The 72,089-nt window shown below is 46.2% G+C and overlaps 2 protein-coding genes and 1 long non-coding RNA gene across 5 annotated transcripts; 2 read left to right on the top strand and 1 right to left on the bottom strand.

Annotated features, from left to right (window-relative positions):
• Positions 1-40,647: 40,647 nt before the first annotated feature.
• Positions 40,648-43,697, top strand: LOC127341159 (uncharacterized). Of its 3 annotated transcripts, none has more exons than XR_011754917.1 (5): positions 40,648-41,329; positions 41,406-41,836; positions 41,943-42,030; positions 42,252-42,376; positions 43,394-43,697. It is a non-coding gene; the product is annotated as an uncharacterized lncRNA (long non-coding RNA). The 3 variants fall into 3 exon arrangements; XR_007875316.2 differs by having other exon boundaries at positions 40,654-41,329; positions 41,609-41,836; XR_007875315.2 differs by having other exon boundaries at positions 40,659-41,329; positions 41,668-41,836.
• Positions 43,698-44,201: 504 nt separating this feature from the next.
• LOC127341157 (uncharacterized) lies at positions 44,202-44,762 on the bottom strand. Its single transcript, XM_051366928.2, has one exon. It carries the CDS (start codon positions 44,692-44,694, stop codon positions 44,329-44,331), a length of 366 nt encoding a protein of 121 aa, XP_051222888.1. The 5' UTR covers positions 44,695-44,762; the 3' UTR covers positions 44,202-44,328.
• A 10,065-nt stretch (positions 44,763-54,827) lies between these two features.
• Positions 54,828-55,910, top strand: LOC127338141 (probable glutathione S-transferase GSTU1). The gene is made up of 2 exons (XM_051364381.2): positions 54,828-55,229; positions 55,306-55,910. Exons 1-2 carry the CDS (start codon positions 54,918-54,920, stop codon positions 55,648-55,650), a joined length of 657 nt encoding a protein of 218 aa, XP_051220341.1. The 5' UTR covers positions 54,828-54,917; the 3' UTR covers positions 55,651-55,910.
• Positions 55,911-72,089: the final 16,179 nt, after the last annotated feature.

Raw genomic sequence — 72,089 nt, 5'->3', positions numbered from 1 at the left:
CGACGAGCAGCCGGAGCTTGGGCTGACGAGTTGGAAGCTGTTTTGTGGAGTTTACGAACTACCCCTAACAGATCAACAGGGTTTACCCCATTTTTCCTGGTATACGGATCCGAAGCCGTGCTTCCCTCCGACATCATCCACGACTCACCGCGAGTTTCCACCTACAATGAAGAAACAGCTGACGAGGCCAGACAGCTATCTGTGGACCTGATCGAGGAAGCTCGGAACTTAGCTGACCAGCGTTCCGCCATCTACCAGCAGAAGCTCCGACGCTATCACAGTCGTCGAGTTGGGAAACGCTCCTTTATGGCAGGAGACCTGGTCCTCCGCCTTCGACAGGTGAAAGACCATAAGCTGCAATCTCCATGGGAAGGACCCTTCGTCGTTAGCAAAGTGCTTCATAACGGGTCGTACTACCTTGTTGATTTCCGCGAGCTAAGGGATAGACACGCTAATCGGCACCGGAAACGCAAGCGTGAGGATCCGGATGACATCTACGATGAAACAGATCGCCCTTGGAATATCGCACAGCTACGTCCTTTCTACACTTAGCATATTTTTTCCGAGTTATAAACTCTGTAATAGTTATACATGATCAATGAAATAAAGCTTATGGTTCACTCTTTGAGTCTTTTACCCCCTTTACTTGTTCATTTTAGATCGTGTATGTTTTTCCGACTAAAACCGCAGAGCTGGATATTTCCGCCTAGGCGTGTATGAAAGTTGTGATTTTCAAAATCGTCCTTTAGGACGTAAGCTTAAGTTTTCTGATTAAGTTGTTATCTGTTGCGAACTCGTGGATTCCTAGTAGCGATTTCCGGCACCTATGCTTGGGGGCTTGTTTCCGCGGTTATGGACGGACTGCCATTGGGCTTCGTCGCCGGCGGCGGCGTTTCCGGCTAAGGTTTTCCGGCTCGTGGAAGGTCAAGCGGGCAAGCCGGAAAATAACGAAGTCAGCACTTGCTTTCCGACATAAAACGAAACATGCACATAATATTTAACGGATAGCAGGATAAGTGTTTCCGCCCCATGCATAATCGTTTCGTTCCTAGCCACTTAAGAATTTAAAGTCTTATTACAAACCCTCGCTGGGGCCAAAAATGATGCATTGTTTTTCCCGCAGGAATAAAAGTTTTCACTCCCCCTTAGCCGGAGAAGTCTTGCCCTCTGGATCCTGTTCCTTGGCACCTTTGGCCGGAGAAGACACGTCTTCTTCACTTTCTTTCTCTTCAGAAGCAGCGGTGCTGGTCTTGGGTTCCTCTTGGGGAGCATCCTTGGAGCTGGTCCAGGTAAACTGGGTTCCGGATTCCGCAGGTCGCGCCTTGGCCTCGAGTTCCTTTTGAAGTTCCGCTTCTAAGGGCTCGTCCGCAGGGAGGACGACCTTGTCGTAGAATTCCTCGTGCCGGATCCTGCGCGCGATACGGGTGTCGTAGCCGCTCACTGCATCAAGCAGCGCGCCGACATCCGCATCCGGAGGAACGCCCGTGGTCACTTCATCAAGTTCAAGACCCGGAGTATGTGCTAGGCACATGGTCAAGGCCATTGCAGCTGCGCCTCGGGCTGAAGATGCTTGCAGATCTGTCACCAGCTCCGGCAGAACATCCATCTTACCAATAAGCTTGCGCACGTCGCAAGTGCGGCTCCTCTTGATGTTCAAGTTATAGCATATCTTGCGGGAGGCAGAGATGAGATCTTTGCAGTCATCGCCCGCGAGTTGCAGAAGGTCGTCCCGCGGGAACAAATTCCGGCGCTGTTCCGGGTACCCAAGCGGCTCTGCACAAAAGATAATCAGGATATAAGCACGCAATTTGAGCGCAAAGTAAAAAAAATCGGAGCAAATATCTTGACAAGGTTCCGATATCATACCCAAGATGTTCTCATTGAGCAAGTCCCAGTGCTGCTCCGCCGTCTCCATATATTTCCGGAGTCCATTGAGCTCTTTTTGCTGCCTCCTGATGGTCTCGCTATCAGCATTCTTTTTCAGCTCCAGCTCGCCCTTTTCCCTGATATGCTCAGAGTTTCTCTCCGCCAGCTGCTTTTCTGCCAGCTCCCTTTTAAGTTCCGCCTCCTTTAGTTTCGTCTCCAGCTCTTGGTACGAGGAGCGCAGGTTCTCAAGTTCAGACGAAGCTGTTGCAAGGGAGGAGGATGCGCCTATAATAACATAAGTTAACAGCAAATCTAAAGTCGGAATTTGGTTAATGACGAAGAAGGCGGAAACCAACCTTGGGCGTCCGCCGATTGTTTAGCCGATTCTGCATTTTCATCCTTCGAAGTCCGGATATTTTCCGCCCGACTCGTAGTAACGCGGCGCTGCAGGAAATGTTCTTGTGCAGCTCGTAGTGCAGCGCCTTTGCTCTCTGTAAAATTTAAACAGTGCAGGAGTAAAAATTCCGCCTGTAGCAGTGGTTTCTTTTAAAGCATCATTGCCGAAACTTTTCCGCCATAATGCTTGGGGGCTACTGGTCCATTCTAAAAAACTTTCCCGGAAGTAATCTTTCTCTAAGCATCTAAGCGCTAACTACTTTTTGAGTTTCCGCCTACATGCTTGGGGGCTACTGGGGAGTACCTTTTGCTTGCAGATAAGTTGATCGCAGAACTGGCCAACGTTTTTCTTGAAGTCCTGGATTTCCGATGTCCTGGAATCAGGCTTCCCCCAGGCGTTGTTCAGCATGGCGTTGAGCAGGTCTTGTTCAAGCTCCCACTTCTCCGCTTCAGTCAGCTTGTTGAAAAACTTAGTGGCATACGCCTTGGGGGTGGAAGTGGTGTCAGCCGGATCTCCAAAGTTCTTCGGAAAAACGACCATGTCGCCAGCGCCCTCTCCAGCTTTCTCGGAAGAAGTTACTTCAACCTCTCCTTGGCCTTGTTTTTCCGCCTCTTCTTGGGCAGGGCCTTTGGCCTTAGGATCTTCTTCGCCCGCATGCCCGCTGCTAACCGGAATTATTTCCGGTGGAGTGTTTGCGGCAGGTGGGGGAGATGGATCAGCCTGAGGGGGCGACGGTTGGGGAGTTGGGTGGGAGACGCTTGGTGGAACTGGGGTAGAGGGACCAACAGCCGGAGATTTCTTCATGTATTTTGTGATGGGCTCCTGGCTGGTGGTCCGCGTGGCAGCGGTTTTCGGATTCCTGCAAACAAGTGAAAGGGTTTAGACAAGAGATAATTTCGCTAAGTTAAAATTGCATCATGCTCGGAAACTTATGGGGCGCCGGGGATGATGGGGCGTGTGCCCTGGCCAGCTGTCGAGAGCATTCTTAGACGCGTACGCTCCGCTTTCCTTGAGTCTAGCGGAGGTGGTTTTGTCGTCTTCGGCTTCTTGGCGGAGGCCTCGCCGCTAGCTCCGGCTTCAGAGCCGGAAGCTTTGGCGCGGGGATGCTTTGTAGGTCGAGGGGCCGCCTTGCGGGGTGCCTGGTCCTCTTCCTCCTCGTCGTCTTCCGGAGCCTCCTCCGCCGTGTCGCCGGTGACGGGGACGCGAATGATGGTGCGGAAGTTTTCCTCCGCCAAAGTGTTGAGCTGGAAGGAAAATGAACAAGAGTTAGAGTTAAACATCAAAAAACTTGGGAAGTTTGAAGCAACGGAAAGAACAAAGCTTACCGGAGGACACTGATCGTTCGTGTAAATATCCTTGAACAGTTCCGGGACCTGTTGGCCCCTCGGAATCTTCACCAGCGTCTTGAACCTTCTCTTCAGAGAGTCGGCCGGAAGATCGTGGCGGGTAACCCGGAGAAGATCATCCGCCCCGGTATAAGCGCACATCGGCGCGCGTTGTAGCGTAGAGGCTGGATTCTCCGGAAAACCAGCTAAGTGTGAGCTGGGCTCCGGTCGATCCGTCGTGGACTAGCCAGGAGATTCTCCGCGCGGCCTTTTCCAAGATCGGAGTCAGGGCGAGTGAAGGGACGAAGCTCCAGCTTGCAAGTTCTTCCGGAGGTTCGTTGACGAACTGAGGCAGGCCTTCGTGGACTTCCGGGACTGAAGCATTCTTCTCATAGAACCATCCGGCATTCCAGTACCGGACGGATTCATGCGAGTCGTGGGGAGGATACATGCGGTTAGGGCGGAGCATAAATGTCATGCTTCCGCAGTTCACCATTGCTTTGTCCTTGGTTTCTTTCTTCACCCGGAAAAAGAATTGCCACAACTTGACATCTGGCCGGATCCCAAGATGTCCTTCACAGAGAGTCACGAAGTTGGACAAGAGAAGGTATGAATTTGGGCAAATGTTGTGGGGCTGGAGCCCGTAGGTGTTGAGGATGGAGAGAAAAAATTCCGAACAAGGGAGTGAAAGTCCGCGTTCCACCCAAGCCTTGGTCATGACAATTTCTCCGGCTTCTGGCTTGGGGACGTCGGAGTCACGAGTGAAACTCCAGTGTGTGGAGATCATGCCCTCGTTCTGGAGCTCTCTAAGCTCCACGTCGGTGGTCGCGCAAGGCCACCATTGACCCCGTTCTCCTTCGCGGATCCGGGCCTTGGACGCCCTCTTGTTTTCCGCCTCCTGCACCTTTGCTGCCATCCGAGCTTGTCCCTCGAGTTCTTCTTGGAGCTCTTGGAGGGTAGGGATCCGGCTTTGGAGCGGTCTTTGGAAGATGCGGAAAAAGGTTGAGCTAGTCTGATGTCGGAAACATACGGTGGCAGGAATGATATGGGATCCGGGCATATGGGTTCTATTTGGTTGGGATCCGGGCTACTCGAAGAGCTACCAGTACAAAGTGACGATTCGAGTGGCATGCTTCCGGCTGCACCCATACAAAGTGTTTGAGTACCCGGATCACTAAGTCTATCTTCTACACTAGGTTGTCTTCTACAAGGCCGGCGTACTTACCGCTAATGGCGCGGTGGCTCGACGGAACTCCGGCGAAGATGAGGTCGCCGAACTTGAAGGAAATCGTCCCGCGTGACCACGAATCGGCGGCGGAGCGAATTTCTCGTTCAAACGTGGGAATCTTGGCGCGAGGGGAGCCTTGGTTCGGCGGCGCGCGAAGTTCACCGTGGCGAAGCTCGCCGGAATCGAGATCTGGCGGGCGGAGCGGCGCGAGGAGGAAGACGATGTGGTGAGAGGGGGTGAAAAGAATGGATTTTTACCGGGCCGCGGAGTATTTATAGGCCGCGCTCGGAGATTCGGGATCCGGATCCAACGGTGGAAACTGAACGGTCACGCCGTTGGATGGATGACACGTGTTTAGGTCAACTGCGGTAAAACGACGTGGAGGTAACTTAACCCTGCACTCCCGAAAATTCCGGCTGAAGATTTGCATCTACGAAAATTTAGCGCGGGAAATGAGGAAGTTGTGTGCGGGAAATGTGGAACTTCCGTTGTTAAGTATGATCTGAAGATGAAGGATTTCCGGAACCGTTTGAGTCTTTTAAGATTCCGGGTAATTCTGTGAAGATAAGTTGTCTCTCATTCGAGCAGGGAGTAACCCGGAAATGTTCTTTGGAACGTCGATGGATGAAGTCCCGCGGGATGGGAGCATTTTCCGGCTATAAGTTGGAAAAAGAAGAAAATGCAAAGTTGGAGCTCTTCAAGTTTCTCCGCGTTACCAACGTTTGCCGAAGATCATGATGGACCAGCAAGGCGGAAAGCTGCAGCGAAACTCGGAGAACTCGGGGGCCATCTTGTTGTGGGTATACTTCATGGGTGTACCATCGACGGTGCCTAGATCCGGCAAGCCGGGTGGCCCACAGACGGTGATGAGGCATGTGGCCCATCGGGCGGCCCGATTCTTGTTGATCATGAAGGAAGAAGTCCAGCCCAGATCGGCGGGCCGGATCCGTACCGACCTTAGGAGTAACCCGGATCCATGGAGGCCCATGAGGAACCCGGATCCAAAGATTTACGTGTATGGAAGGCGGATCCGTGACGTGCACGGCAAGATATTGTACCGTAGCTAGGCTATCTGTAATCCGGCTAGGACTCTCCATGTAAACCCTAGATCTGTGCGCCTTTATAAGCCGGATCCCGGGACCCCTAGAGGGACGACCACAACTCATTGTAACAACACGAAAGCGCCCAGATATTTCCAGACAAGCAGCAGTAGGCCCTGTCATCGTGCAGGTGTTCCGAAGCTGGGTAACTCGCGTACCACCGTCCCGTGTGCACTCCGCCCTATGGCCCCTACTTCTTCTCCCCCTCGTGAGGATCCCTCCTCCGAGGTACCGTCGATTAGGCAACGACAGGGAGAGACACCTCTAGTGAACTGTGGACCCCGGTCCATTCTTTTAATCGAATACAATCTACTGCAATACTTGTTCTACTGTTTTCTGCAAACAATCATCATCCACACTATACATCTAATCCTTTGTTACAGCAAGCCGGTGAGATTGACAACCTCACTGTTTTGTTGGGGCAAAGTACTTTGGTTGTGTTGTGCAGGTTCCACGTTAGCGCCAGAATCCCTGGTGTTGCGTCGCACTACATCTCACCGCCATCAACCTTCAACGTGCTGCTTGGCTCCCACTGGTTCGATAAACCTTGGTTTCTTACTGAGGGAAAACTTGCCGCTGTACGCATCACACCTTCCTCTTGGGGTTCCCAATGGACGCGTGCTGTACGCGTATCAAGCTCTTTTTCTGGCGCCGTTGCCGGGGAGATCAAGACACGCTGCAAGGGGAGTCTCCACATCGCAATCTCTTTACTTTGTTTTTGTCTTGCTTTATTTTATTTACTACTTTGTTTGCTGCACTAAATCAAAACACAAAAAAATTAGTTGCTAGTTTTACTTTATTTGCTATCTTGTTTGCTATAACAAAAACACAAAAAAATTAGTTACTTGCATTTACTTTACTTATTTCATCATGTTTCCTCCTAAGTTCACTCTGAAAGACATACCGGTAGGACAAGGGTCTATCATTGGAAGAGATAATATAGAAGAATTTTTCACTCATGTTAGTATGGTTGAAGATTTTGAAGATAGACACTTGGTAGAACTTGCTCCTACTTATGAAATTGCTGCTGCTTCTTTAGTACACATGATAGAAGCTAAATTTGTTAATCTCAATCCTATAATACAACATATGTTTCTTACACTAGGAGATATGGAAGAAGGAGAAAAGAAAGATTTTGTTTTAGAAACCCTTCTCAAAGAATTTGGAGGTATAGCAAGAGAAGCTAGAAAAGTTTTTACTAAATATAATATGCTTGGATCTTATACCAACTTTGCCAGTATCCTTGAAAAGATGGATATGGATAGAATAAAGTACACTAATAATATTAATAATGGTGGGAGATTAAAGTGCCGATACCTATTAAACTCCTAGGAATGCATGAAGCACTAGAAAAGAATTTTGATTGGATTGTTCCTGAAAATTTGTTTGATGAGAGTAGCAAGCCTAAGGGTAATGAAAAGGGAGCCTCTGAAACTTACATAGATAAGATACAATGCATTGTTGAGAAAACTCCAAACCCCACTGTCAATACACCATCTCTTGATAATACTTGATACACACTTTATGCGCCTAGCTGAAAGACGTTAAAGAAAAGCGCTTATGGGAGACAACCCATGTTTTTACTACAGTACTTTTATTTTATATTTGAGTCTTGGAAGTTGTTAATACTGTAGCAACCTCTCCTTATCTTAGTTTTGTGCATTGTTGTGCCAAGTAAAGTCGTTGATAGTAAGGTTCATACTAGATTTGGATTACTGCGCAGAAACAGATTTCTTTGCTGTCACGAATCTGGGCCTAATTCTCTGTAGGTAACTGAGAAAATTAAGCCAATTTACGTGAGTGATCCTCAGATATGTACGCAACTTTCATTAGATTTGAGCATTTTCATTTGAGCAAGTCTGGTGCCTCAATAAAATTCGTCTTTACGAACTATTCTGTTTTGACAGATTCTGCCTTTTATTTCGCATTGCCTGTTTTGCCATGCTTGATGGATTTTTCGATTCCATTGACTTTCAGTAGCTTTGTGCAATGTCCAGAAGTGTTAAGAATGATTGTGTCACATCTGAACATGTAAATTTTGATTGTGCACTAACCCTCTAATGAGTTGTTTTGAGTTTGGTGTGGAGGAAGTTTTCAAGGATCAAGAGAGGAGAATGATACAACATGATCAAGGAGAGTGAAAACTCTAAGCTTGGGGATGCCCCAGCGGTTCACCCCTGCATATATCAAGAAGACTCAAGCGTCTAAGCTTGGAGATGCCCAAGGCATCCCCTTCTTCATCGACAACATTATCAGGTTCCTCTAGTGAAACTATATTTTTATTCCATCACATCTTATGTACTTTGCTTGGAGCGTCTGTTTGTTTTTGTTTTTGTTTTGTTTGAATAAAATGGATTCTAGCATTCATTGTGTGGGAGAGAGACACGCTCCTCTGTTGCATATGGACAAATATGTCCTTAGGCTTTACTCATAGTATTCATGGCGAAAGTTTCTTCTTCGTTAAATTGTTATATGGTTGGAATTGGAAAATGATACATGTAGTAATTGCTAAAATGTCTTGGATAATGTGATACTTGGCAATTGTTGTGCTCATGTTTAAGCTCTTGAATCATATACTTTGCACCTATTAATGAAGAAATACATAGAGCATGCTAAAATTTGGTTTGCATAATTGGTCTCTCTAAGGTCTAGATAATTTCTAGTATTGAGTTTGAACAACAAGGAAGACGGTGTAGAGTCTTATAATGTTTACAATATGTCTTTTATGTGAGTTTTGCTGCACCGCTTCATCCTTGTGTTTGTTTCAAATAACCTTGCTAGCCTAAACCTTGTATCGAGAGGGAATACTTCTCATGCATCCAAAATCCTTGAGCCAACCACTATGCCATTTGTGTCCACCATACCTACCCACTATATGGTATTTCTCCGCCATTCCAAAGTAAATTGCTTGAGTGCTACCTTTAAAATTTCCATTCTTTACCTTTACAATATATAGCTCATGGGACAAATAGCTTAAAAACTATTGTGGTATTGAATATGTACTTATGCACTTTATCTCTTATTAAGTTGCTTGTTGTGCGATAACCATGTTCCTGGGGACGCCATCAACTACTCTTTGTTGAATATCATGTGAGTTGCTATGCATGTCCGTCTTGTCTGAAGTAAGGGAGATTTACCACTCATTAAATGGTTAGAGCATGCATAATGTTAGAGAAGAACATTGGGCCGCTAACTAAAGCCATGATCCATGGTGGAAGTTTCAGTTTTGGACAAATATCCTCAATCTCATATGAGAAAATTAATTGTTGCTACATGCTTATGCATAAAAGAGGAGTCCATTATCTGTTGTCTACGTTGTCCCGGTATGGATGTCTAAGTTGAGAATAATCAAAAGCGAGAAATCCAATGCGAGCTTTCTCCTTAGACCTTTGTACAGGCGGCATAAAGGTACCCCTTTGCGACACTTGGTTAAAACATGTGTATTGCGATGATAATCTCGGTAATCCAAGCTAATTAGGACAAGGTGCGGGCACTATTAGTATACTATGCATGAGGCTTGCAACTTGTAGGATATAATTTACATAACACATATGCTTTATTACTACCGTTGACAAAATTGTTTCTTGTTTTCAAAACCAAAGCTCTAGCACAAATATAGCAATTGATGCTTTCCTCTTTGAAGGACCTTTCTTTTACTTTTATGTTGAGTCAGTTCACCTATTTCTCTCCACCTCAAGAAGCAAACACTTGTGTGAACTGTGCATTGATTCCTACATACTTGCATATTGCACTTGTTATATTACTTTGCATTGACAACTATCCATGAGATATGTATGTTATAAGTTGAAAGCAACCGCTGAAACTTAATCTTCCTTTCTGTTGCTTCAATACCTTTACTTTGAATTATTGCTTTATGAATTAACTCTTATGCAAGACTTATTGATGCTTGTCTTGAAGTACTATTCATGAAAAGTCTTTGCTTTATGATTCAATTGTTTACTCATGTCATTTACATTGTTTGGATCGCTGCATTCATTACATATGCTTACAATAGTATGATCAAGGTTATGATGGCATGTCACTCCAGAAATTATCTTTGTTATCGTTTACCTGCTCGGGACGAGCAGGAACTAAGCTTGGGGATGCTGATACGTCTCCGACGTATCGATAATTTCTTATGTTCCATGCCACATTATTGATGATATCTACATGTTTTATGCATACTTTATGTCATATTTATGCATTTTCCGGCACTAACCTATTAACGAGATGCCGAAGAGCCAGTTGATGTTTTCTGCTGTTTTTGGTTTCAGAAATCCTAGTAAGGAAATATTCTCAGAATTGGACGAAATCAATGCCCAGGGTCCTATTTTTCCACGAAGCTTCCAGAAGACTGAGGGAGAAACGAAGTGGGGCCACGAGGTGGCCAGACACCAGGGCGGCGCGGCCTGGACCCTGGCCGCGCGGCCCTGTCGTCTGGGCCCCTCGTGTGGCCCCGTGACCTGCCCTTTCGCCTACTTAAGCCTTCGTCGATAATAGCCCCAGTACCGAGAGCCACGATACGGAAAACCTTCCAGAGACGCCGCCGCCAATCCCATCTCGGGGGATTCAGGAGATCGCCTCCGGCACCCTGCCGGAGAGGGGAATCATCTCCCGGAGGACTCTTGTTGACTGCCAAAACCCACCGGCGGGCAGCGACTGTCAACACGGTAGAGCCGGGAAGAGCCTAGAGCTGCGGCTGGCTGAGACCCCTCCGAGCGACGGCCCGCAATGCTCTTCTGGTCACACGTCCGATGCGAAGTGCAAGGGCGTGCCACCTGACCTATACCTGGTCAGGAAGGTGATGGGGATGCCTCGCTTAGTTTCCTGCATGGCATACACGTAAACATTAAATACGAGCCTCGATCGGCTCTCAGGTTATCCTGTGGATCGGCTCAAAGAGCCGATCCACCCATGATTCGTACGGGGTGCACGAACATATGGTGATCCTGCTTGATCAAGATAAAGCTAATTAGATCTACGACGATTTAGGGTTTTCACCGCATAATCGGATCATCCTACTCCAGGTTGGGCCTCGCGGCCATGCACGGTGATCATAAGCCGATCCTAAACAAGGCCTAAAAACCAACATGAAGTTGATCCTCGGAACATCCTGTTTAGGACTTGCGAACGCCACCCTACGTGCCGCTGGATCCTCCCCCCCTTTGTAAGGCCTAACTATTGCAGATATTAAACTAATCCTTGCAGAACAAGGAGCAATCGTAACGGATCAGATCTACTAAATAAAGATCAGCGGGGTGCCGCCCCACACCCGAGATAGGTGTGAGGGCGGCTAGACATGCAAGGGTTGCACTACGTAAGCATGTTATACGAAGAACTATGCTAACCCTAACACATCTATGATAACTACGTTGCTCGCCATCAAAGACGCTTCAAGATGCGAGCAACGCATGAACAACGTGGGGCTTGTGCTGCCTAGATCGCAAGATGCGATCTAGGCAGCATGTCGCTTACCTGATAGAAACCCTCGAGACGAAGGAGTTGGCGATGCGCCGAGATTGGTTTGTTTTGGGTTGAACGTGAGTTGTTGTTTATTCCATAAACCCTAGATACATATTTATAGTCCAGGGGACTTTCTAATTCGGACGTGCACCTAACCGTGCACGAGTAAAACTCTAACTTTTAATCTAAGATGCGATCTACTATATTACAGATACATGGGCAATTCAGCCCAACTTCGTGTATAAGGCCAATTCTTGTTCTTCCTTCCATGTATATCTTCAAGTCTATCTCAATCGTGGCCCACCTCTGACTCGGTCAAATTCTGGTGATAACACATGCCCCCCTGGTTTTGGAATTGGTAATTCCAAAATCACTCTGTTTTCCTTTGTCGGGTCATGTCGTGGCAGAACCGTTGCAGTATCCTTCATCATGATGCCCTGCCTTCTCAACTTCTCCGCGTGAACTGGCAGTTTTTTTTTTCTTTAGGTACCACTTCCTCGGAAACTGCTGTGGCATTGAATTTCCACTATATCCCCTTTTATTTAACCGCTGCGAACAGTTCTCCTCTGCATCTCCTTCGCATTAGCACTCCAAAAGCCCTCCTGCCACCATGTCTTCTTCCTCCTCTGCTCCATCGGATCCTTCCAGCCAGTCCTCCACATCCCGTGAGCCGACGCCGGAGTACAACCCGGCAGAGGTCCACGCGGCGAACATCCGCCGCGCCATTGCGGCCGGGGAGGAGTCAGACCATGACTTCTCCATCTGGTCCGAGGACGATCAGTCCTCGACGGACGGGGAGAGCGACCTCCGCTTCCTCGCCAACGGGGAATCGGAGGAGGGGAGCGATGACGATCGCTTCCCCTGGGATGACTTCACCTCCTCCGAGGGGGTGGAGGAGGAGGAAGAGGAGGAGGAGGACGACGACGACAGCTCCTCCGACGAGCCGCCGGCCAAGCGGTTCTGCCCTTGGCCGGGCAATCTTAGCGACTTCGACAGCGACGAGGACGACGCTGACGAAGAAGATGAAGACAACGAGGGCCCGGTCGGCGGCCATTGGAGCGACGACGAGCCCGCCGGGAGCAGCGCCGACAGCGGCGACGACGGCGACGACGAGGGCAGTGATGGCCCGTAGATAGGACCTCTAGAATAGGGCCAGCAGTAGTAGATGGGGCAATGTATCCCCTAGTATTTCCTTTTGAGAGCAATTAGCTCTTTATGTAAGAAATCTCGCCTATCAATGAAGAACTTTTCCCCAATTTGATTCTGCCGATTTCGTCTGAGTTTAATTGAGCCGATTCCCTCTTCTACAGACCTTGCCGATTCGTCCCCTTTGCCAATGCGTATTGAACCGATAGCACCGCATCGGTTCTTTGAAATTCACCTTTCCCTTCTTCAACTGATGATTTTCTAAATCTGGTGGAAAATGCAGGATCTTCAGGGAAACCTTTGAACTTTTCCAACCAAATACAATAATCCTCTTCAGTACTCATCATTGTGAAGAAGGTTGCAATGAAGGAGCAGCCGATGGTATCCCCATCGGCTCTTTAAACAGAGTAAAACAGAGCATCCACCAGGCCTGCTGCCCCCCGAGCCCTACTCGAGCCTGCTGCCCCCCGAGCCTTACTCGAGGCGAGAATGCCAGAGAGAATGCGCCAAAGCCAATCCTCCTTCTTCCTCAGACAGCCGATAATCTTCCGTTTCAGCTGAACTAGCCCCAGAGATTGGAAATCCTCGACAAAAAGGTTCAGAAACCCGGATCGGCTCGAAGCCGCTGAAGAAATTCCCATTGTTTTATTCCCTCGAAGCAACAGAAGGCACCACCGTTGGCCTGGATTTGGTGGAGAGTCGATAAACATCGCATAATTCCACTAGAGTCGATGGCTGCGCATCGGCTGTTTCTCAATTCTAAAGTCGATGCCCTTGCATCGGCTGTAAATTTTTTTTTTTACCGGCCGATTTTCTCCTATCGGCCCCCAGTATTTCATTGCACACATGTACCCCTGCATCTGTTCCCATGTTTAGGTGCCCCCCGAGCCGAAGCTGTCAAAGAATGGCAGATATCGGCTCTGTAATTCGCACGTCGGCTCCTGATAGGGTCAAGGGCGAACACAAGCAGAACATGTGGTGAGGATAATTTTGGCCGATTGCTGGGATCGGCCTCCATAATGATTGGAGCGCTGACTGAAGGTTCTGTAATGTCCCTTCATAGACCTTTGGGGCCGATCACAAGGATCAGCCTCGCCAAGTTGCACATCGCTTCGCTTCAACTACATGGTCGTGCCGTTGGATAAAACCAGCTTAACCCTTCCCTTTGTCACATCGATGCGCTCGCAGTCGTCCAAGTTGATGCCTGAGAGGGGTTCTTGGCCTGCTGCTTCCCATGCGTTCATGCCAGCCGTTGAAATTTCGGCTGAGTCATCGGCCTGGACGACCTCTACCTCATCTCCATCCCACTGTATTATGCATTGGTGCATCGTGGAGGGAATACAAAGGTTGGCGTGGATCCAATCTCTTTCCCAGAAGACAAAGATAACTGCTCGTGCTATCAATGATGAAGAACGTTGTAGGGATAGTTTTCCTTCCTACAGTCAGATCCACGTTCAGAACTCCTTGTGCCTCAGACGCTTGGCCGTTGAAATCGCTCAATGTTACGTTGGTCTTGATTAGATCCGAGCTAGAGCGTCCCAGCCGACGTAGCATAGAGTACGGCATGATGTTAACTGCCGCTCCGGTGTCCACCAGCATCTTATTTATAGGCCTCCCATCGATATATCCTCGCAAGTACAGGGCCTTCAGATGCCTGTAGCTCTTTTCTCGTGGCTTCTCAAAGATAACCGGCCGTGGGCCGCAGTCAAGTTGTGCCACGGATGACTCATCTAACCCTGGAGCACTGAACTCTGAAGGGAGGATGAACACCATGTTCGTGCCAGCCGATGTTTCATCATCGGCTCTCCTTTGTTTGGGGCGCCACTCCATTTTCCGTGGACGACTCTCTTCATCCAGGGCTCGCTGAACCTTTGCAGCCAGATCAGGCCGTGCCTTCCTTAGCGTATGCAGGTATAACCTTTCGGCTTCCTCCAGGCCGCGCAACCGCTGAACCCTGCGTTTCTGTGAACGGCTAAGTCCGTCAGGGCACCACCTTGGACGGTGGTACCTGTCTTCTTCTTCTTCTAGTCCCTCGTCTTCGGAATCCTCAAGATCTGCCCAACGAGGTGACTCAGCACGTTTGCTCTGTGGCGGGAGAGGCCCTAATCGCTCGAACACAGACACGTTGGCTGCCTCCTTCTTCTTCTTGTTGCATTCTGGGCAATTGCCGATTGTGGGCAATCGGCTCATTCCTGAATCCCAGCAGTGTCTGAAGAAAGGGCAGTCCCAGTGTCTGGCGTTGTCATCTTGCTCCCTTGATGTGTCCGTGGCACGGCGCTCGTGCTCTTCCTCCTCGCGATCCTGCCGACGATGTCTTCTGGCTTCTCTAGCCAGACGATCTCCTTCATCATCATAATTGGACCGTCGGCGTTGTTCATACTGACTCACATATTTGTTGAGGAGGTGATCAGAGAGAGGTCGTTGATATCTTATATTCTTCACCTCTCCCTCTGTGACGTAGCGCTTGCCATCATGATGGAGCCGATCGCGTGGAGCGGCCTCCTTTGTGTCCTTGCTATGAGAGCAGCTGCCCTCATCTCCATCTTTGCCAGAGTGGTTTCCAGGTCCTACCATGTTGATACTGAACGAGGGACCTGGCTGGCAACCCTCAGGGTAGGTGACTTCCACCATGTTAACGGCGGGGAAGGGTTGGGTGTCGACCTTCATGGCGTACTGGTTGAAAATTAAACGCCCCTTCTCTATCGCCGCTTGGATGTGCTGACGCCACACCCTGCAGTCGTTGGTGGCATGGGAGAGCGAGTTGTGGAATTTGCAGTACGGCTTTCCGTTTAGCTCTTGCGCCGTGGGGAACTTGAGACCTTCAGGAATCGTCAAATGTTTCTCCTTGAGCCGGAGGTCGAAGATTTGTTCAGTCTTGGTCACGTCAAAATCAAATCCCCTGGGCGGCCCTGGTGGCTTTACCCATTTGCAGGACACGGGGGTTCCTCCCCGAGTCCACTCAGCCACTGCTACTTCTTGGTCTCCCGCAGGAACTTCGTCTTCCTCCGCATCGACCAGGACTACTGCACGCTTGAACTTGTCTAGGTACAGGTCCGGGTGGCGCTGTTCATATGCTGATAATTTCTGAACCATGTGCGCCAGCGAGGGATAATCTGCTTGGGAGGCCATGTCCTTGAGCTGTGTTGCAAGGCCAGCTACTGCCAACTCGACTGCTTCCTTTTCAGTTATACGAACCGAATAACATCGGTTCCTAAGATTCCTGAAGCGCTGGATGTACTCTGTCACCGTTTCTCCGCGCTTCTGACGTAGTTGTGCTAGATCGGCAATGCTGGACTCGGAAGCTTCTGAATGGTATTGCATATGGAACTGCTCTTCCAATTGCTTCCAAGACCGGATGGAGTTTGCTGGCAAAGAGGTGTACCATCCAAAAGCCGATCCCGTGAGGGACTGTGAAAAGAGCCTCATGCGTAGCTGATCCGACACTGAAGCCGGTCCTAGTTGCGCCAAATATCAGCCGACGTGCTCGATGGAGCTGGAGCCATCTGATCCACTGAATTTGGAGAAGTCAGGGAGCCGATATTTAGGTGGCAGCGGGATCATCTCGTACTCGTCGGGGTACGGCTTGGAATAGCCGATTGCCCTTCTTTTCGGCACCATGCCGAACTGGTCTCTCGGTATGGTACCGATCTGATCCGCCGTCTTGGCTGCAGGAGTTGCACTCGAAGATTCTCCGGTGGCGTACTTAGCCAGCCATGTTTGCTTTTCCAGCTACGAGCCAACTGCAGGAGCTGGGCTCGGAGTTTCGTCGGGGTGGCATACTTAGTTAGCCACGTCTCGCTTCTCAAGCTCTGTCGCCGACGCTCCTCCCGTCTTCGCCGGAGTCCCTGATGTTGTGGCCTGGTTTGAGAGTGCCCAGTTGCCACAATCTGGCACATACGTGCACGCGTATCCTTGAGGGATCTCCTTAGGCGCCTCAGCCAAGAACTGGTAGTCACTAGGGTCACCACCGATCTTGTAGACGACGAATGCCGGTGTAGCCGGCACTTCAGCTGGTGCTGCCAACGCATATGGCAGCGGTGGACGGGACTGGAGTGGCAACTCTCCTTGATGCGTCCCGAGAGCTGGTCCTGACGGCGAGTGCTGGTGGCTCATGATCTCCTGGATCACGCGCAGAGCGAGACGCTCCAACACGTTGACCAAGTTTTCAGAGTGGCGGTGTAGCGAGTGAGCCACCAAGTAGTTGATCTCCGCCGCAGGCCCCGGTGCGTTCCTCCGACGGGGCAGAGGTCTATCCCATCGAGTGCACCTTGCGGTGAGAATCCCTTCCATCTCGATGCCATGGGAACGGGTTCTCTGAAAAGAGCCGATGAGGTCGGCTTCGAGGGTGACCTTGATCTCGTCGTATCTCTTCTTGAGCTCGTCGAGCAGCTCCTCGTAGGTGATCGGGCGTGCCGTCCGCCATCTCGTATGTAGATGGCGATGTGGTTGATGTAGACGATTGTCCCACCGGGCGTGCTGTAATGTGTTGACTGCCAAAACCCACCGGCGGGCAGCGACCGTCAACACGGTAGAGCCGGGAAGAGCCTAGAGCTGCGGCTGGCCGAGACCCCTCCGAGCGACGGCCCGCAATGCTCTTCTGGTCACACGTCCGATGCGAAGTGCAGGCGTGCCACCTGACCTATACCTGGTCGTGAAGGTGATGGGGATGCCTCGCTTAGTTTCCTGCATGGCATACACGTAAACATTAAATACGAGCCTCGATCGGCTCTCAGGTTATCCTGTGGATCGGCTCAAAGAGCCGATCCACCCATGATTCGTACGGGGTGCACGAACATATGGTGATCCTGCTTGATCAAGATAAAGCTAATTAGATCTACGACGATTTAGGGTTTTCACCGCATAATCGGATCATCCTACTCCAGGTTGGGCCTCGCGGCCACGCACGGTGATCATAAGCCGATCCTAAACAAGGCCTAAAAACCAACATGAAGTTGATCCTCGGAACATCCTGTTTAGGACTTGCGAACGCCACCCTACGTGCCGCTGGATCCTCCCCCCCTTTGTAAGGCCTAACTATTGCAGATATTAAACTAATCCTTGCAGAACAAGGAGCAATCGTAACGGATCAGATCTACTAAATAAAGATCAAGCGGGGTGCCGCCCCCACACCTGAGATAGGTGTGAGGGCGGCTAGACATGCAAGGGTTGCACTACGTAAGCATGTTATACGAAGAACTATGCTAACCCTAACACATCTATGATAACTACGTTGCTCGCCATCAAAGACGCTTCAGTACGAGCAACGCATGAACAACGTGGGGCTTGTGCTGCCTAGATCGCAAGATGCGATCTAGGCAGCATGTCGCTTACCTGATAGAAACCCTCGAGACGAAGGAGTTGGCGATGCGCCGAGATTGGTTTGTTTTGGGTTGAACGTGAGTTGTTGTTTATTCTATAAACCCTAGATACATATTTATAGTCCAGGGGACTTTCTAATTCGGACGTGCACCTAACCGTGCACGAGTAAAACTCTAACTTTTAATCTAAGATGCGATCTACTATATTACAGATACATGGGCAATTCAGCCCAACTTCGTGTATAAGGCCAATTCTTGTTCTTCCTTCCATGTATATCTTCAAGTCTATCTCAATCGTGGCCCACCTCTGACTCGGTCAAATTCCGGTGATAACAACTCTTCACCGCCATGGTCGCCTCCGGAGTGATGAGTGAGTAGTTCACCCCTGGACTATGGGTCCATAGCAGTAGCAAGATGGTCGTCTTCTCCTTATGTGCTTCATTGTCGGATCTTGTGAGCTGCCTAACATGATCAAGATCATCTATCTGTAATGCTATATGTTGTGTTTGTTGGGATCCGATGGATAGAGAATACTATGTTATGTTGATTATCAATCTATTACCTGTTGACGTCAGAAACCCACCGGCGGGCAGCGACGGGCAACACCGTAGAGCCGGGAACAACCTAGGGCTGCGGCTGGCCGAGGTCCCTCCGAGCGACGGCCCGCAAAGCCTTCTGGTCACACGTCCGATGCTGATTGCAAGGGCGTGCCACCTGACCTATACCTGGTCAGGAAGGTGATGGAGATGCCTCGCTTAGTTTCCTGCATGGCATACACGTAAACATTAAATACGAGCCTCGATCGGCTCTCAGGTCATCCTGTGAATCGGCTCAAGGAGCCGATCCACCCATGATTCGTACGGGGTGCACGAATATATGGTGGTCCTGCTTGATCAAGATAAAGCTAATTAGATCTACGACGATTTAGGGTTTTCACCGCATAATCGGAACATCCTACTCAGGATTGGGCCTCGCGGCCACGCACGGTGATCGTAAGTCGATCCTAGACAAGGCCTAAAAACCAACACGAGGTTGATCCCCGGAACATCCTGTCTAGAACTAACGAACGACACCCTACGTGCCGCTGGATCATCCAGCCCCTTGTAAGGCCTAACTATTGCAGATATTAAACTAATCCTTGATGAACAAGGAGCAATCGTAACGGATCAGATCTACTAAATAACGATCAAGCCGGGTGCCGCCCCCACACCTGAGATAGGTGTGAGGGCGGCTAGATATGCAAGGGTTGCACTACGATAGCATGTTTACGCGGAGAACTATGCTAACCCTAACACATCTATGATAACTACGTTGCTCGCCATCAACAAGGCTTCAGTACGAGCAACGCATGAACAACGTGGAGCTTGTGCTGCCTAGATCGCAAGATGCGATCTAGGCAGCATGTTGCTTACCGGTAGAAACCCTCGAGATGAAGGAGTTGGCGATGCGCCGAGATTGATTTGGTTGGTTGAACGTTGGTTGTTGTTTATTCCATAAACCATAGATACATATTTATAGTCCAGGGGACTTTCTAATTTAGGCGTGCACCTAACCGTGCACGGGTAAAACTCTAACTAACCGACACATATCCTAATATGTTACAGATACACGGGCAGTTTGCCCAACTTGGTACATAAGGCCGATTCACGTATTTCTTCTATGTATAAATTCTTCAACTTCATCTTGATCGCGGCCCACCTCTGACTCGGTCAAATTCTGGTGATAACACATGCCCCCCTGGTTTTGGAATTGGTAATTCCAAAATCACTCTGCTTTTCTTCGTCGGGTCATGTCGTGGCAGAACCGTCGCAGTATCCGTCATCATGATGCCTTGCCTTCTCAACTTCTCCGCGTGACCTGGCAGTTAATTTTTTTCTTTTAGGCACCACTTCCTCGGAAACTGCTGTGACATTGAATTTCCACTATATCCCCTTTTATTTAACCGCTCCGCACAGTTTATTTCCGTATCTTCTTCGCACTAGCACTCCAAAAGCCCTCCTGTGCCACCATGTCTTCTTCCTCCTCTGCTTCATCGGATCTCTCCATCCCGTCCTCTTCCTCTCGCGAGCCGACGCCGGAGCCGAACCCGGCGGAGGTCCACGCAGCCAACACCCGCCGCGCCATTGAGGCCGGGGAGGAGTCTAGCCATGACTTCTCCATCTGGTCGGAGGATGACAAGTCCCTGACCGACGGGGAGAGCGACCTCCGCTTCCTCGTCAGCGGAGAAACGGAGGAGGAGAGCGACGACGACCGCTTCTCCTGCGACTTCACCTCTCCCGAAGAGGTGGATGAGGAAGAAGAGGAGGAGGAGGAGGATGACACCTCCTCCGACGAGCCGCCGGCCAAGCGGTTCTGCCCCTGGCCGGGGAACCTCAGCGACTTCGACAGCGACGACGACGACGCTGATGAAGAGGACGAGGATAATGAAGGCCCGGTCGGCGGCCATTGGAGCGACGATGAGCCCGCCGGGAGCAGCGCCGACAGTGGCGACGACGGCGACGACGAGGGCAGCGACGGCCCGTAGATAGGACCTCTAGTATAGGACCAGTAGTAGTAGATGGGGCAATGTATCCCCTAGTACTTCCTTTTGGGAGCAATCAGCTCTTTATGTAAGAAATCTATCAATGAAGAACTTTTCCCCAATTTGATCTTGCCGATTTCCTTTGAGTTTAATTTAGCCGATTTCCTCTTCTACTGTCCTTGCCGATTTGTCCCCTTTGCCAATGCGTAATGAGCCGATAGCAATGCATCAGTCCTTTAAAATTTCACCCCTCCATTCTTCAACCGATGATCTTGAAATCTGGTGGATAATATAGAACCTTCAGGGAGGTCTTTGAATTCTTCCAACCAAACCTAATGGTCTTCTTTAACACTCATCATCTGTGAAGAAGGTTGCGATGAAAGATCAGCCGATGGTACCCCAATCGGCTCATGAACAGAGCGTCTACCACTGCTGCCCCCCGAGCCTTACTCGAGGCGAGAATGTTAGAGAAGATGCACCAAAGCCGATCACCTTTCTCCTTTAGAAAGCCGATATATCCCTTCTGTCAACACGGCTAAACTAGTATCAAAGGTTGGAAATCCTCGATAGCTGAACTAGACTTGGTGGAGATCCCCTTGGCGGAAATCCTCGTATAATTCTAAAGTCGATGCCCTTGCATCGGCTGTCTGTTATGAATTTTTTTTTTACTGGCCGATTTCTCTCTAATCGGCCCCTAATGTTTCATTGTACACATGTTTGCTGCACATGTCCATCTGACTATATGCCCCCCGAGCTGAATCTGCCAGGTGACTGCAGATATCGGCTTTTATGATTAGCTAGGGCACTGCACTTGCACGTCGGCTCCGCAAGGATTCGTGCTGACTTTCATCTGCCGACGTGGCCGCTGCCCAGTAGATTGACGTTGCATACAGGCCGAACATGTGATTAGGATAATTTTGGCCGATTGCTGGAATCGGCCTCCATATTGATTGGAGCGCTGACTGAAGGTTCTGTAATGCTCCTTCACAATTTTTGGGGCCGATCACAAGGATCAGCCTCGCCGCGTTTGCTCATTGCGTTGCTTCAGCTACATGGTCAGGCCAGTGGATAAAACCAGCTTAACCCTCCCCTTCGTCACGTCGATGCGCTCGCAGTCGTCCAAATTGATACCTGAGAGGGGTTCTTGGCCTGCTGCTTCCCATGCATTCATGCCAGCCGTCGAAATTTCGGCTGAGTCGTCGGCCTGGACGACCTCCACCTCATCTCCATCCCACTGTATTATGCATTGGTGCATCGTGGAGGGAATGCAGCAGTTGGCATGGATCCAATCCCTTCCCAGCAGAACAGCATAAGTGCTCGCGCTATCGACGATGAAGAACGTTGTAGGGATAGTTTTCCTTCCTACGGTCAGATCCACGTTCAGAACACCTTGTGCGTCAGATGCTTGGCCATTGAAATCGCTCAATGTCACGTTGGTCTTGATTAGATCTGAGCTAGAGCGTCCCAGCCGACGTAGCATAGAGTATGGCATGATGTTGACTGCCGCTCCAGTGTCCACCAGCATCTTATTTACAGGCCTCCCATCGATGTAACCTCGCAAGTACAGGGCCTTCACATGTCTGTAGCTTCTTTCTCGTGGCTTTTCAAAGATAACCGGCCGTGGGCCGCAGTCAAGTTGTGCCACAGGTGCCTCGTCTAATCCTGGAGCACTGAACTCCGAAGGGAGGATGAACACCATGTTTGTGCCAGCCGATGTTTCATCATCGGCTTTCCTTTGCTTGGGGCGCCACTCCATTTTCCGTGGACGACCCTCTTCGTCCAGGGTTCGCTGAACTTTCGCAGCCAGATCAGGTCGTGCCTTCCTTAACGTATGCAAGTATATCCTTTCGGCTTCCTCCAGATCGTGCAAACGCTGAACCCTGCGCTTTTGTGAATGACTGAGTCCATCAGGGCACCACCTTGGCCGGTGGTACCTGTCTTCCTCTTCTTGTCCCTCATCTTCTGAATCCTCGAGATCCGCCCACCGAGGGGACTCAGCGCGTTTGCTCTGTGGCGGGAGAGGCCCTAAGCGCCTGAACACGGACACGTTGGCTGCCTCCTTCTTCTTTTGGTTGCATTCTGGGCAATTGCCGATTGTGGGCAATCGGCTCATTCCCGAATCCCAGCGATTAATCGAAGAAGGGGCAGTCCCAGTGCCTGTCGTTGTCATCTTGCTCCCTTGATTCTTCTTTGGCACGGCGCTCGTGCTCCTCCTCATCGTGATCGTGCCGACGATGTCTTCTGGCTTCTCTAGCCAGAAGATCTCTTTCATCATCATCGCTGGATCGTCGGCGTCGGTCATACTGACTCACATACTTGTTGAGGAGGTGATCAGAGAGGGGTCGCTGATATCTGATGTTCTTCACTTCTCCCTCTGTGACGTAGCGCTTGCCATCATGACGGAGCCGATCGCGTGGAGCGGCTTCCTCTGTGTCCTTGCTATGAGAGCAGCTGCCCTCGTCTCCATCTTTGCCAGAGTGGTGCCCAGGTCCTACCATGTTGATGCTGAACGAGGATCCTGGCTGGCAACCTTCAGGGTAAGTGCATTATACCATGTTAACGGCGGGGAAGGGCTGGGTGTCGACCTTCATGGCGTACTGGTTGAAAATCAGTCGTCCCTTCTCTATCGCCGCTTGGATGTGCTGACGCCACACCCTGCAGTCGTTGGTGGCATGGGAGAGCGAGTTATGCCATTTGCAGTATGGCTTTCCGTTCAGCTCTTGCACCGTGGGGAATTTGAGACCTTCAGAATCGTCAACCGCTTCTCCTTGAGCAGGAGGTCGAAGATTTGCTCAGTCTTGGTCACGTCAAAATCAAATCCCCGGGCGGGCCTGGTGGCTTTACCCATTTGCAGGACACGGGGTTCCTCCCCGAGCCCATTCAGCCACCGCTACCTCTTGGTCTCCCGCAGAACTTCGTCTTCCTCCGCATTGACCAGGACTACTGCACGCTTGAATTTGTCCCTGCACAGGTCCGGTGGCGCTGTTCATATGCCGACGCTTTCGAACCATGTGCGCCAGTGAGGGATAGTCTGCTTGGGAGGCCATGTCCTTGAGCGGTGTTGCGAGGCCTGCTACTGCCAACTCGACTGCTTCCTTTTCAGTTAAACGAACCGAATAACATCGGTTCCTAAGATTCCTGAAGCGTTGGATGTATTCTGTCACCGTTTCCCCGCGCTTCTGACGCAATTGTGCTAGATCGGCAATGCCGGACTCGGAAGCCTCTGAATGGTACTGCGTATGGAACTGCTCTTCCAACTGCTTCCAAGTCCGGATGGAGTCTGGTGGCAACGAGGTGTACCATCCGAAAGCCGATCCCGTGAGGGACCGTGGAAAAGATCCTCACGCGTAGTTGATCCGACACCGAAGCCGGTCCTAGTTGTGCCAAATATCGGCCCACGTGCTCGATGGAGCTGGAACCATCCGATCCATCGAATTTGGAGAAATCAGGAGCCGATATTTGGGTGGTAGCGGGATCATCTCGTAGTCGTCGGGATACGGCTTGGAATAGCCGATTGCCCTCCTTTTCGGCACCATGCCGAACTGGTCTCTCAAGATGGTATCGATCTGATCCGCTGTGCTGGCTACAGGAGTTGAACTCTGAAGATTCGCCGGGGTGGCGTACTTAGCCAACCATGTTTGCTTTTCCAGCTCTGAGCCAACTGCAGGAGCTGAGCTCTGGAGGTTCGTCGGGGTGGCGTACCTAGTTAGCCACGTCTGCTTCTCAAGCTCTGTCGCTGACGTCCCTCCCGTTTTCCCAGGAGTTCCTAATGCTGTGGCCTGGTTTGTGAGTGCCCAAGCTACCACAATCGCGGCACATACGTGCACGTGTACCCGTGAGGGATCTCCTTAGGCGCCTCAGGCAAGAACTGGTAGTCACCAGGGTCACCACCGATCTTGTAGACGACGAATGCCGGTGAAGCCGGCACTTCTGGTGCTGCCAACGCATATGGCAGCGGTGGACGGGACTGGAGTGGCAACTCTCCTTGATGTGTCCCGAGAGCTGGTCCTGACGGCGAGTACTGGTGCCTCATGATCTCCTGGATCACGCGAAGAGCGACACGCTCCAACGTGTTGACCAGGTTCTCAGAGTGGCGGTGTAGCGAGTGAGCCACCAGGTAGTTGATCTCCTGCCGCAGGGACCTGGTGCGTTCTTCCGATGGGGCAGAGAGGTCTATCCCATCTAGTGCACCATTAGGCGAGAACCCCTTCCACCTGATGCCATGGGAACGGGTTCTGTGGAAAGAGCCGATGAGGTCGGCCTCGAGGATGACCTTAATCTCGTCATACTTCTTCTTGAGCTCATCGGTCAGGTCCTCGTACGTGACTGGCGTGCCGTACGCCATCTCAGATGTAGATGGCGATGTGGTCGATGTAGAAGCTTGTCCCACCGGGCGTGCGTAATGTGTTGACGTCGAAACCCACCGGCGGGCAGCGACGGGCAACACCGTAGAGCCGGAACAACCTAGGGCTGCGGCTGGCCGAGGTCCCTCCGAGCGACGGCCCGCAAAGCCTTCTCGGTCACACGTCCGATGCTGATTGCAAGGGCGTGCCACCTGACCTATACCTGGTCGGGAAGGTGATGGAGATGCCTCGCTTAGTTTCGCATGGCATACACGTAAACATTAAATACGAGCCTCGATCGGCTCTCAGGTTATCCTGTGAATCGGCTCAAGGAGCCGATCCACCCATGATTCGTACGGGGTGCACGAATATATGGTGGTCCTGCTTGATCAAGATAAAGCTAATTAGATCTACGACGATTTAGGGTTTTCACCGCATAATCGGAACATCCTACTCAGGATTGGGCCTCGCGGCCACGCACGGTGATCGTAAGTCGATCCTAGACAAGGCCTAAAAACCAACACGAGGTTGATCCCCGAACATCCTGTCTAGGACTAACGAACGACACCCTACGTGCCGCTGGATCCTCCAGCCCCTTGTAAGGCCTAACTATTGCAGATATTAAACTAATCCTTGATGAACAAGGAGCAATCGTAACGGATCAGATCTACTAAATAACGATCAAGCGGGGTGCCGCCCCCACACCTGAGATAGGTGTGAGGGCGGCTAGATATGCAAGGGTTGCACTACGATAGCATGTTTACGCGGAGAACTATGCTAACCCTAACACATCTATGATAACTACGTTGCTCGCCATCAACAAGGCTTCAGTACGAGCAACGCATGAACAACGTGGAGCTTGTGCTGCCTAGATCGCAAGATGCGATCTAGGCAGCATGTTGCTTACCGGTAGAAACCCTCGAGATGAAGGAGTTGGCGATGCGCCGAGATTGATTTGGTTGGTTGAACGTTGGTTGTTGTTTATTCCATAAACCCTAGATACATATTTATAGTCCAGGGGACTTTCTAATTTAGGCGTGCACCTAACCGTGCACGGGTAAAACTCTAACTAACCGACACATATCCTAATATGTTACAGATACACGGGCAATTCGCCCAACTTGGTACATAAGGCCGATTCACGTATTTCTTCTATGTATAAATTCTTCAACTTCATCTTGATCGCGGCCCACCTCTGACTCGGTCAAATTCTGGTGATAACATTACCTATGTGTTGTTTATGATCTTGCATGCTCTCCGTTATTAGTAGAGGCTCTGGCCAAGTTTTTACTCTTAACTCCAAGAGGGAGTATTTATGCTCGATAGTGGGTTCATGCCTCCATTAAATCTGGGACAAGGATGATGTAAAGTTCTAAGGTTGTGGATGTGCTGTTGCCACTAGGGATAAAACATTGATGCTATGTCCGAGGATGTAGTTATTGATTACATTACGCACCATACTTAATGCAATTGTCTGTTGTTTGCAACTTAATACTGGAAGGGGTTCGGATGATAACCTGAAGGTGGACTTTTTAGGCATAGATGCATGCTGGATAGCGGTCTATGTACTTTGTCGTAATGCACAATTAAATCTCACAATACTCATCATATCATGTATGTGCATTCTCATGCCCTCTCTATTTGTCAATTGCCCAACTGTAATTTGTTCACCCAACATGCTATTTATCTTATGGGAGAGACACCTCTAGTGAACTGTGGACCCCAGTCCATTCTTTTAATCGAATACAATCTACTGCAATACTTGTTCTACTGTTTTCTGCAAACAATCATCATCCACACTATACATCTAATCCTTTGTTACAGCAAGCCGGTGAGATTGACAACCTCACTGTTTCGTTGGGGCAAAGTACTTTGGTTGTGTTGTGCAGGTTCCACATTGGCGCCGGAATCCCTGGTGTTGCGCCGCACTACATCTCGCCGCCATCAACCTTCAACGTGCTTCTTGGCTCCTACTGGTTCGATAAACCTTGGTTTCTTACTGAGGGAAAACTTGCCGCTGTACGCATCACACCTTCCTCTTGGGGTTCCCAACGGACGCGTGCTGTACGCGTATCAGTGGCCGGCCACCATAGGTGGAGTCCACCTGGGACTCCACCCCCTAGGATTGGCCGGCCATGGTGGTGGAGTCCCTTCGAGACCCCGCCTTCCAAAGTGACTTTCTTCTGGAATATTCTAGAACCTTCTAGCACCTTCCATAAATGCACCGGATCATTTTCAAACTCATAAAATGACTTCCTATATATGAATCTTATTCTCCGGACCATTCCGGAACTCCTCGTGATGTCCGGGATCCCATCCGAGACTTCGAACAATACTTCGAACTCCATTCCATATTCAAGTTCTACCATTTCAACATCAAACCTTAAGTGTGTCACCCTACGGTTCGCGAACTATGTGGACATGGTTGAGAACTCTCTCCGACCAATAACCAATAGCGGGATCTGGAGATCCATAATGGCTCCCACATATTCAACGATGACTTTAGTGATCGAATGAACCATTCACATACGATACCAATTCCCTTTGTCACGCGATATTTTACTTGTCCGAGGTTTGATCATCGGTATCACTCTATACCTTGTTCAACCTCGTCTCCTGACAAGTACTCTTTACTCGTACCGTGGTATGTGGTCTCTTATGAACTTATTCATATGCTTGCAAGACATTAGACGACATTCCACCGAGAGGGCCCAGAGTATATCTATCCGTCATCGGGATGGACAAATCCCACTGTTGATCCATATGCCTCAACTCATACTTTCCGGATACTTAATCCCATCTTTATAACCACCCATTTAAGCAGTGGCGTTTGATGTAATCAAAGTACCTTTCCGGTATAAGTGATTTACATGATCTCATGGTCATAAGGACTAGGTAACTATGTATCGAAAGCTTATAGCAAATAACTTAATGACGTGATCTTATGCTACGCTTAATTGGGTGTGTCCATTACATCATTCATATAATGATATAACCTTGTTATTAATAACATCCAATGTTCATGATTATGAAACTAATCATCCATTAATCAACAAGCTAGTTAAGAGGCATACTAGGGACTCTTTGTTGTTTACATATCACACATGTATCAATGTTTCGGTTAATACAATTATAGCATGGTATATAAACATTCATCATAAACATAAAGATATATATAATAACCACTTTTATTATTGCCTCTTGGGCATATCTCCAACAGTCTCCCACTTGCACTAGAGTCAATAATCTCGATTACATTGTAAGGTACCTAACACCCATGGCACTCTGGTGTTGGTCATGCTTTGCCCTAGGGAGAGCTTTAGTCAACGGATCTGCTACATTCAGATCAGTGTGTACTTTGCAAATCTTTACTTCTCCATCTTCGATGTACTCGCGAATCGAATGATAACGCAGCTTGATATGCTTCAGCCTCTTGTGTGACCTTGGTTCTTGTGCATTGGCGATGGCACCCATGTTGTCACAGTATATGACTAATGGGTCCAATGCACTAGGAACCACACCGAGCTCTACAATGAACCTCTTCATCCATACCGCTTCTGATGAAGCCTCTGAAGCCGCTATGTACTCCGATTCTGTTGAAGACTTCGCCACCGTGCACTGCTTTGAGCTTGCCCAGCCATCGCAGCACCATTCAATATAAACACGTACCTGCATCGTGACTTAGAGTCATCAGGATCAGTGGTCCAACTTGCATCGGTGTAACTGGTTACACCGAGCTCTTGGTCACCTCCATAACAAAGAAACATATCCTTGGTTCTTTTCAAGTACTTCAGGATATTCTTGACCGCTGTCCAGTGTTCCATTCCTGGATCACTTTGATATCTGCTAGTCAAACTGACAGCATGTGCTATATCTGGTCTAGTACATAGCATGGCATACATGATAGAGCCTACTGCCGAGGCATAGGGGATCTGACTCATCCTTTCTATTTCTTCTGCCGTAGCCGGTCCTTGAGTCTTACTCAAGACCTTGCCTGGTAACATAGGTAAAAAACCTTTCTTACTTTCGTCCATTCTAAACTTCTTTAGAATCTTGTCCAGGTATGTACTTTGTGATAGCCCTATTAGGCATCTTGATCTATCTCTATAAATCTTGATGCCTAATATATACGATGCTTCACCAAGGTCTTTCATTGAAAAACTATTATTCAAATAACCTTTTACACTGCTTAATAGTTCTATATCATTCCCAATCAATAATATGTCATCTACATATAATATCAGGAATGCTATAGAGCTCCCACTCACTTTCTTGTAAATACATGCCTCTCCATGACACTGTATAAACCCGAAGTCTTTGATCACCTTATCAAAGCGTCGGTTCCAACTTCTCGATGCTTGCTTCAGTCCATAAATTGAACGCTGAAGTTTGCATACTTTGTCAGCATTTTTAGGATCGACAAAACCTTTGGGTTGTACCATATACAACTCTTCCTCAATGTCTCCATTAAGGAATGCCGTTTTGACATCCATTTGCCAAATCTCATAATCGAAAAATGCAGCTATTGCTAACAAAATCCTCATAGATTTTAGCTTCGCTACAAGTGAGAAAGTCTCATCGTAGTCAACACCTTGAATTTGTCGGAAACCCTTTGCGACAAGTCGAGCTTTATAGACAGTAATATTACCATCAGCATCTGTTTTTCTCTTGAATATCCATTTATTCTCGACAGCCTTTCGGCTATCAGGTAAGTCTACCAAAGTCCACACTTTGTTATCATACATGGATCCCATTTCAGATTTCATGGCTTCTTGCCATTTGTTGGAATCTGGGCTCATCATCGCTTCTTCATACGTCACAGGGTCCTCATCATTGTTGTCTACAATCATGACATTTAGACAAGGATCGTACCAATCAGGAGTGGCATGTTCCCTTGTCGATCTGCGAGGTTCAGTAGCTATCTCGTTTGAAGTTTCATGATCATTATCATTAGCTTCCTCTGTTGTCGGTGTAGGCGGCACAGGAACAATTTCCGGTACCGCGCTACTCTGATCAACTAGTGAAGATTCATCAATCTCATCGAGTTCTACTTTTCTTTCAGTCATTTCTTTAGTGAGAAATTCTTTCTCAAGAAAGGTTCCGTTCTTAGCAACAAAGATTTTGCCTTCCGATCTGTGATAGAAAGTGTACCCTATAGTTTCCTTAGGGTATCCTATGAAGACGCATTTCTCCGCTTTGGGTTCTAGCTTGTCCGGTTGTAACTTCTTTACATAGGCTTCACAACCCCAAACTTTAAGGAACGACAACTTAGGTTTCTTGTTAAACCATAATTCATACGGTGTCGTTTCAACGGATTTTGATGGTGCTCTATTTAAAGTGAATGCGGCTGTCTCTAATGCATAACTCCAAAATGATAACGGCAAATCAGTAAGAGACATCATAGAACGAACCATATCTAAGAGAGTTCGATTACGACGTTCGGACACACCGTTACGTTGTGGTGTTCCCGGCGGTGTCAATTGTGAAACTATTCCGCATTTCTTTAAATGCATGCCAAACTCATAACTCAGATATTCACCTCCGCGATCAGATCGTAGAAATTTGATCTTCTTGTTACGTTGATTTTCTACTTCACTTTGGAATTCCTTAAACTTCTCAAAAGTTTCGGATTTATGTTTCATGAAATAGATATACCCATATCTACTCAGATCATCTGTGAAGGTTAGAACATAACGATAACCACCGCGCGAGGCTACACTCATTGGTCCACACACATCGGTATGTATGATTTCCAATAAGTCTGTAGCTCGCTCCATAATACCAGAGAATGGAGTCTTAGTCATTTTTCCCATTAGACATGCTTCGCATCTATCAAGTGACTCAAAGTCAAGTGATTCAAGTAATCCATCGGTATGGAGTTTCTTCATGCGTTTCACTCCAATATGACCAAGACGACAGTGCCACATATAAGTAGAATTATCATTTAATTTAATTCGCTTAGCATCAATGTTATGTATATGTGTATCACTACTATCGAGATCTAACAGAAATAAGCCATTCTTTTCAGGTGCTCGACCATAAAAGATATTATTCATAAAAATAGAACAACCATTATTCTCAGACTTGAATGAATAACCGTCTTGCATTAAACAAGATCCAGATATAATGTTCATGCTCAACGCGGGTACAAAATAACAATTATTTAGGCTTAAAACTAATCCCGAAGGTAGATGTAGAGGAAGTGTGCCGACAGCGATCACATCGACTTTGGATCCATTTCCAACGCGCATCGTCACTTCATCCTTTAGTAGTCTTCGTTTATTCTTTAGTTCCTGTTTCGAGTTACAAATATGAGCAACCGAACCAGTATCAAATACCCAGGTACTAGTACGAGAACCAGTAAGATAAACATCTATAATATGTATATCAGATATACCTTCTTTCTTCTTCTTGACAAGGCCGCTCTTCAGATCCGCCAAATACTTGGAGCAATTACGCTTCCAGTGTCCCTTCTCCTTGCGAATAGCACTCAAAGATCGTGTTTAGGGCCAGTCTTAGGTTTCACAGGAGGCGTGGCAGCTTTCTTGCCACCCTTCTTGAATTTGCCTTTAGACTTGCCCTGTTTCTTGAAATTGGTGGTCTTGTTGACCATCAACACTTGGTGCTCTTTCTTGATCTCAATCTCAGCAGCTTTAAGCATGGAGAAGAGTTCAGGTAACTCTTTGTTCATGTTCTGCATATTGTAGTTCATCACAAAGTTCTTGTAACTAGGTGGCAGTGATTGAAGGATACGATTAATCCCCAGTCTGTTAGGAATAACTATTTCCAAGTCACTGAGTTTCTTCGCATGCCCGGTCATAACGAGCATGTGCTCACTAACGGAGCTACCTTCTTCCATCATGCAACTGAAGAAGTGTTTCGATGCTTCATAGCATTCCACGGCCGCATTAGTTTCAAAAATAGTCTTCAACTCTTTTATCAACTCATGTGGATCGTGGTGCTCAAAACGTTTTTGAAGATCGACTTCCAGACTGCATAGGATGGCACACTGAACTTGAGAGTACCGAGTTTTCCGAGTTGCGTAAACATTCTTTACTTCATCGGTTTCAGTTTCTGCAGGAGGGTCACCTAGCGGTGCATCAAGCACATATTGCAGATTTCCGCCAGCGAGGAAAATCCTCACATGACGAAACCAGTCGGTGAAGTTGCTACCGTTGCTCTTAAGCTTTTCTTTCTCTAGGAACTGGTTAAAATTGATTGGGGACGCCATAGCTACAACATATATTTGCAATAGTTTAGACTAAGTTTATGACAAATTGAGTTTAAATTTTAATTCAACATAATTAAAAACTAGGTGAACTCCCACTCAAAACAATATCCCTCGAATTGTCTTAGTGATCACACGAACCAAATCCACCACACCTAAGTCCGATCATCACGAGACAAGATGTAATTTCAATGGCGAACACTCAAAGTGTTCATCATATCAATCATATGATTCATGCTCTACCTTTCGGTATCACGTGTTCCGAGACCATGTCTGTACATGCTAGGCTCGTCAAGGCCACCTTAGTATCCGCATGTGCAAAACTGGCTTGCACCCGTTGTATGCACTTGTTGATTCTATCACACCCGATCATCACGAGATGCTTCGAAACGACAAGTCTTGGCAACGGTGCTACTAAGGATGAACACTTTATTATCTTGATATTTCAGTGAGAGGGATCATCTTATAATGCTACCGTCGCGATCTAAGCAAAATAAGATGCATAAAAGGATTAACATCACATGCAGTTCATATGTGATACGATATGGCCCTTTTGTCTTTGCGCCTTTGATCTTCATCTCCAAAGCACGGACATGATCTCCATCATCATCGGGCATGATCTCCATCATCGTCGGCGTAGCGTCAAGGTCAATGGCGCCATCTTCATGATTGTTCTCCCATGTAGCAACTATTACAACTTCTTTGAAATACTACTCAACATGAAATTTAAAGACAACCATAAGGCTCCTGCCAGTTGCCACAATACAATAATGATCATCTCATACATATTCATCATCACATTATGGCCATATCACATCACCAAACCCTGCAAAAACAAGTTAGACGTCTCTAATTTGGTTTGCATATTTTACGTGGTTTAGGGTTTTCGAGAGAGATCTAATCTACCTACGAACATGAACCACAACGGTGATACTAGTGTTGTCAATAGAAGAGTAAATTGAATCTGCACTATAGTGGGAGAGACAGACACTCGCAAAGCCACTTATGCAATACAAGTTGCATGTCGAGCATGGAGCAAATCTCATGAACGCGGTCATGTAAAGTTAGCCCGAGCCGCTTCATCCCGCTATGCCACAAAGATGCAAAGTACTCAAACTAAAGACAACATAAGCATCAACGCCCACAAACCATTGTGTTCTACTCGTGCAACCATCTATGCATAGACACGGCTCTGATACCACTGTAGGATAACGTTGCATAGAAAACAAAAAATTCCTACCGCGAACACGCAATCCAAGCCAAGATGCAATCTAGAAGACGGTAGCAACAAGGGGATGATCGAGACTCACCCTTGAAGATTTCCAAAGCCTACAAGATGAGGCTCTTGTTGCTGCGGTAGACGTTCACTTGCCGCTTGCAAAAGCGCGTAGAAGATCTTGATCACGGCGCCACGAACGGACAACACCTCCGTACTCGGTCACACGTTCGGTTGTTGATGAAGACGACGTCCACCTCCCCGTTCCAGCGGGCAGCGGAAGTAGTAGCTCCTCTTGAATCCGGCAGCACGATGGCGTGGTGTCGGTAGTGGTGGAGAATCCCGATGGAGCTTCGCTAAGCGTGCGGGGAAGAAGGAGGAGTAGGGCGGCTAGGGTTTGGGGAGAGACGGGCGCCGACCACTATAGGGGTGCGGCCACCTTGTGGTGTTTGGGTTTTCCGGCCCCCTCCCCTTGGCCCTCATTATATAGGTGGAACACCCAAGAGTTGGTCTACAAGTCTTCGAATAAGACCCCAAACCAAAACCTTCCATATCACATGAAACCTACCCAAGCTAGGACTCCCACTAGAGGTGGGATTCCCACCTTCCCTTGGGAGGGGGTGGCCGGCCACCATAGGTGGAGTCCACCTGGGACTCCACCCCCTAGGATTGGCCGGCCATGGTGGTGGAGTCCCTTCGGGACTCCGCCTTCCAAAGTGACTTTCTTCTGGAATATTCTAGAACCTTCTAGCACCTTCCATAAATGCACCGGATCATTTTCAAACTCATAAAATGACTTCCTATATATGAATCTTATTCTCCGGACCATTCCGGAACTCCTCGTGATGTCCGGGATCCCATCCGAGACTTCGAACAATACTTCGAACTCCATTCCATATTCAAGTTCTACCATTTCAACATCAAACCTTAAGTGTGTCACCCTACGGTTCGCGAACTATGTTGACATGGTTGAGAACTCTCTCCGACCAATAACCAATAGCGGGATCTGGAGATCCATAATGGCTCCCACATATTCAACGATGACTTTAGTGATCGAATGAACCATTCACATATGATACCAATTCCCTTTGTCACGCGATATTTTACTTGTCCGAGGTTTGATCATCGGTATCACTCTATACCTTGTTCAACCTCGTCTCCTGACAAGTACTCTTTACTCGTACCGTGGTATGTGGTCTCTTATGAACTTATTCATATGCTTGCAAGACATTAGACGACATTCCACCGAGAGGGCCCAGAGTATATCTATCCGTCATCGGGATGGACAAATCCCACTGTTGATCCATATGCCTCAACTCATACTTTCCGGATACTTAATCCCATCTTTATAACCACCCATTTACGCAGTGGCGTTTGATGTAATCAAAGTACCTTTCCGGTATAAGTGATTTATATGATCTCATGGTCATAAGGACTAGGTAACTATGTATCGAAAGCTTATAGCAAATAACTTAATGACGTGATCTTATGCTACGCTTAATTGGGTGTGTCCATTACATATTCATATAATGATATAACCTTGTTATTAATAACATCCAATGTTCATGATTATGAAACTAATCATCCATTAATCAACAAGCTAGTTAAGAGGCATACTAGGGACTCTTTGTTGTTTACATATCACACATGTATCAATGTTTCGGTTAATACAATTATAGCATGGTATATAAACATTCATCATAAACATAAAGATATATATAATAACCACTTTTATTATTGCCTCTTGGGCATATCTCCAACAGATGATATATGTGGTTCACTGGGCATAGTTGTGTGCGGGAGATTCTTCTACTTCATGAAAACTTCCAACAATGAATTGAGTATATATATGTGGATATATTCGATAAGGAAGAAGTTTGAAACATTTGAATGGATTCAAATAAATTTTAGCATGAAGTGGAAATCATCGTAATAGAAAAGTCAAATATCTATGATTGGATCATAGTGGAAATATTTGAATTACTAGTTTTAGCGAACATCTAAGAGAGTTATGAAAATTTTCTACAACTCACGTTTCTTGGAGTATCATAGTGATGATGGAGTATCTGGGAGATGTATCCAAACCTTGTTGGGTCAATGATGAGATAAAATATTGATGCCATTATATTTTTGTATATTATGCTTTAGAGACTACCGCTTTTACACTAAATATAGCATCATCATGATCCGTTGAAATGACACCATACAAGTTATGGCATTGGTATAAACCCTAATAGTCCTTTCTTTAAATTTTGGTCTAAGAGTTTTCAACCAAAATCGGATGAATGTCTTTGTTGGTTATCCCAAAGAATTGATTGAGAATTCTCTCCACTATGAAGTAAAAGACAAAAGTGTTTGTCAATGTTACTTGCTTATTTCCAAGAAATTGTTTTCTAGCGAAATATTTGAGTGGGAGGACAATAGAACTTGATAAGGTTTATGAACCTGAGCATAATGATCAGAGTAGCGCAGCATCAGAAATTGGTTCCGGAAGCGGCCACGACGATCATGGCTTCCATGACTACAAAGTGTTTTAGCCATGGAGATCGAAGTACTTATTGAACCTTGTAGGTATGGTTTACTTTGTGATCAAATAAATGATTTGTGGACAAAGGATTGATTTTGAACAATGATAAACCAACTACAAACAAAGAAGTTGTGATGGGCCCTGACTCCGTTAAAATTTCCATGCGCCATGAAATCCATAATAGATGAATACTTTTTGAAAGTAAATGGATCTATAAAATTGATGGACTTGGATGGAATATCCTTGAAGAAGCTCGACTTGTCGAAAAGTTGTTTACGACAAAGTTCAAAGAGTTGACTACGATAAGATTAGATCTTCCGTAGCAATGCTTATAGTCTATGAGGATTATGCTAGTAGGATGGCAAAATACATTACTTATCAGAAGTATATATTAAAGGTGTATACAAGATACAACCAAGAGTTTTGCTGGTCCGTGGAATACTAGATAGGTATACAAACTTCAATTAGATGAAGTGAGTATCGCGGAGTTGGAATCTTCACCGGATGAAATTAAGTGGGAGCGCTGAGACATATTTATAATACTTTATGTAGATGACATATAGTTGGTTATAAATGATGTAATTATATACTTGATCAAAAAGGTTTCATTGAGAATTAATTTCAATGAAAGGATATAGACTGAAACAAATTTAGTTTCAAGATCTATGAAGATAGATTGAAATACATTATAAGTTTAAAGTCAAAGTACATAAAATGGATATTAAAGTAGTTTAATACAGAAATATTAAGAAAATGTTCTTATCATGTGAAGTTTTAACAAGACTTGAGTGTATCTTACACTCAATGAGGAAAAACACATGAGTGATTATAGATCACGAATAATATGTACACAATAAAATGTCCTGTGCTCTTAAAAATGTTATGAGCATGTACCAGAATGATTCATGTGATGATCATTGAAAAACAGTAAGAATATTCTTGAGTACTTAAGAAGAACCAAGGATATATATATATAGTTTTGTATGGAGAAATGACAAACAAATCATTGTAAGGTGTTGCATCGATATTTGTTTTGTCACATATGAAAATAAAATTTCAATCTCAAATTAGACTAAGTGTTGTTTAAAAGGTAGCACAATGAGCTAGAAGTTGTCTATTCTAGATTTAGAAAAGTTCTAAAATATTGTGACGGATTCTACAAACGAAGGCAGAGTATGTCATTGTTTTGACAATGACTGAGGATGTTAAGTCAAGAAGTTCTTTGAGAATTTTGTGCAGTTCCGATAATGTCAGAACTATGAAGCTATATTGTGTGTGACAATATTAGTGACATATTTCAGACCACGGAATTAAGGTTCCACCAGAAGACCAAACATATTTAATGCCAACTCATTTGAAAATGAGTGATGCGTTGAGACGTAAATGAATTACAAAATACATACGTTTCTGAGCATGTCAGATCCGTTGACTAAAACCTCTCCCGTGAGCAAAATATGATAAAACACCGGAAGGCCTAGGTGTTATATCTTTACAAATGTAAACTAGATTATTGACTCTAGTGCAAGTGGGAGACTGTTGGAGATATGCCCAAGAGGCAATAATAAATGGTTATTATATATCTTTGTGTTTATGATAATGTTTATATATCATGCTATAATTGTATTAACCGAAACATTGATACATGTGTGTTATGTAAACAACAAGGAGTCCCTAGTAAGCCTCTTGTATAACTAGCTTGTTGATTAATAGATGATCATAGTTTCATAATCATGAACATTGGATGTTATTAATAAACAAGGTTATGTCATTATGTGAATGATGTAATGGACACACCCAATTAAGCGTAGCATAAGATCACGTCATTAAGTTATTTGCTATAAGCTTTCGATACATAGTTACCTAGTCCTTCGATCATGAGATCATGTAAATCACTTATACCGGAAGGGTACTTTGATTACATCAAACGCCACTGCGTAAATGGGTGGTTATAAAGGTGGGATTAAGTATCTGGAAAGTATGAGTTGAGGCATATGGATCAACACTGAGATTTGTCCATCCCGATGACGGATAGATATACTTTGGGCCCTCTCGGTGGAATGTTGTCTAAATAGCCTGCAAGCATATGAATGGTTCATAAAGAGACCACATACCACGGTACGAGTAAAAGAGTACTTGTCAGGAGACAAGGTTGAACAAGGTATAGAGATACCGATGATCAAACCTCAGACAAGTAAAATATCGCGTGACAAAGGGAATCGGTATCGTATGTAAATGGTTCAATCGATCACTAAAGTCATCGTTGAATATGTGGGAGTCATTATGGATCTCCAGATCCTGCTATTGGTTATTGGTCGGAGAGAAGTCTCAACCATGTCTGCATAGTTCGCGAACCGTAGGGTGACACACTTAAGGTTTGATGTCGTTTAAGTAGATATGGAATATGGAATGGAGTTCAAAGTTTTTGTTCGGAGTCTCGGATGGGATCCAGGACATCACGAGGAGTTCCAGAATGGTCCGGAGAATAAGATTCATATATAGGAAGTCACTTTCCAAGTTTGGAAATGATCCGGTGAATTTATGGAAGGTGGTTTCTAGAATTATCCGGAATAAATCACTATGGAAGGAGGAGTCCCGGAGGGACTCCACCAACCCTAAACCAGCCAACCAAGTGGGAGGGTGGAGCCCATGGTGGACTCCACCTCCTTGGCCGGCCAACAAAGGGGGAAGGGGAGAGTCCCTGTCCCTCTAGGTTTCGTCCATAAGGCAGTTTTTCTGTTGGGGTCTTATTCGAAGACTTTGGGCAAACCCTTAGGGTTCCACCTATATAATGAGGAGGAGAGGGAGGGGCAGCCCTCATGACTTGGCCGCACCACCCATAGGGGGCCCCTGGCCGGCGCCCCTACCTCCCTCTCTCCCAAACCCTAGCACCCCTCCTCCACATACTACTCTCGCAGCGCATAGGCGAAGCCCTGCCGGAGTTCTCCACCACCACCGCCACCACGCCGTCGTGCTGCCGGGATTCCGAGGAGGATCTACTACTTCCGCTGCCCGCTGGAACGGGGAGAAGGACGTCTTCATCAACACCGTACGTGTGACCGAGTACGGAGGTACTGCCCGATTGTGGCACCGTCAAGATCTTCTACGCGCTTTTGAAATCGGCAAATGATCGTCTACCGCAGCAACGAGAGCCTCCTCTTGTAGGCTTTGAAAATCTTCAAGGGTTAGTCTCGTTCATCCACTCGTTGCTCCCGTCTTCATCTTGGTTTGGATTGCGTTCTCGCGGTAGGAAATTTTTTGTTTTCTATGCTACGAATCCCTTTAGAGGGTCCATGCTAAATTTTAGTAATTTTGCTCGCTATGGCGCTATTTGCAAAATAGCATGCTATATCCCCCTAAAACTTCATAGCGTTAGCGCGCTATTTTTTTCAGGTAAGTTGCTTTCACTTTTCGTGGTGATGAACTGCAATCTATTGGTTCCACTTCTAATCAGAAGATAATATCGCTAACGCTTATCTTACGTTATTGCATTGTAAAATGCTGATGTTAGCCTTCTAAAATACATGAGATATATTTTTATATGTGGTTATGTATGTATGATTCAGTCACTTTTAGACTATATATCCATTCGTTCTCGTAAAATTATTTATTTTTAGGCCATATTTAGTATTATTTTGAAAATACTATTTAAGATGTAGCACGCTATTAACACGATATAGCGTCCATAGCGTTTGAAGGAGGCTGCCACAAATTCATTTAGCATACTATTTTAAACCTTGGCCAAAAGCATTTTAAAAATGAGTTTTTGGCTTTCATAACAGTTTCCTTCCCTACACGATGGAGAATGTTCCAAAAATACTACTCCCTCCGTTTAACAATATAAAACGTTTAAACAAGCTAGATTGGTTAGCTAAAACGGCTTACATTTCTAAACAGAGAAAGTAAATTTGAGAAACGGAGCGGCTCCTTGCTCCGATGCCAAATTCTCCCCTGACGGTAAAATACAATATCTATCCTTGCTTCATAGCTAGGAACATGCATCCACATCTACCAACTCGATGAAGTTCTGATGTGGACATAAAGAATGCCTAGTTTCATTGGCGGTGGAACCTATGATGCAGATATTTAGAATCACAATATTGTGAAGCTCTAGTAATATTTCACACCAAAGCTAAATTCAGTGGTTTGTATTATTTAGGGATGGCAACTTGCGGCCATCCTAATTTACTCTAGTTAGTAGTATCTGTTTTTAGAGGTATGAATTTTCTTTGCTCCTAAAAAGAGCCTCCAAATGTACAACATCTAGAAGTATTTATACGGTATATCTAGATCTCATGCATGATTAAGACCATGTACTATGTGGTATGAAAGTGATATATTTGGACTTTTTAACCGATTCCACACATAGTAGAACATCGCACCATGATGTCTGTCGGAAAAAACGAACCACAAACTTGGTTCGATTCCATGCATATAATCTATCAGGAGCAAGGTAGGTCTACATGCCAAAGAGAGAAGATGAGCCAAGTATGAGGGAATGGTAGATAAAATATAGATTGCATGCTCCATCTATCAATCATTGCTTCACATGAAAAGTGATTCCAACACTACAGCTAAACCAAAGCCGCTCATAAATCTGACACATTTTTTTTTTGAACCGACACTACATAGTGCATGGTCTAACTCACTCAAGACCAATTCAGATAGGTGGAAGTATCCAGCGTTTCTGTCGATAGCGAGGTGTCTATGGTGATTTCGTCAATCTCAAGATCCGCTAAATCAGTTTCCTGATCTGAGGCTCTTGGAGGTTCTCGTAGTAGGATGTGTGTGCGTATCTTCATAGGGGTGAGATATATATATATGTATGTGTAAGTATCTATGATTGTAGCGAGTGTAAAAAAAATAGGTGGAAGTATCTTCATACCCAAATTCTAATTATTGCCTGGGCACTCTCCGGTTTTACACGGTGCTCCACCTTCGCGTCCGTCCGATCGCCATCTGGTTGCTGGAACGAAACCGCATTACCGTCCAAGCTAACCACACAGCGCATCTCTCTTCCTTCCCTTCGTCGGTTGCCATCCTCTCCATTCCCCTCTCCGCCTCTAGGCTTGGTCCACTCTTCTCACGAATCCACCGCTAAATCGGGCTCGTTGGCGGCGAGACGACCGGCGGAAATCAGCGCTGATCCGGTGTACTGCTTGTGGGGGAGTACTGGTGGGCGTCGATGGCGGGGTCGTGTGGATCGACACTCCCAACGTGCTTTCCATGGCGAGATCCCTCCCTCCACCCCCTCATATCACCTCCTCATCCCCCACCACCCTCGCCATGGCCACAACCGCGGCCTGCGCGGCCTCCCTCCTCCGCTGCAGCGTGCGCGGGTCCGGCCACCTGCAGGGCGCTCTTCCCAACCTCCGTGACGTCTCTGCGCGCGTACCCGCCGCTGCTCCTCACGTTCCGCCGCCCCGCAGCATCCACCACCGCGACCCCGCAGAACGCGGCCATAGAGGACGAGGAGCAGGACGAGGTGCCCGTCCAGTTCGACGACATCAACGACAAGTCGACAATTACGAGGATGGGTTCGTTCGGTGGCGCGACCTCCTGATTCGACGCGTCCGAGGCCGGTGACCGTCACGGGAGGGCCGCTGAGGGACCGTCGTCGACTCTTCATCGCGAATCGACGCGTCCACAGTGTGGTTAGTCTTCCAATCCACTCCCCCACGTCATTGCTTCTCTACTGCTAGTTTTTCTTGATTTCACGTTGGGTGGTAGGAGCTAGCAGGCGCGGTGGTGCTCATGGGGGGAGGGGGGTCGGGTTCAGTTTACATCCTCCATGAGGTGTGTTTAATCTGTTTTAGAGTAGGCTCAGGTATTACATGTAGATTTAGCTCAATAATACATATACAGGACATCACAATTGTATGTAGGATGTATTTTTCAGTCATAATCATTCTGCTGTTTTGGTTCTGAAGCAGCACCACAGCCGGTTGAGGTCTGTTATTGTCTGCTTGTTACCGCATCTCTTCATGTGCAGAGGAAGATGGTGCTGCTGAAGACCATCGGGAAGTACAGGGTCGGGCCGGACCATTGGAAAGGATGCCTTTGCCAAGGTCAGGCTCGTCGTCGACGTAGAGACCAGCGGCACCGTCGCCGTGAAGTTCATCGACAGGAGCACGGTTTTCTGGAACAACCTCATGTATCAGGTATGTCACTGTCCGTGGTTTAGCTGCAGGCTGCATTGGTCCTACGTGTCTTTGCAAACAATGTTCTGGTGTTCAACTGAATCTTCTTTATGGTTGCATTGCTTAGTTTTTTGAAGGTGAAGAGAAAGATCAGCGCGAAGCTTCTCAATCACCCGAACATAGTTAAGATACACGACCTAAACAGATGGGATTCGGTATGTAAAAACATCTGAATTTATATAGCCTCAGCCATATTTTCTCAAGGCTGATGTGAACCATATTAGAAATGATTTAGCCAGCTCAGAATTAGCAATACTACTTTGGTTCACCTTTACACTTATTTCGCTTCCACATATATGTAATAGTACTACCCAATAAGGAGCTTACCATTTTAAGCAGAAATGAGCCTTTTTTTTGTGCATATATGTACCCGCAGTTGGTCGCGTGAAGGGCGAAGATATGCCTGGTGATGGAGTATGTTCCAGGAAGGCAGCTATCCTACAAGCTAGTAAGATAGCCAAACCGTTCTTGATTATAGTCTCAAAGACTTGGTTAAACCAGGTGATTTTAATTTCTTATATTTCCTGATTTTTTTAGTTTCAGAGCACTGCATTCAGATAGTTGTATAGCAGGATGTATATTTTCTGTAATATATACATCCTGGGTATCTGGCCTTAGCATTTGCGCTCTCACAGGATGTATCTTTTGGTACACTTGTGCTTTTTTAACCAGAAGCAAAGTACTGGGATATTTTTGCAAACCCACCGGTTGTAAATATGGAAAATGTGTACATCCTAATCTAAATGATTTAGTTTTTTTTGCGACATACAGGAGGTAGTTTTTGTTTTCTGTAGTTTTTAATCATAATATGCAGTGTGGATGTTCCTGCTAGTATCATAGGATGGAAAAACTTGGTAATAAATACATCATAGTATGGTCATAGATTACTAGCATTTTCATAGGATGTACATTTATACACTCGGTGTTAATTATAGGTAAGCTCTTTGTCTTGTTTTTGCATTGACACGGGATGTAAAAAATGGGCAATACATACATATAAACGCATGGAGCTGGGTTTTTTTTACAACACATAGGTTGTTGTTTTTAAAATACCAGTAGTTCAAATTATTTTTATGTTGTGTGTGGGTTTTTACCGCATATATCATGTATGATGTAAAATTGGGCAGTAAATACATAATCACAGATTTTTAATTAGTATGTAGGATGTATTTTTCTGTTAGCATTAACACTTTTGTACGTAAATACAGTAGTGTTTTTGCAGCGATCATTGATGTAACAATCCCAGTAAATAACACTTTGTATGTAATTATATAGTAGAGGATGTATGTTTTTGTTGATCATCTTCTTCATCTTCAGTGGATTGTTTAGGTCAGGAAACCAGAATTCCATACCTGCAAAACCAGAGGAATAGAAGAACTGTCAGCACAATGTTTCTGTCCCTTTTGTTTTTCAAATCAGCATTTTTTATACATGCCATGATTCTTCTTCACTTTTTAAAAATCAATACACAATAACTACTAATTCTTTTATAGTTGTGCTTCTGTTTTTTTTTTGCAGTTAAAGCATAGCAGGGTATTATCTTATGAAGATTTCATAAATTCCAAAATTTCGAAGATATTGAAATGCTCCTGGGAGATTTCATGTATCCCATGCTTCCTTACAGGTTCTTTGCGCATGAAGTTTGTCATGTTTCGTGTCAGTTCGAGATGTTCATGGGTTGTCACAGTTCACATTTCTAGTTCCATAGTCTAGTTGTAAGTTTGGTTCCTAAAACTAGGCAAAACCTGATGCTTTTGTAAATGCTCTGTACTGCAAGTACAAATATATACATCCTACTATGCAAATCGTGATGTATCTTTTAGTTTCCCTGTTATTTTCCTCGATCATTTGCATGTAATTTTATACTTCAATAATTTTTTGCAAACCATGGAGTTCTCCTGCCAATCGGGATGTATCTTTTAGTTTCTCTTTGTATATTTGGCTGAGATCAGGATCTTCGGTCCTATTTGTTACAGCTAGAAATTAGAGGCTTGGACAGCTCGGGCAGTTTTGCAGTGATTGCCTCACGCCTCAGAGTGATAAATTTGTCAAAACTGGATGATCGGTTACCTGCATCTGCATGTCAGCATGTGCATGTGCAAGTCTGGGGAAGGAAACGTGGACGACGAGAACTGTTCAGTAGCCTTATTTTCCTGGGACCGCATTCTATTTTCGGTTAGCTGTCACTATCAGATAGTGGGCCCACTTTCTATTTCGGGAAATATCCTGTTCCGACAGGGAGGGCACCGTGGTAGACTACCCGGTGCCCGGGCACTGTGTAGAATCGTCCATCTTCATATTGATACCTCGGTCGCATACATCAAAGTTACACCAATAATGCACGCGTACAAATCAGTCGTGGAACGGAAATCAGAACAGTACATTAGTAAAGGATAATAACGAGATAAAAAAAGGGCAAGAGCTAGAGAGGACCACGCAAACGAACATCATTATCACTTCTTCTCGGCGGCGGCATCTCCTCCCATGCCAAGCGTGTTCATGACGGCGTCCTTGGCGCCCACGGCGGCGCCCATCACCTGCCCGCCGGCCTGCTGGAAGACGTTGCCGGGGGCGGCCTCCTCCTTGGCGGCAGCGGGGCCCTTGGTGTACTCCACAGCGTCGGCGGCCCTGTCCTGGACGTACTGCGCGGTCTCGGTGGCCTTCTGCTTGGCGGCGTCGGCGGTATCCGTGGCGGCTTTGGTGACCGCCGTAGTTTGCTCGCCGATGAAGGTGCCGGCCTGGTCCTTCGCCGCGATGGCGCGGTCCTGGATGGACGGCGCCTCCTCGGGCTTAACCTCGGTCGAGAACCAGCCAGACATTTTCTGAAGTGGATAGATGAGGCTTGTGTTCTTTTTTCTTCTTTTCGTTTGCTTATTGTGGAGAGCTCCGTTCTTTCTTTAAATAGAGCGTTTGCATCGTTGCTGAGACCTGCTGCGTACGGTTTCATTGGATATTTTGCTTGCATATCGATCGTTGTCGGCCACTTGTACATGCAGCGGCATTGATGGCTGGAATGTCGGCAGAACCCAGTTGCTTGACATGTGTCCATCACATATGTCGGCAGAATCCAATTGCTTCCAATATGTGGTTTCACGATGTTTTCTCCGGGGCTTGCCATAGACTATGTGGATGCGTCTCTTTTCCCTTTAACATCTATTGCATTCACGTGTTTCAAAAATTAGTTACTAGTTCTCATCAACCAAGCGGTGCAGATAGATAGGATAATTTTCGCACCAAATTTGCTTTCTATCCGTTTAAGAGAATTTATATCTAATTTGAAGGAATCTGATTGATAGGAATATCAGATTCCAAAATTGACACCGTATACGGTATCAGATATGGTATACCAAATAGCACCCGGATATCTATATCCAATAATTATGAAGGATTATCTGATGATTTTTATCCGAATAATCTGATTTTGATCTGAAACATCAAAGCTAACAGAGCATATGTGGTGGTTAGTTAGTTGCCGAGCGTGTGTATTAAACAATAGCTCACTTTTATAGTCACTCTATGGAATATGAATGTTTTGTTGAATTTGTTTTATTAATTATTTTTGGTTGTATGGTTTGTAGGCATACTTATACGCGTACATATACGATTAATTTTGTTTCCATCCCGAGCCCATTATGTTTCTATTCCGAATCAGCCATCTCATGTTTTTGGATTCGAATCCATAATCGATCATTGACCCATCCGCTTTAATAGGATATGGTAACAACACAATCCGATCCATTTACATCCCTACATGCACAGGGTATGTTGTTGGACACAAATAAAACTTTTGCATTATGTTTCTGAAATGAAATGTAAATTTCCAACACTTCCTAAGTGAGATGAGCACATAGAAATTTTTTAAGTGATATGGACTACCACACAAATTTTCCATATTTTGGAAAAGCCGTGTGATATCAGCTCTTTTGCAATGGGTTTACCTTGTACATTAAGTAGTGCTTAGCAATTTTTATGAAGATTAGCTATATGTTATTGGTTTCAGCTAACACTTGACATTGGTGTCCACGTGTTGCTTGTCTGGCCTTGACTCCATTCCATCCACATAGATGTGCAAATTTGTGGTACCCTTAGATATTATCTGACCTTTTTTTTAACTCAAGCAAATGAAGTAATTATCCAAAAGTCATATTATTTATGAAAATTTAGCCAACTTAAGTGAAGTAAAGAGGTAAGAATGGATGGTGTCACCCATTTCATATTTCCACGGTTTCACTGGACAAAGCCATCTCTTTCAACCATTCGATCTCCAAAGAACAACCACATGGTAAGAGCATCTCGCGTCCTCCAAATCGTTCGCTAAAGGCCTTTGGAGCGCACCGGGCAAAAAACCGCGCCTGACCACGCGCCCCAAAGGTCATTTTCGTCGAGCGCGTCAATAAACTATCTAGCGTCCTGAGGCCATCCCGTCTCACAAGGGATGTGCTAGGCAGTGGGCACACCCGTTGCCACGTAGGTAAAATACAAACGGGTATCACTTTCTAGGATCCCAACCCACTTACCCCCTCTTCCATGACGTGCCTCCCCATCCCCCACCGCCTCCATTGTCGCCCTTTTTGATGTCGGTAGTTCGCATTCGCCTGTTTCCACAATGCCTACCCCTCACCTCCCGCACATTTCCACGCCTAGCGTCCGTCGACTTGAGCCCGAAACGCCGCGGCCACTTCGCACGCCCATCATGAACGTCAGGTGCTCGATCGTTTGCTTTGGTAGGCGACATTCTCGTAGTTGTTGCTTCCGTCGCCGCCGCACATTTGATTGATGACTTTTGTTGTTGACACGTAGACATGGTTAACGAGAACGACATGAAAATTCATCAATTGATGGAGGAGGATGTTGTTAGTGCTGATATTTTGGGAGGACTTGTCGATCCTAACTTGTCTTCGACAAATGCAAGTTGCCGAGGAGGAAAAGGCTGGTCCACGACGTCGAAAGGGTTAAAAAATGAACAAACATATTTGGATGACGTCATTATTTCAGATTTTTAGTTCATTTTTGGGAACAAAAAAAAAAGAGAAGGTAAAGGTACCCTAATATTGCCCCACTTGACATCAATGTGTTAGCCGGACCGCACGTTTTACCAACCAGCTGATTCGATCGCGCGCGCGCACACACACAGTCGCCTGGACGATCACGATGCAAGTTTTTTTTTTTTTTTTGGCGGGGATCACGATGCAAGTGTTGCCTGGCTCCAATCGGCTTCGTGCCTGCACGCAATCACTTGCACTGTCCGTGTATCATGGTGTCATCTGTCATGATAGTGTTGTTCATCTCACATGCCAATTTCTTAACACCATACACACCTACATCTGCTCATGGATCGATCGATCCATTTTCTTTCTTCTCTGATCACTGCCATCCTCAACCAGTTGCCAGCGAGTTAGCCTAGACTAGTCTGCTTTTACCGTTGCTGTGCAGACACTGGTGCCATGCCAACATGTGGAGAATAGCTATCGAATCGAGGAATATGTTTTTGCTGGACGAGTTCTCTGAAATTCACAAATCAGCTCTGTTTTTTTGCAAGGCGATTTTCTGAACTCTGGTTTCTTGAACTTTTCCTACACTCTGATTCAAGGGTACAGAACACAGAAGTGCCTAACTGCCTAAGGGCCTTGCGAGCTTGAGTAGTCGGATTAGTCCGAGGCCCATTCATCATAAACGAGCAAAGTCAAAGAGTGACCGGAAGAAGAGCTGGACCTCCTATTGGCAGCCCAGCATTGTGCGTGCTCTATGGTCACTCCGCCTAAAGGTGGTTTTATGGGCTTCACTAATTGCGGCCCAAATAGAGGGTACTGCTTTTATTTTTTTCTTTAATTACCAAGTTTCTATTTATTTATTATATTCAATCTAATGACACACAATTTTTTTTCTAACCATGTGAACATATTTTTGGAGAACGAATGATTTTTTTAAAATCATGAACGTTTCTTCGAATAAGTTTTTTAAATTTGTGAATATTTTTAAAAACATAATCCCTTCTTTATTTTTAAAAATAAAAATAAAAAAAGGGGTGAAGGAAACTTTTAAAAAAATTCAATATCTACATTGGGTCCATTGAATATAATAGCTTGGTATTATAGATCTTATTACTTATTTCTACTAATTGATCAGTCCTAAACATGTTTGATCTAAGACCATATTAACATGACTTTTTGCGAGCAAAGATTAATAGGAATTATATGTATGAAAGAGAGGAATATCTTGTAAGTGTTATTTTCCGCATTAAAACATGTCGACGCCCTTTCTACCACTTTCTTCTATCTCTTAGTCCGAAGCACTCACAACAAGAATTTGTTTGAAATGAGTTTTTTTTCCCTCTGTCACTTATTAACATGGAGAAAACGTAGTTTTAGTTTTACAAGGTCGGAGCCAATACCATCCAAAAACGCGGGAACAAGCATGCTAAAGGAGGACAAAAGTGAAAAAAAAACGTAAGGGTTACTCTTTTTTTAAACATAAGGCTCGACGAGCCCAGCTTTGAATTAACAAAGCCATCAACCGGTCAGGAGTACAAGGTAGCATGCGACAAAGAAAAAAGAAAAGAAAAGAAAAACTGGGGATACCAGCTCTAGATACAAGCCCAGGTGGTGAAGAGCTAAAGCCTACTACAAAGGAACAAGCAGACCAGGGCTAAGCCCTAAACTACAGGATCTCCAAGAGCGCCCAAGACTTCAAGAAACACCGGCGGCTCGGCCTTGAGACCCAGCCCCGAGCCGCCACTCCGCGGATCTGAACCATGCAGGACTAGCACACTGAACATCCTGTCAAACAGAGGACCACCAACACCCCGAGATCTGGCTAACTACGCTAGTGAAGCCGGCGAAACTCCAGAGCTCAAAGGGGAAGCTTCATGACAGCGCCTCCAGGAAGGAAAATGGCGCTCGCGAGCGTCATCGTTGTCGGCACAGACCAGCTGTGCAATGCTTTCGCGGAGGCTTCGGCACCCACCCCAAGAGAACGCCTAAGTCTCAACGCATGCCAATCACGACACACCACCAGCTGTTGAAGAACACCGGGGTGCCTCACCACGACGCACCCTGCATGCCCACCCTAGGCTCGGGAATGGTCGCGCAAAGGGAGACACACCGTCTATATGGAGCCGGCACGCCCGACGCATGGCCTCAACGAAAGGGGTTTCGAGGAGGAGCTCGGATGGATCACTAGTAACTAGGGTAGCGCACGAGCCCAGGGTCTAGCAAGCGGCGACAGGTTTTGTGTCGTGGCCTCGCCTCCACGAAGGTGAACGGCGTCCAAGGACGTCGTCGTCGCCGGCAATGGCAAACGCCTTGCTTTGCTTTCGCAAACACCCCAACGAGCCCTCCAGGCGTCCCTGAAGGTCGTGGAGTCCAAGTGGTGCCACACTAGACTGCGGAACAAAAATCCGAGACACACCATTCCCCGGTGGTCAAGGGTGGCCGGAGGGCAACAAGAAGGCGATGCTCGGCAACCGCCACCGCACCAATGGAGCACCCCCTCCCAACCACCAAACCCCACCATCCTCCGGCCGAGCACGCCGGAGATGGCATCTTGGTCCCTACCAAGAACGACCCGTAGGAGGCACGAGCACCGCCAGCCCGGCCATACCCGGCCGACGGCCTCGACCCGCACCAACCTCTGCCGTCGGGGCACCGGGCAACACCCGCCGCCCAGAACGAGACCCTCAGGCCAACCCAGCCCGAGCAGCCCACGCCCGGCCCAGATCTAAGCCCACCGGCCCAGATCCGTGCCCGCCGCCGCCACCCATGGCCACGGACGCGCCGGCGTTGGGACGCGCCAAAGAAGGAGCCGCCCGCGCCGCCACCTCGCCGGAACCACGCAGCCTCGCACCGTCCGGCGCCGTCGCCTCTCGCGCGAGACGCGCCCCGCCGATCGCGCCGCGCCCGCGCCGCCATCGCGCACGAGGGGGAGAGGAGGCCCCGCCGCCGCCGGCGCCCCAGAGCTTTGCCCGGAGACGCCCTCCGGCGGCGGCGAGGGAGGAAGGAGGCGGAGGGAGGGGTGGTCGCCGGGTGGAGGCTAGGGTTCCGCCCTGCCGCTCGCGGGAGCAGGCAGGACGAAACGTTTTCCTATACGTTCACGTAAGGGTTACTCTCCAGCATGAAATCTTCTCTTTCATAATAGATGACCCCAATTTGCTAAAAATATGGCCAGACCGACACGCTCCAGGCGGGCCACGCCCGATCGCCACGCTCAAGACGCCACACACGCCACGGTCCAGACGCCACGCTCGATCGCCCTCTCCCCATCGATCTCTACTGCCCTTCCTCGCCAGAACCATGCGTGGACCAGATGGACCGACACCGGCCCATGACCCAGCCGACAGTCTTCCTCTTCCTCGCGTACGTTCCGTCTCTCCCCATCGATCTCTCCCCCACCATGTTCCGCCTCCCGTTCATCTTCCTCCATGGCCACCGCTCGCACTACTCCGCCTCCGTTCGGCTTCTTAGTTCGCCCCCGCTCGCAAGTCCCAACGACTCTGCTCTCATGCCAATCTCCTACCATTGAACACAATAAATCCCATTAATTCTTCACGGCGCATAGCCCATTTAATTCTTCCTTTGCCGGCTCCTCTATTCACAGGTTCCTCTTTCTGGCCAAACTTCTGATTTCCAACTGCTCCGTTCCTCTTCCTCATTATTGCAACAAAATCCGACCTGAAATTAAATAAGGGGAGTCGACCAGTCCACGATCTCCAGAAGGAGGTAGCTGGTCAGCCTTCTCTTCCTTTTAAATACCAGGACAAACACCACATTACTTCCGTAGATCTTCATCTCACTCCCTTCCCCTTTGCTCTAGATCCGGTCGACACTCCTCAAACCGGTGAGGTGTCGCAGCGCCACCCAAATAGCCTGTCCGGGAAACTCTGCCACAAGAAGCACGCCCCGCACACACCTTGAGACCGACCCAAGTTACCTGATCAGAGCATGTTCATTGTTCGTTGGAGGGGATATCTGTCCTCGATCTCTCCTACTGCAATGGAATGGTCAAGGGTTCTGCATCTGATGAGAGTCCTATTTTATATTCTCTTTTCAGGTCAGCTGATAGGAGTTCTCTGTCTGGAGATCCCGTGCTTGAGTTCAGTCTTTCAAGTTCTGATTCTGCACAAGTTGTTTATTCTAAAGTGTAGATTCAATCTTGACCTCACATCGTTAAAAGTGCTGCGTATATGTCCTGCTAATTATTTTAATCATTAATTTTAATATCACAAAATCTCAGTAGATGAGTCACCTTCAGTTGTTTTGTCATAATCTTCCTTTTTACTGTTACTTTTTTCATTGCTTCAAAATTTTACTTCTTCCCAGTTTGACAAAAGAGCAGGATAAAAAAATTATTAATTACTTTCTAGATTCTTGATGGAATTCCCGGTTAAACTTTAAATAGAAGATATGCACCGCAGTTTTGTGGAGACAAGGATGAGTGAGGCGCTCGAAAAAACCCCCTCGTCTCGCGACCGCGTCGTCCCCCGCGGGCGACGGGGCCGCGCCGCCGCTGCCCCTTGTCTCGCGCCCCCTCCTCCTTTTCTCCCCTGCCGTCGTCGGCGTGCGTCGCCGGGTAAGCCCCGGACGGCACCGGCGGCCCCTCGCGATTCCCCTCTCGGTCTGCGCCTGCGCGGGGTAGGTGCGGCGGGTGGTGCTCCTCGGCCGGCGGCGGTCCGGCGTGGCGGCGTGATTCCCGCACGACGGGTGGGAGGAGGTGCGGCGGTGTTGTCGTTGGCGGCAGAGCAGCACAGGCGGTGGTACTAGGGCGGGCTGGTTCGGCCCAGATCTGGGCCCAGATTGGGGCCCACATGGGTTGGACGGGCTCTCTGCTCCGGGCGCGCTGGTGATGCTCCCTGGAGGCAGAGAAGGCGCGGCAGCGGTGGCTGGGTGGCGGCGGTGCTCTGGCCAGCCTGCTGCAGCATGGCCATGGGGACTTTACGGGTCTGTGAGGACCCGGCTGGGCCTGGCGGGCCTGGTTTGACCTCGATGCCATGTCCGGTCGGCTACCGCGAAGGCGGTGGAGGTAGTTCCCTCCCGCGCTGCTGAGGCACTGCTACCCCCGACCCGGCTGCCTCTCTTCTCTGCATCTAGGCCCTGCTCCGATGTCCATAGTTTGATGGCGAGGATGGCTTCAAGACCGCGGTGGCGTGTGCTGGTGGGTGGCAAGCTAGGTGGAGCACGTCGGATCGCCCGGGTTTGTGGGTTTGATGGGCGGGAGAAATCCTAGTCGGCATGCCCGACACCGACACGGTGACGCCTGTGGGTGTCGCCCTACCTTCCTGAAGGGCGTCGGTTGTCCCTCTTCCCCAATCCCTTCCGCGTATCGGGGGAAACCCTAGGATTAGTTCCGGCAGCAGCGGCGTTATCGTCGTTTTCCTTGTTGAAGGTGTTGCTTGATATGTGGCGTTTCGGTGTGTGCTTGGAGTGTGGTAGAATTCTCCGGAGGGCGCAGCGGTTGCGAGTCGTCTTTTTTCTTGTCAAGCTGCCGGTGTTGGCATTATTTTATTTTTCCTATTTCTCTTGTGTTCTTTGGGCTTTGGTTGTGCTGCGGTCCCAGCGTGCTTGTTGTATCGATCGGTTGCTATATTAATATAGCGGGGCGAAAGCCTATTTCGAGGATACAAGGGTGAGTAGCTTTGTCAGGCTTCATACTTGCTACATGGTCGTCATGATGAATAATCCAAGGTGCCCCAGGCGTCCAATGTTTCACTATACCTTCTTTCTTCTTGAAGCAGAAATTTACATTGTAGTTTGTTGTTCCAGCTACGTCTGCTAATTTCAGCATTCCTACTATTTTCTATCAATTAGAGAACAACCATTCTACATGTCAATCTCCTAGGCAGGTAACAACCGTTCTCTTCTATTTCTATTGCTTTCCATTATATACTTAATCTGGAATCACATGTTTTATAAATAAGATGCAGGAATTACTCTCAGTGTGTCAATTCCAGAATAACTCTCAGTGTGTCGATTATGTGACTCCTCCTTTGGTTTCTGTTCTTTCCTGCTATGATTAAATCCGTATTGACACATCTGAGTACCTAAAGTTGTACATAGTCAACCTGTAAGGCTCAAGTGTCACTAGGTTTGTCACACCCTGTGAGGATCGCTTCATGTGATATCCTTTCTTATCGCTCTTGCTAGCCGAAGAACTGAAAACACTCAAACTTTAATTGATAATTCATGTGAAATGTGCTGCTACTTAACTTCTGCTGCCACAAAAAAAATATTCGTTGAAATCCGAGTAATATGTTACCTATAACAGTGACTGTTTCAATAGCTTGCAATTACATTTCGTACTTTCTTCACCCTGTAAAATTTTGACTATTTTATTTTCAGTAGTTGTCGTAATACATCTCATGATAGAGTGGTATTTATTTGAAAATGTCAGCTACGTGCGTTTCTAAAGATAACTAGAACAACATCCAACCTCCGTGGCTATTTCTTGACATTATGAATCTTTTTTAATTTGATATATTTAATTTTTAGGTGAATACACTAAAAGGTGGTGATGCCAATATGGACCATCGAAAATGAAGGCACGACGTAACTGGCTATGCACTTCTGAGGTTTTTTCTTCTTCTGTAAGTGTATATAGTGCAATTGGCGAACGTACGCATCAAAGTGGTGAAGGGAAATTCCAATGATATACTTATACCACAATGTATGTTTCTTTTTAAGTTGTAAATCGTGTATGCTAGAAGTTTGGATTTTTATTTCCTACATCAAGTATCATATGTAATACTTTATGTCGTCCAATGATTCCGCAGCAACGCGCGAGGTATCATCTAGTTTATCCAACATTTCACACCATTGTAAATTGTGATCCAAATCTTCATCTCCTCCTTGACGTTCACAACAACTAAGAGATTCAAGAGTTGCGCTCGGTCTAGATCTTCGACAGACTAAAGTGATGATGAAAGCAACAACCTTGCGAGAAAGCTCTTGCGACGAGCAACGCATGGACCAACAAGCCTTGATGGCTTGCAAAACACCCCAACAGGTCGGTTGCGCATGGGAGAGGAAGATCGCGTACGCAATGGAAATGGAGCATGAGCAAAGAAAAAATATTGAAGGAGCACATGTAATTAAAAAAATATTTGCAAATAGTGTAAACAGGTATAATACATCTAGGGTACAACTAGAAAAGTTGTTCCTCACAAAAAAAAACTATAAAAGTTGTTGTTTTAAGGTTAATTTGCATCCAAATAGAGCCAATTCCGATACTATTACCTCTGTTCGGGATTATAATACCTACACGTATACCTAGGTAGTCAATTTGACCAACATAATGTGAATTGTACAAAACAAAAATTATATCATTAGAAAGTAGAACATCTAAACTTTCTAATGATATACTACCTCCATCCCAAAGTTTAAGGCTTATATTATTTTTTAAAAATTAAATCTTATGTCCAGTTTGACTAAGTTTTACCAAAAATCATTAACATGCAAAATATAAAATCAATATCATTAGATAGATAATAAAATATATTTTTGTGTGGTACCTAAAAAAGATAGTATTTGTTGATATATTCTTCTTGATTTTTCAAAAAAAAGCCTTAAATTTTGGGATGGTGGTAGTATATTTTAAAATATAAACCTGGTATACATTAGTTAAATTTATGATCTAGGGACATGGGTCGGTCTTATAGTATAGCTCAGTGATTGCGTACAACGGGCCCCAATACTTACAACCAGGTGCAACGATATACTCCGTAGTAGCATCTAGCATGCGAGGCCATGCGTACACGCATCCGTGCATGTGTAGTGTGTGTGAACACTCTGCAGATTCTACCTTGGAGAAGGAGCTCAACAACGGTACTCGGTAGGCGAATCGGCCTAGAAGTGAAGGCCAAATTTAATTTGTTCTTCCGTCCAGGACTCAGGACTCATGGAGTGTAAATTAAGCCCGTTTGGTCACTGATCGGCCGTCGCCTATAAAAGGCACCGCCGAGGCGCTGAAGCATCAAATCCAGCCCAGCACACTTTGGACATATAGTTACACAGCCCCAGCTTCATCTTCATCTGATCAGCACCTAGCTAGCAGAATGGCGGACGTGGTGCTGCTGGACCTGTGGGTTAGCCCGTTCGGGCAGCGGTGCCGGATCGCGCTGGCGGCGAAGGGCGTCGCGTACGAGTACCGCGAGCAGGACCTGTCCAACAAGAGCGAGCTGCTGCTCCGGTCCAACCCCGTCCACCGGATGATCCCGGTGCTGCTCCACGGCGGCCGGCCCGTCTGCGAGTCCCTCCTCATCGTCCAGTACATCGACGAGGCGTGGCCCGTCGCGCCGCGGCTCCTCCCCGGCGACCCCTACGCCCGCGCGCAGGCTCGCTTCTGGGCAGACTTCGTCGACAAGAAGGTGCGTGATCTTGCTCGATATCCTGCCATTCCAGGATGAATCCGCTGTCGTGTCCAACTAAATTTGTTGAAACCAGATCTTCGACTGCGGCACCCGGTTGTGGAAGTGCAACGGGGCGGCCCTGGAGCAGGCCACGAGGGACATGATCGAGGCGCTGGGGGCCCTGGAGGCGGAGCTCGGCGGCAAGGACTACTTCGGCGGCGAGGATTTGGGATTCCTGGACGTGGCCCTGGCGCCGTTCACGTCGTGGTTCCGCACCTACGAGCAGTGTGGTGGGTTCGCCATCGCGGAGCACTGCCCGGGGCTCGCCGCTTGGGCCGACCGGTGCAGAGGCCGCGACGCTGTCGCGTCGGCGCTCACCGACCCCGACAAGGTGTATGAGTTCGCCCTGACGCTCAAGAAGAAGTTTGGGGACAAGTAGACGGTGATTCGGCTCCCTGCCCGTGTATTGGTTGCAGCCCGGGCGCACGGCCGCAGTTTGTTTGTGCATTGCTGTGTTTGTAATTTGTATGTGCGCGTGCACGCACCTGTCATCAGATTGTGGCTTTCTTACGTACGTGGTTTGTCGGCAAGGCTTGAGGTTAGCTTATCCGCTGCCTTTGCCTTTTGAAATAAAAAGTTCTTCAGTTTTACGATTTCTAATTCTAGGATTGAGTTGAATAGTTGGTGCCTTTGGCTAGTTTGTTCCTTGAATATGGATGTTGGTGTGTCAATTTGACATTATCTATCCAACATGTCCATCATTGTTTGAAATGGCTAAGTAGTGGCATCCGTGTTGTCACATAGTAAAAAATAATTATATTCAGGGATTATTTAACTTCACACACATACATATTCAACATGCATTTATTAAAAAAAAGGTTGTGCCGGGGCATCCCCGTTTCGAAAAAAACATATTCAATGTGCGCATGTCCGCTAAGTGCCAACGCCTTAATTTCTTTTCAAGTTCTCACTTTAGGTTGACCACTGTGCTTCTATTAGTTCTTCTACGCTACGGTGCCCACCGTAAGTCATAAGAAAACATAGCATGGCCTTTCTCCTCTATCTCTCTTGTCTTCTTCCATTCCTTGGCTAAGTCACTTCTACTAATTTACTACCGCAGATTCTCGAATGTTGAGTGAAAAAATGTTGAGCGGTTAGAGAAACGTTTGTGCTTCTTGAGAGGAAAACTCATGTATGTCGAAGGAAGCTTAGTCCTCATTAACTCAGTCCTCAACAACATGGTGTTGTATATGATATCTTTCTTCCAAGATTGAAAAGGAGTATTTCAACATATGGATTATTGGTGGTCTTAGTTCTTTTGGCAGTGATATATAGTGCAAAAAAAGGAGTATAGATTGATCAAATGTAGTGTACCAGGGGGCCGTGGAATTCAAGACCTAGAGGCCAACAACAACACACTCTTTGGTAAATGGCTATATAAGCTACTTAGTGAGGAAGGTGGTATGACAAAATCTCCCAAGAAGAAAATATATGGACTCAAAGGTTATTTATCAACACTACTAGAAACCATGGGATGCAAACTTCTGGGTAGGTCTGATGGCAAAAAAAGAATCTTCCACTATGGATCTTTTCTCATTAAGAACGGCTGAGAGGCTCTCTTTTTTTTGGAGAATTCATGGCTTGGTAATGCCCCTATTTGGGGGTGGAGGTTTCGCTCTAGTGAGCTATGCTCCCGTATAAACAAAACAAAATCTGAATTTTTTGTACTTGTTTTCGTAACTTTTGTTACCATTATTCGTGTTCATACAAATTATCATTGCGGAATTTTGGACTTGACTTTTTATCACAGGTTGCAATATTTGTGTTTCTTTTCCATAGAAATTTGCAACCAAATGATACGAACATATACATGTCTGACTTTCTAAATATTATATTGACATCCATAAAGTTTTTGTCCACATGCAAAGGCATGTGCTCTTGCGAGCCGAATTACATTTTTTGCATGTTCGGAAACAATATCCAACTTTGTACAACATTACACATGAAAAAAAGTGATACAATCGTGTAGGCGTTGGGAACATCCCTAATAAACATGTCATTTATGCGGATCTCATCGGTGAATGTCTTGCGTCATGATACGCTTTAAAGAGCGGTTGTATTTTATCTAACTATCGTGAGGACACCACGAATTCAAGGAAATCAACATGAGAATGGTAAATTTCAGTGGAATCTATCTACAAGGTATTAGTCCATTTTGATGTGTCTATATCGTCAATAACAAACAAATTTTGAAGATGAAAATGCCACTTAAAATTAAAATACTTATGTGATATCTTTATCGAGGTGTTATCCTAATCAAAGACAGCATTGCAAAACGTAGCTGGCAAGGAAGTAGAAAGTGTTGCTTCTGTCACCAAGGCAAGAATATAAAACACTTATTTTTTTTCCAATGCAAGCTTGCACACTATATGATCGGTTATCCAAGTGGTTCCAAAAATGTACTTGGTTGCACGATATAGATCATAGAGATACGATCCTAATACGGGTGGGAACGGTTGCATTATTATGGTCGCTATGTCTATGTTGAAACAACATGCTTTTTACTGCTAAATATTCTTCTCCTATACAGGTTTTCCAATGTGTTCACTATCTCCATATGTGATCTACTCTTTAGAAACCGAAACACCCTACCTTGTTTACAAAGGTTTGCTCACAGCTGGATCAAGTGGTGAAAGATACTTTTATCCTAGATGGGTGGCAGCATAGTGTGCGAATAGGTCCACCTTCTGATGTGGGCATTACCCTTCGTGTACCGGACATTGATCTAACTCATTTGGACCAACAAGGGGCCCATGAGGATTGCCATGATTCAAGGTGGGTCCATACGTCGGTTACAACAAAGAAGACTTACAAGAAGATGTATTCTTGACGAACAAGGTAAGAAGATGTCGATAAAGGAAAGGATAGATTAGATCTTGATTAAACCTAGTCGAGTTCGAACAGGACTCTTGGGACCTGGCCTGCTATATAAAGGCTAGGAGAGAGCCTGCCGAACGATAACACGCGAAGCCCGTACAATCTAGCATACACAAACCCTAGAAACCTTGCTTCTCGATGAGTTCACCATAGCAGTCTATCGGCGGCCCCATTGTAACCTATTTTACTCGATAAATCAAGATCTGACAAGCAGGAGTAAGAGTTTTACCTCATCAAGGGCCCCGAACCTGGGTAAATCTCGCTCCATAATCGTTTGGTATCCGATGTCTCGTGTTAACCTGAAGGATTCCGTCAACCCTAAGCCCCTCATGGTGGGCATTGCCGAGGAGCTCTCTCATCACCTTCGCCATAGGCTATTTTAAGGTGGAAAATATGGGAAATGCTCCCGCTACAATTTTCAATATTATAAAAAATGGGCATGCACAAAGGTCGAGGATATTTAAAGAGAATAAATAAAATAACAAATCTCAAAAAAGTTAAAGATCAAGTTTGTTCTTGAAGCCATGTTTTGAGTTGAGTTGTACCCTTGGCCTTCATCCTATACCCCAGCAGGTGAAGTTCGGTAAATTAGGATCTTGATTCTTGAAATTCCTGATATTTCAATAGATCAAATCCTTCAAGTAGATATAATTTGGATATCCATAGCAAATGGTAAACTGAGCTTGTTCCTGATGTCATTGAAAGCTTCCATTTCTAGCTCTTTGGGGACAACTGAAGTCCCAACATTCGACAACAAATGGACATGTCCAGAACAGGTAAATCAAGGTCTCTTTATGAGCACATTGTAAAGTGGCACAATTTTATGTTTGAAGATTAAAGAAGATTTCTTGTATCCGGTCTATGATGCAACAGTAACCAAAATGATTTTTGTGTGCTTGGGCTGACAGGAAGTTTCCAAATCCATGAGAACTTAGGTGGAGCCGGGTTAAAAGCAATCATAACATTGTAAGCTTTCCGTGAATTGCAAATTGGGGTACCCGAGATATATGTCCAAACATCAGACTGCTCATTTTGAATGGCAATGCTGTTTCATCCAAATAGTCTCCATTTTAATAAATTCTTGATTTGCTTGTCTACAAAGTGGTAGATGAAAAAGGTTTTTAGATAATTCTTGATTCATAGCTCTTTTAACTGTTATATTTTAATATTTGGCAAAATTGAATAGACGAGGAAAACCATGATGCAAGCATTTGTTATGCTAGGGATCATGCCAAAAGAAAATAAAATCCCCAGTGCCAATAATGTATCTTGCCATTGACCTAAAATTATCCAAAAGTTGACGTGAGCTCTCCACCAAAAAGTTCTATCCATGGGACATGATGGGAGTACCAAGTATTCTACCATTATTATAATAAGATTCCCAAAACATGTTGACCCAAGGGATATCTAGCTTATTGTAGAATTAATGGAGATTTTTTTAGTAAGAAAGGTTTGTTTTCGACCTCCAGATTAAGAACTCCCAACCCCCCTTGATTTATGTTAAACATACGGTCTTGTTTCATAGTCTTTTCTTCATATGTAATTTGCCTAATGGGTTATCTTTCTTCGTTCTTCATTCGACTTCTGCCTCTTTGCCTTAAAGTGGCGGAGCTTGTATAGAACAATTGGGTGCAAATGAACTCAATGCTTTTTTGCAAATCCTTCACTAAATTAGTCATGCCAATGATTTTTAGTGGAAGATTATACCTTAATAAATAGAGCTGCACCAATAGATCCGTTCTCCAGCTTCGCCACTGCCGATGTTGTGTAGAAACCGGGTGTGGGCTTTTTGTCTGTAACATCTCAGTGTAAACTTTTCGATCTTGTTCATAGATCATGATGATATCTATATCCTCATAGATCCTATTCAGGAATGTCTATCCAGCATGCCTGCCATTGATGAAATTTGATCAGAATAGGTTCCACGCGGTGGTAGCTAATCCCTGCATAAACCATAATCCCTATAGCCCTGCCCCGGCCCTAAGAAATACCAGTTCAGAGACTACTCCCTCGGCCCCTCCATCCACAACAAATGTACATCTAAGTTTTGTTCTAAGTCAAATGTTATAAAGTTTGGTCAACTTTATAAGAAAATGAATAATAATATTTGCAACATTAATTTGACATCACTAAATACATCTATGAATGTTGTTTTACAATATATTAATTTCATATCATAACATTGCTATGATTTTCTATGAAGTTGGTCAAACTTAAAATATTTGACTTCGACAGGCCCTAGAAGTGCAGAGCCAGAGCGAGCAAGTGTCGAAACTCGCCATCATGGCGCCAGGCTCGCGGCCCAGACTGCTTGCCGCCAAGCTAGCCTCCTTGTCGCTCTTCCTGCTCGTCCGTTGATCACTTCCATGTGATGCCTGGTCTCGTCCGTTAATCGTTCGTCGCCTCGTCGGGTCCGTGCCTGCAGTCCTGCGCCCTGCAGGCAGTTTCTTGCACTCTTCGGGAGATCTTGGGCAGCCTGCATGGATTTCTAAATCTGCTCATCGGTGCACGGTATCGTGATACTAGCACTGCTCACACGGTGTGCCCATTTCCTCAGGCTACTTCAGGGTCTGCAAGGACTCGATTTTCTCGAGACCTCATCCACGCATGTCTTCTCTATATTCTCTGGTCAAAGCGACGCTCAACCTGCTCCCAGGCCAGCGAGCTAGCATAGCCAAGCCTGTTTCTGTGCAGTCATATGTCATGGCATCGGGACTGTGCGTATCTGCGCGGCCTCGAGGGAATGCCACGAGGGCATTTTAAGGGGGCGACCCAAACGGGTGCTCGTTTCAGTCCGGCCGAAAAATGTGTCTGGAACAAGTTTCACCAGAGCGACGCATATTGACCGAGCCATCCCAGCGACGTAAATCTGACCCAAATATGCGCCTCAGATGTCTCTGACGCTGCGCGAACGCGCAAACTATCCGCTCGGTCCCGTCTGGCAGTGACCCGAGATCGATGCGTCTTCTCAGCGGCGCCAGTACTAGCGTCGCTTCGGCAGTCTGCGGCCGCGTAATGGTGATGTCTCGCGTGACGCGCGGCCGTCGCCTACCTTTGCGCACGAAGTAATGGCGATGTCACGCGTGCCGCGGCGGCTTACAGGCCGCACGCATCTCATCTCCTCCCACACTAAACGCTAGCCGCCGCACAACCTCCACCGTAGCGCCGATGCCGCTCAACCTCCACCTTTGCCACCATGAGCAGCGCCGGCCGCGGCTAGGCTGCTGCGCCTCTACCTCCACCTCCACCTCCGACTCCACCTCCCCCGGCCTCGAGCTCCGACGAGGAGTTCGACGACGACGACATCACCGATGACCTCCTCGACCCGGTCAGGGACGCCAAGTTCCTAGCTGACGTGGAGAAGGAAGCAAAGGAGGAGCATGCGGCCCATGCGACGTTCGACGCCGAGATGGAACGCCACAGGGTGGCGGTCGCCGCAGCCGCATATGACGACGACTCCGACATCTCATGGTCTTCTGATGACCCTGATGCGCCTACCCCGGAGGAGAAGGCGGCGGAGCAGAGGGCGTTAGTCGATGATACGTCTCCAACGTATCTATAATTTCTTATGTTTCATGCTAGTTTTATGACAATACCTACATGTTTTATTCATACTTTATATCGTTTTGATGCATTTTTCGGAACTAACCTATTAACGAGATGCCGAAGTGCCAGTTCCTGTTTTCTGCAGTTTTTGGTTTCAGAAATCCTACAAAGGAAATATTCTCGGAATTGGACAAAATCAACGCCCAGTATCTTATTTTTCCCGGAAGCTTCCAGAGCACCGAAGAGGGGCCAGAGGGGAGCCAGGGGGCCCACCCCACAAGGCGGCGCGGCCAAGGGGGGACGCGCCCCCCTATGGTGTGGCCCCACCAGGACTCCTCCGAGGCTGCCCTTCCGCCTACTTAAAGCCTCCGTCGCGAAAACCCTAGAAGAATAAGCCACGGGACGAGAAAAGTTACGCAGCCGCCGCCATTGCGAAGCCAAGTTCGGGGGACAGAAGTCTCTGTTCCGGCATGCCGCCGGAACGGGGAATTGCCCCCGGAAGGCATCTCCATCGACATCACCGCCATCTTCATCGCCGCTGCTATCTCCCTTGATGAGGAGGGAGTAGTTCTCCCTCGAGGCTAAGGGCTGTACCGGTAGCTATGTGGTTAATCTATCTCTCATGTACCTCAATACAATGGTCTCATGAATTGCCTTGCACGATTGAGATCCATATGATGAGCTTTGTATCACTATTAATCTATGTGCTACTCTAGTGATGTTATTAAAGTAGTCTATTCCTCCTTCATGATGTAAAGGTGACGGTGTGTGCATCATGTAGTTCTTGGCGTAGGTTATGATTGTAATCTCTTGTAGATTATGGAGTTAACTATTACTATGATAGTATTGATGTGATTTATTCCCCCTTTCATAGCTTATTGGTGACGGTGTGTATGCTATGTTAGTACTCGGTCTAAATTGCAATGATATATTATGCTCTAAAGGTTACTTAAATATGAATGCCGAATGTTGTGGAGCTTGTTAACTCTGGCTTGAGGGAGCTCTTGTAGCCCTACACAATGAATGGTGTTTGTTATCAAACAAGAGAGTGTATGTAGCACAAGTGAGGAGAAGTTATTTATTTGTTATGTGATCAATGTTGAGAGTGTCCACTAGTGAAAGTATGATCCCTAGGCCTTGTTTCCAAATACTGCAAACATCGCTTGTTTACTGTTTTGCTGCATCTTTACTTTCTGCAATATTACCACCATCTATACCACCTGTGTTTTACTATCTCTTCGCCGAACTAGTGCACCTATACATCTGACAAGTGTATTAGGTGTGTTGGGGACACAAGAGACTTCTTGTATCGTAATTGCAGGGTTGCTTGAGAGGGATATCTTTGACCTCTACCTCCCTGAGTTCGATAAACCTTGGGTGATTCACTTAAGGGAAACTTGCTGCTGTTCTACAAACCTCTGCTCTTGGAGGCCCAACACTGTCTACAGTAATAGAAGCGTGGGTAGACATCAAGCTATTTTCTGGCGCCGTTGCCGTGGAGGTAAGGTAAAAGGTATTCACATCCTCCGACAACTAAGCTATTTCCTAGCACTGTTGCCGGTGTGTGGGTGCTCGAAGATATTTCCTTTAGATCCTGCAATTATATCTTTTTGTTTCTTGTTTTCACTAGTTAGGCTTAATGGAAAACAACAACAAAATGAGAGATCTTTATGAACTTTATCTTGAATTAGGACATGATGTGTTTGAAGAGAGAATTAAAAAACCCATGGAACTTTATACGTATGCTAATGGGAATGTTATTAGTATGAATGCTTTGAACACCATTGTTGCTAATGCTATGGAAAATTCTAAGCTTGGGGAAGCTGGTTTTGATGAGCATGATATTTTTAGTCCCCCAAGTTTTGAGGAGAAAATTTTCTTTGATGATACTTTACCTCCTATTTATGATGATTATAATGATAGTGGTATTTTGGTGCCACCTACTATGGAGGATAAAGGTTATTATGATTATACCATGCCTACAATTTATGATGATTACAATGATGGTTATGGTAGTTTTACTCCCACTATTACTAATAAAATTGATTATGCTTATGTGGAGAGTAATGATACTTTTATGCATGTGAATAAGAATGCTTTATGTGATACTTATATTGTTGAGTTTGTTCATGATGCCACTGGAAGTTATTATGAGAGAGGGAAACATGGTTATATGCATCTTAATAATATTAAGTTTCCCCTCTTTATGTTGAGAATCTTGAAGTTGCACTTGTGTTGCCTTTCTATGGTTGTTGCATTGTGCTTACATGACTTGTTTATTTTCAAGATTCCTTTTCATAGGAAGTGGGTAAGGCTTAAATGTGTTTTGAATTTGCTTCTTGATGCTCTCTTTTGCTTCAATTCTTATTTCTTATGCGAGCATCATTAAAATTACTGAGCCCATCTTAATGGCTATAAAGAAAGCACTTCTTGGGAGATAACCCATGTCTTTATTTTGCTACTGTTTTGTTGTGTCTTGGAAGTTTTTACTACTGTAGAAACCTCTCCTTATCTTTATTTTATTGCATTGTTGTGCCAAGTAAAGTCTTTGATAGTAATGTTGATACTAGATTTGGATTACTGCGCAGAAACAGATTTCTTGCTGTCACGAATTTGAGTAGAATTCTCTGTAGGTAACTCAGAAAAATCTGCCAATTTACGTGTGTGACCCTCAGATATGTACGCAACTTTCATTCAATTTGAGCTTTTTCATATGAGCAAGTTAAGTACCCCAGAAAAATTCATCTTTACGGACTGTTCTGTTTTGACAGATTCTGCCTTTTATTTCGCATTGCCTGTTTTGCTATGTTTGATGGATTTCTTTGTTCCATTAACTTCCAGTAGCTTTGTGCAATGTCCAGAAGTGTTAAGAATGATTGTGTTACCTCTGAACATGTGAATTTTTGATTATGCACTAACCCTCTAATGAGTTTGTTTCGAGTTTGGTGTGGAGGAAGTTTTCAAGGGTCAAGAGAGGAGGATGATATACTATGATCAAGAAGAGTGAAAAGTCTAAGCTTGGGGATGCCCCCGTGGTTCATCCCTGCATATTTCAAGAAGACTCAAGCGCCTAAGCTTGGGGATGCCCAAGGCATCCCCTTCTAAATCAACAACTTATCAGGTCATCTCTAGTGAAACTATATTTTATTCCATCACATCTTATGTACTTTACTTGCAGCGTCTGTGTGTTTTTATTTTCGTTTTGTTATTTTCATTCTCTGAATAAATTCATGCTTGTGTGGGAGATAGACACGCTCCGCTTTTTCATATGAACACTAGTGTTCTTCGCTTTTACTTTTAATGGTTCATGGCGGAGTTGAAAACCGCTTCGTTAATTGCTATTTAGTTGGAAACATAAAATGCTTCATGTGGTAATTGGTATATTGTCTTGAATAATTTGATACTTGGCAATTGTTGTGCTCAAATAGATCATGTTTAAGCTCTTGCATCATGTACTTTGCACCTATTAGTGGAGAACTACTGTAGAGCTTGTTGAAATTTGGTTTGCATGATTGGTCTCTCTAGAGTCTAGATATTTTCTGGTGAAGTGTTTGAACAACAAGGAAGACAGTGTAGAGTCTTATAATGCTTGCAATATGTTCTTATGTAAGTTTTGCTGTACCGGTTCATACTTGTGTTTGCTTCAAACAACCTTGCTAGCCAAAGCCTTGTACTGAGAGGGAATACTTCTCGTGCATCCAAAACCTTGAGCCAAAACCTATGCCATTTGTGTCCACCATACCTACCTACTATGTGGTATTTCTCTGCCATTCCAAAGTAAATTACTTGAGTGCTACCTTTAAAATTTCATTCCTTGTATTTGCAATACATAGCTCATGGGAAAATAGCCTTAAAAACTATTGTGGTATTGAATATGTTGCTATGTATCTTATTTCTTATAAGTTGCTTGTTGAGCGGTAACCATGTTTCTGGGGACGCCATCAACTATTACACCTTTGTTGAATATCATGTGAGTTGCTATGCATGTTCGTCTTGTCTGAAGTAAGAGTGATTTTCATGATCAAATGGTTTGAGTATGCATATTGTTAGAGAAGAACATTGGGCCGCTAACTAAAGCCATGAATCATGGTGGAAGTTTCAGTTTGGACACTAATCCTCAATCTCTTATGAGAATATTATCTGTTGATGAATGCTTATGCATTAAAGAGGAGTCCATTATCTGTTTTCTATGTTGTCCTGGTATGGATGTCTAAGTTGAGAATAATCAAAAGCGAGAAATCCAATGCGAACTTTCTCCTTAGACCTTTGTACAGGCGGCATAGAGGTACCCCTTTGTGACACTTGGTTGAAACATATGTTATGCAATGATAATCCGTGTTAATCCAAGCTAATTAGGACAAGGTGCGAGCACTATTGGTATTCTATGCATGAGGCTTGCAACTTATAGGATGTCTTATACATAACACATATGAATTATTACTACCGTTGACAAAATTGTTTCTATGTTTTCAAAATAAAAGCTCTAGCACAAAAATAGTAATCCATGCTTCCCTCCGCGAAGGGCCATTCTTTTACTTTATGTTGAGTCAGTTTACCTACTTTCTTCTATCTTAGAAGCAAACACTTGTGTCAACTGTGTGCATTGATTCTTACATGTTTACTTATTGCACTTGTTATATTGCCTTATGTTGACAACTATCCATGAGATATACATGTTACAAGTTGAAAGCAATTTGCTGAAACTTAATCATCCTTTGTGTTGCTTCAATGCCTTTTACTTTGAATCTATTGATTTATGAGTTAACTCTTATGCAAGACTTATTGATGCTTGTCTTGAAAGTACTATTCATGAAAAGTCTTTGCCATATGATTCAGTTGTTTAATCATTATCTTTACCATTGCTTTGAATCACTTCATTCATCTCATATGCTTTACAATAGTATTGATCAAGATCATGTTGGTAGCATGTCACTTATGAAATTATTCTTGTTATCGTTTACCTACTCGAGGGCGAGTAGGAACTAAGCTTGGGGATGCTTGATACGTCTCCAACGTATCTATAATTTCTTATGTTCCATGCTAGTTTTATGACAATACCTACATGTTTTATTCATACTTTATATCGTTTTGATGCATTTTCCGGAACTAACCTATTAACGAGATGCCGAAGTGCCAGTTCCTGTTTTCTGCTGTTTTTGGTTTCAGAAATCCTACAAAGGAAATATTCTCGGAATTGGACGAAATCAACGCCTAGTATCTTATTTTTTCCGGAAGCTTCCAGAGCACCGAAGAGGGGCCAGAGGGGAGCCAGGGGGGCCCACCCCACAAGGCGGCGCGGCCAAGGGGGGCGCGCCCCCCTATGGTGTGGCCCCACCAGGACTCCTCCGAGGCTGCCCTTCCGCCTACTTAAAGCCTCCGTCGCGAAAACCCTAGAAGAATAAGCCACGGGACGAGAAAAGTTACGCAGCCGCCGCCATCGCGAAGCCAAGTTCGGGGGACAGAAGTCTCTGTTCCGGCACGCCGCCGGAACGGGGAATTGCCCCCGGAAGGCATCTCCATCGACATCACCGCCATCTTCATCGCCGCTGCTATCTCCCATGATGAGGTGAGAGTAGTTCTCCCTCGAGGCTAAGGGTTGTACCGGTAGCTATGTGGTTAATCTCTCTCTCATATACCTCAATACAATGATCTCATGAATTGCCTTGCACGATTGAGATCCATATGATGAGCTTTGCATCACTATTAATCTATGTGCTACTCTAGTGATGTTATTAAAGTAGTCTATTCCTCCTTCGTGATGTAAAGGTGACGGTGTGTGCATCATGTAGTTCTTGGCGTAGGTTATGATTGTAATCTCTTGTAGATTATGGAGTTAACTATTACTATGATAGTATTGATGTGATCTATTCCCCCTTTCATAGCTTATTGGTGACGGTGTGTATGCTATGTTAGTACTCGGTCTAAATTGCAATGATCTATTATGCTCTAAAGGTTACTTAAATATGAATGCCGAATGTTGTGGAGCTTGTTAACTCCGGCTTGAGGGAGCTCTTGTAGCCCTACACAATGAATGGTGTTTGTTATCAAACAAGAGAGTGTATGTAGCACAAGTGAGGAGAAGTTATTTATTTGTTATGTGATCAATGTTGAGAGTGTCCACTAGTGAAAGTATGATTCCTAGGCCTTGTTTCCAAATACTGCAAACACCGCTTGTTTACTATTTTACTGCATCTTTACTTTCTGCAATATTACCACCATCTATACCACCTGTGTTTTACTATCTCTTCGCCGAACTAGTGCACCTATACATCTGACAAGTGTATTAGGTGTGTTGGGGACACAAGAGACTTCTTGTATCGTAATTGCAGGGTTGCTTGAGAGGGATATCTTTGACCTCTACCTCCCTGAGTTCGATAAACCTTGGGTGATTCACTTAAGGGAAACTTGCTGCTGTTCTACAAACCTCTTGGAGGCCCAACACTGTCTACAGGAATAGAAGCGTGCGTAGACATCAGTCGACTCCTTCAAGACACTCAAGAAGGCCGAGGATGCCGCGAATGACAGGCTACGGCGGTGCCTGCTAGAGGACGCGGCGGCGCACCGAGCCCTAGCGGCCGCACGGCAGGCGACGGAGAAGCAGACGAGGCCGAGACGCAACGACGGGGCCGGGCCGTCGGGCAGCAAGTAGTCTAGGTTTCTACAACTAGTTTGTATAGATTCTATGTAGTAGATTATGCTTTTTAAATATTTTTCAAAACAAAAAATGGGTCACCCCTAGACGCAACGGGACACACGTTCGTCCGCGGGGCGACGCAAACGGACGCTCGCGACCATTTTTGGGCGTTCGATATGCGCCGCCCCGTTGGAGATGCCCTGATACAAAGATCGTCTCAGCCGATTCAAATGAAATAGTTCACGCAGACAGGTCGACAACACGCGCCCGCCATCTCCGCCGCCACCTCAGGTAGCGCCGATGTCTGCGCTCTAGGTCGATGTTGTCATCGCCACTTCCCATTGGATCCTGCTGTCCTGAAGCCATGTTCTCTTGCCGCCTTCTTGCATCATCACCACAAAAGAGCTTGTTGGAGCATCTCCAGTCGCGTCCCCCAAAGCGTCCCCCAAACCGCGCCGGATTGAGCGTTTGGGCGACGTGTTTCGTTCGTGCCGCGTTTGGGGGACGTCGCTCCCCAGCCGCGTCCCCCAAACGCCGCCCCCAAACATAAAAAATGCTTCTTTTTAACACAGAACCATTTATCAAATATAGCATATGAATAAAAATGTTTGCGATGATTGTTTTCAAATTAAAATACAACAAACAATAAAACAAGTAAACAAATATAATAAATAGGGCTAGATGCTAGATCAAGGTGCCACGGTATTTTCTTTGATCCTCCACAAATGCTCAACGAGATCAGCTTGAAGTTGATCATGAACATTGTTGTCACGGATCTCTGCGTGCATGGCGATGAAATTAGCAAAATCTGCAGGCAACTCATGATCAACCTCCGCAAGAGGGCCCTCACACTCATAGGGACCAACATGTGTCCTGGATTGATTCTTGCGGTCATCCTCGATGATCATGTTGTGCATGATCACACAAGCCTGTATCACCTCCCACATTTGGTCGTGAGACCAGCTTAGAGCAGGGTACCGGACAATGGCAAATTGTGCTTGAAGCACACCAAATGCCCGCTCGACATCCTTCCTGCAAGCCTTCTATCGCATAGCAAAGTGGGAATTCTTCAGACCTGATGGATTCGAGATTGTTTTGACAAAAGTGGCCCATTTTGGATATATATCATCGGCTAGATAATAGCCTTTGGTATATTCGTGGCCATTGATCTCATAGTTGCATGGTGGAGCATGCCCTTCCACTAGTCTGCTGAACACCGGAGACTGCTGCAACACGTTGATGTCATTGTGTGATCCCGCCATGCCAAAAAAGAATGTCAAATCCACAGGTCATAATCTGCCACAGCTTCAAGCACAACACTGCAATATCCATGATGCCCTTTGTATATACCTTGCCAAGCAAACGGGCAGTGACAAGGGATTAACTTGTCAATGCCTACGGGTTGTAGACTAGGGTTTAGTTGGAAGTAGAGGGCAAGTAGATCTCGAAGGTTTCAGCCGAAAAGTACTCGACGAATATGAAACTAGGGTTTGAGAAACAATGATCCGATGCTTTCTTTGTCCCTCGACTCCCCCTTATATAGGAGGCGGAGCCGAGGGATTCGTATTGTACAAGTTACAGAGTCCGGGAAGGTTTCTAACTCCTCCCGCAAGATTACAAATAATGCTTCCTATTATAATTCTAGCTTTCCTTAACAATATCTTGGGCTTCCGAGTCTTCTTATTCTTCGGGTAGTGGGCCTTCAATAAACCCCGGGTACTATCTTTGGCAGGCCCATTGGGGATGCCTATGTCAGTAGCCCCCGAGATTTTGCTTGAATCGTAGAGTCAGGGAAAATCTCTACCGTTTATTTTTACTCGACAATTTAAAACTTTTCTATGTTTCTTCACATAAATTTCTATATTGTGCAGGGATAATAGTAGTTGGGGCTAGTTCATCTGACGGATCAGGTACTAGTTAACTGCTCTAGTGGCAATCCGCAAGAACCTACTTCAAAATCACGTCCCTGGACATGATCTCGGGATACTGGTGTAAACTTCGACAGGTGCCGCTTAAGGTCTTACCATTCTGTCGAGTCCCAGTCATATTTATCGGGTACCTAACGCGTCCGTTAGGATTTTTCTTTGTATCTGTTGATACGGATAAAAGTAGCAAACCGACGTCAGAGACGGCGCCACGCCTCACAGAACGGATCTGGGGTCTTACCTTCGCAAAGTTTTGCGGCATTCAGAAATTGATCGCAACTTTGGCGTTCTGAGAATATATTGTCGAGTGCTTATTCGGCTGTTGGAATGGCACATTTTATTGAGTCAAAGATGACTTATATTTCTCTCCCGATGGGAGTATATGCAGAGTTATTTATAACTCGAAATATACTCTTTTGCCCTTCTATCTTTCTTCTTTTCATTCTCTCTTTCTTTTTTATAATTTCATCGGGCACGCGAACAGCGTTCCCGATGGGAGTAGCCCCCGAGGCTACAGCCAAGGACTTGTGCTTGGTTGTAGGCTCCACGCCTTATGCCGCTATATTTTCTTTCTCTCCCGAAGTTTTATAATTTCTCGGGTGCGCGAATAGCGCTCCCGATGGGAGTAGCCCCCGAGGCTATGAACAAATATTTGTATTTGATCATAGGCTCACGCTATTTCTATTTTGTCTTTCTTGATCTTTTCATTTTTTCAAAGTAGCCCCCGAGCATTTGATCAAAAACTTGTATTTGATCAAAGGCTCTCCAATATTTTTGCATGTCGCCTTTTTATGCAGCTGTTGAATCGAATTTTTCTGTCTGCCAAGGTGACGTTATTGCTGACGATAGCCACGATTGTGAGTCTGAAAATCGCGAGAAGTTTTCTCTCTGCTGCCTTGCGGGCCCAAATTATCCATTATCTTGACACGTCGTGTAGGTGGGGGACACACGTCCTCCACTTTTCCTGGCGCACGTACAGTAACTTCTCCAGTGTGAAAATACTTTTTTACCCTTGTTTCCACGTGGTTATCATCTGCCACACACTTTTTCCATCCAACGGTCCGCCGCTTCGCCGCACCTCTATATAAGATCTCCTTCTTCTTCCTCGAGCACTTCGCCGCGCCGCTCTCCTGCTCTTCTTTGCAAAACCTCCTCCTGCGCCCCACAACTTCCTAAGCTCATCTTCTCCAAGCTGCATTCCTGCGCCATTGTTGATGCCACCGCGTCGGTTGATCAAGCGCAGCACGCCTGAATCGTCAATGGCTACCGTAGATCTGGGAAGCGCGGAATGGGAAAGGTCCAAAATTTCCTCTCAGGACATCAATCTCTTGAAGAAGCTAGGGATTAGCAAGAAGCCCAAGGCGCTGTGCTTCCCTAGTGAAGAAAGCTACCCAACCCCTCCAATGGGGTATCGGGTAAGTTTCGTCGACCATCTCATCCGCGGTCTTTCCGCCCCCATTCATCCTTTCCTCCGTGGATTGCTTTTTGTTTATGGTCTTCAACTTCACCACCTCACGCCCAACTCAATCCTCCATATCTCCATTTTCATCACCCTCTGTGAGGCCTTCCTTGGCGTCGAGCCTAACTGGGCACTATGGAAGCGCATTTTCTTTTGTCGCCGCAATGGCTCTCCCAATGTCGCCTATAATATAGGCGGCGTTGTTATTTCTGTTCGCCCCACAGTCGATTACTTCGACGTCAAACTCCCTGACTCAGTTCAAGGGTGGCGCAAGAAGTGGTTGTACATTCAGGAGGAGAACCATGGATGTGCTGAAGACAACATCCCTCCTTTCGATGGTGCCGAGAAAATCCTTTGCCGCCGCTCCTGGGATGCAG

The sequence above is a fragment of the Lolium perenne genome, chromosome 3, assembly GCF_019359855.2.
Source record: "Lolium perenne isolate Kyuss_39 chromosome 3, Kyuss_2.0, whole genome shotgun sequence".
NCBI classification, from domain to species: Eukaryota; Viridiplantae; Streptophyta; class Magnoliopsida; order Poales; family Poaceae; genus Lolium; species Lolium perenne.
The sequence above is the reverse complement of the archived record's forward strand: the minus strand, read 5'-3'. Positions and strand labels throughout refer to the sequence as shown.

What these genes read in the sequence shown, in the direction of transcription:
- LOC127341157 (XM_051366928.2), bottom strand. Translation starts at nt 44,694, where the DNA reads ATGTCTGGCTGGTTCTCGACCGAGGTTAAGCCCGAGGAGGCGCCGTCC.
- LOC127338141 (XM_051364381.2), top strand. Translation starts at nt 54,918, where the DNA reads ATGGCGGACGTGGTGCTGCTGGACCTGTGGGTTAGCCCGTTCGGGCAG. An exon ending in CAGACTTCGTCGACAAGAAG is followed by an intron (nt 55,230 to 55,305) that starts GTGCGTGATCTT and finishes TGTTGAAACCAG; the next exon opens with ATCTTCGACTGCGGCACCCG.